The 72089-nt window shown below is 39.9% G+C and overlaps 2 long non-coding RNA genes across 4 annotated transcripts; one reads left to right on the top strand and one right to left on the bottom strand.

Annotated features, from left to right (window-relative positions):
* Nucleotides 1-15352: 15352 nt before the first annotated feature.
* On the bottom strand, nucleotides 15353-21636 carry LOC308186758. Its single transcript, XR_013944279.1, has 3 exons — nucleotides 21610-21636; nucleotides 20820-21132; nucleotides 15353-20491 (listed from the first exon to the last, which is right to left on the bottom strand). It is a non-coding gene; the product is annotated as an uncharacterized lncRNA (long non-coding RNA).
* A 21778-nt stretch (nucleotides 21637-43414) lies between these two features.
* On the top strand, nucleotides 43415-52370 carry LOC308199819. 3 transcript variants are annotated; one of them, XR_013954975.1, is made up of 3 exons: nucleotides 43415-43941; nucleotides 45727-45830; nucleotides 48427-52370. It is a non-coding gene; the product is annotated as an uncharacterized lncRNA (long non-coding RNA). The 3 variants fall into 3 exon arrangements; XR_013954976.1 differs by having other exon boundaries at nucleotides 43415-43983; XR_013954977.1 differs by lacking the exon at nucleotides 43415-43941 and adding an exon at nucleotides 44339-44397.
* The last annotated feature ends 19719 nt before the right edge of the window (nucleotides 52371-72089 follow it).

The following is a 72089-nucleotide window of genomic DNA, read 5'->3' as shown; positions in this document are numbered from 1 at the left end:
TCTCTACCCTTGAGGGAGTCAACAGCTTCTCTCAGTTTAGTGTCATCAGCAAGCTTACATAGTATATTTAAGTCCAACACCCAAGTCATTGATGAAAACATTGAAGAGAATTGGCCCCAAAATGGAGCCCAGGGGAATGCCACTAGTGACTGGCTACCAGCCTGATGTAACCTCAGTAGCTGGGCTGTTAACTGGAAGATGGCAAATCATAATGTGTTGAATTGCAGTTCCAGAATTTTCCTAAATGATAGTATCAAGGAAATTGAAATCACGTCAATTAAAACTGCTGGAGAAAATCCTAATGCAAAGATACAAAATGAAGTGGCTGTCTGGGTGACCTAGCTCCTGAAAAACAAACGAACACACAATCAAACAAACAAGAGTTAAACGTATTTCAGTGAATTTATTTCCTACTCTCCTCTTTTTAGGAGTACTGAAAAAGGTGTCCTTGCTTCCTCTGTTTAATATTTTGATGGTAACTTTTAAGTTCTAGTGGTGAAGCATTGGGCAGGATTCTCTCAGGCCCTGTGGGAGGGGCAGCACCTCCCTGCCTGACTCCATCCTCGTGGGGGCACAGAGGCTCAGCACATAGGCATCGTGCCCCTACTCCACCACCTGCCCTTCCCCGTGCTTTACCCCTGTGGCACCAAGACTGCTTCATAATCATTTCCCTCCATTCTCCTCAGAAATAGCCTCTTTTTCATCTCCTGTATTCTTCTCAGAAGGGGAAGGCCATGTGCAATCTCAGCCTGCTCAGGAAGCAGCTCATGCAGGGTGTGTGTGGGATTGACACGTCTCCTCTAACTCCCAAGCTTTCTTCTCTTTAATCAATGTAAGAAATAAATCCCTGACTGGAACCGGCCTACCAGAAACACTTTCTGGAAGATCATTTATCTATCCACGAAGCTTTAAGCAGACTTCATGTCCATTGCTTGCTTTTTTTCCTTTTCCAGTCTCCTGAGACCACGATGTAGACCTGGACATTATTTATTTATTTATTGCATGTATCATTACTGCTCTCCACCTTCTGCAGCTTCCCTAGCTTCAATCAGTCCACCCTGTATTCAGGATTTATCCCCATGCCTCCTTTCTCTCCCTACTCACTGCAGTGCAGCTGTGGTCTGCATGGGAGCTGCTGGAAGGGGATGTTGATGAAAAAGGTAAGTAAATTCGAGCCATAAGCGCAAGCATAGAGGAATGCAGGACTGAGTCTCCTGTAAAGCTGACTAAAACTTGCTGTACATGTCACCCTTGCCTAGCTGGCTCCAACCCAGCTTGGAATGCATTTGCATTTCTCTGCAGCTCCTTTTGAATGGCTGCCACAGTTGGAAACATTAAATTTTGGAACCACAAAGTGTTGTCTAAAAGCAGCACAGCTGTCAATGAAGAGAAATTTGCAACTGGAATATGGCCAGTGCCAGGGACACTGCTGAGGTCCATGCCAAAAAATGATAGAAAAGATTGCTTAGAAACCAAATGCATAAATTAGATTTTCCAACCACATATTCACTGAACTATTGATTAGCCAATCAATATGATAGTACTGAGCAGACTGATTGGAGTGCTGAATGTATCATAATTTATCAAAAATAATGGCAAATACTGACATGATTCTTTCTACATTTGTTTAAAGCTTACTGTAATACTGAATTTCATTTAGACCAGAAAATAAACACAATGAAAATAAGTGCTTCAGCTAAATAAATATCAGGTAATAAACATCCCCCAAGAGAAACTACTAGAATTTACTTTAAGAAATGTTTCCATATGCTAGTCCTAGATGTAAGCAATTCTTAGACGGAAGCAAGTTTTATTCATGGTCCTCACTACCCTTCAAATAGGGTCTGATTTTAGACTTCTACTGCCCATTGTACTGGGGAGCATTTCACTTATCTATATTTGAATCTTTAGTCTGTTACAGGTCAGTTTTTGATTCAGTCATTCCTGCATTGCCTGTGTCCATTGGGAAAAAAAAACAACAAAACAAATCAAGTTTGGAAAGAGGCATGACTTCTGTTTGCGCATCCTTAGGCACCTGGAACAGGCTTCCTACTCTTGCATTATGTGCTTTCAGGTGAGCCTGAAAACACTCCTGGTGATGTGTTGTACATGACTGCTAGGCAGGCAGAGCAGGGACGTGTGCTCTAGTACCAGGTTAATGGGCTGTATCTTGCAGCTGGTCCCAGGGGTGGTCTGTGGGGCTGGCTGGTTCCTCGGTGGAACAATGTCATGGGGAAAGAAAAGGTCTGGGACTGCAGCCATCTGCCTCCTCATAAAGGTTTCAGCACGCAGAGCTGAGAGATGCCAGCATCAGTACAGCCAGTACTGGGATTTAACACCCTGACTCCCTAAAAAAGCCCTTCCCAGCCCACCATGCAGAGTGGACAACCCCCAGGACACAGCTCTGGTGTTACACCTGCATTTCCAGCACCCTTTTGCGGCCTGGATCTGATCTCCCATCTGCAGCCAGACACCTGGTTTGGGACCCAGTGGAGGCGTGCATGGTAAGTGCAAGAGAACCCAAACTTGAATGCTACTCTGCAATCCCTAACAGAAGTTTTAGCAAGCCAGCTAAAACGTGCTGTCTGTCCAAGAAGCAGGCACCAAAGCTACCATAGCAGGGGTCTGTTTCCTCATATCTGGAGACATTAATGAGCATGTTTTCTTCTGCACAGTGGGCTTCACTCATGGAGCTCCTTGCAGGGCAGCAGAGCTTTGCTGCAAGCACCGAATGCATTGGAACCCTATTATCCTTCCCCTTCACCTCTGCAAGAAAGTTGCATCATCATGAAAAGATTTGAATAACACAACATCTTGGTGCTTTATGCTGCTTGGCATAAACTGCAAGTTGGATGGCATGGCACAAAGCAGTGAGGGGTGGGGAGTCTTCAAATTTCTTGGCAGGAGTGTGCCTCTGGGAGCTCAGCTGTAAGAGATAACAACAGATTTTTTGTCTGTTGGGCATGTGGGTGGATTTGGACTTTCAGGCTAGAGAGGGGCCTGAGATGAGAGACAAATGTGCACTGTATGGCCCCTGTGTCCATCTGCTGGCCCGCTGGCACCAAGACCTGAGGAACCTGCCAGTTGCAGACAACAGTGCGAGGAGCCCTCTCCCAGACCTCATGCAGCCACCAGCTCCTCTCCTTCCTGCCCCATCCTGCACCCTGTGCAACCTCAGCGGCTGCAAAATGAGAAGCCAGTGTGTGTTTCTGATTCTGGTGAGATTTCTTCTTCTCTCTCTGACACTCCATATAATGCAGTGTCACTGTAAAAGTTGGAAACATGCATTTTGTCATCACAACCAGCCCAAAACAATGTGGTCAAGCATAAGGCTTATTATCAGTGAGTGGCTCTGTGCACTGGATGTGGGCTCCAGGTCCCTATAAATATGGTTGCTCGTGTGCATTTTGAATACAGGATGAACATATTCTCCCAGAGCCTGCTTCGGGTTGTGTTTGAAGTGACAACAGGGCTTGTTTGCTTGCTTGGATATTTCTTCTTTCAGTCATTCAAACTTAAATTTCCAATTAAGCTTTAACATAGGAAATTCCTTCTTTTCCTTTATGCAACACCATTTTCTCTTTCAAGATCAACTTGTGGCACTTTCAAGGAGACATCAAAAGCACAGCAGCTGAAGTTGAAATGCCAGTGCTGGCTCACAGTTTCATAGCCGCATGCGGTCTTTAGCCTCACCAGGATTACAAGTCCACCAGTGTTTAGTTTTACATACTTCAAATGAATACGTGTTTCTGTTAAAAAGCATACCAAAATGCTACAACTGACCTCCTCGTACCTTTTAAAGATTCAATCAAAACACAAACAGGGGGGAAATTCTGTCTTTTCATTCACACCACGTATTTCAGGTAATGGGTTTTAGAGAGAGCATACTTACTGCTAAACATTCAAGGAAGGATCCCAGGAACCCTCTCTCTTAGCACTGTTTGACTTCAGGTTTCTCCTGCTTCAGAAGCCCCAGGGAAGGCATGGCATGGCTCAGAGAATGGTTTCCATCATGGGCACTCCAGTCCTACAAGCTTCTACCCTGCTACTGGCCCACACCAGCTCACCTGGGTGAAAATGCCAGGCTACTTTGCTCTTTAGCCAGGGAAAAAGCAACAGCAGGGACCAATGCATAAAGTTGACAGCCTAGCATTTGGGACCCAGGGATTCACTGAAATCTATGAGGTTTAAGATCCTAAATGCTTATGGGTCTGGCAGACGGAGTAGATCTGCTCTAGATGTGGAAACCAGAGTCCTGTTATTCCAGCTTCGCCTGTTAAATTGTGCTGTCTTGGCTTAAATACCAAGGGTCTGGGCCTCTTTTTCCTTCATTTTAAAAACAAAACAAAACAGAACAGAGCAAAACAAACAAAAGAATCCTTAAAGCACAACGTTACTCATCCACTCCTGAAAGGTGTTCTGTGTACAGTGTACTTTGCAGGGGGAGGCTGCGACTCGGGTAAATGGTACCTTTGGCCTTGCACTGGTAAAAGAGGATAAGATGCAGTCCCTTCCCTGTATGCATGCCAAACACAGCTGCTGTAAGGGAGCTGGTGGTGTGTTTGGTCACTGGTGGCTTGGGAAACACTGAGACCCTGGCAGGACTGGGGACCTCAGGAGACCACTAATTCCTCAGCCCTGCTGCACCAGCATGTGATAAAATAAAACTCTGCTCCCCTCAAAAGGGAATTTGATCCTTACTATCAGACAAGCACTTGCTGACATTGTAAGTTCTGCTTGTGGGTATGAATGCAGCAACACTGCATACGTAAATGAACTGCACGTTTCAGACCTTAGCACTGCATTTTTTGAGCAATCTGGGATAGTGTGGCATGCCAGGTGTTTCTATCACACCACACACAGCTGCTGGAAAACATGGGGAAACCATCACCCTGCCGGGCTGCTGGCACCACTAAATTTGTCTTCCAGGTGCCCCAAACCAGTGACGCAGTGTCAGGAGCCATCTCTCCTGAAGAAAGGAGTCTGCAGTTCAGCTCATGAGTGCTTGGGCAGCTTCCTGCATCCTCCTGGGGGACACCTCGAGGGTATTCCCTGAGTGTATGGGCACTTCACAACCTGCCACCAGATTTAATTTGGACAAAATCACTCTTCCTTTGGAAGTCCTCCTCTGGCTTACAAATAAACTAACCAGCACCATTTTTTTTTTCTCCTGGAGAAAAAGGAACAAGAAAAGAAACCTATACTTGCAAAGCTCTGAAGCTTTAGAACATTTTTAATGTGATCATTGTCTAAGAACTATATTGAACAAAAAAACTCCCCCCTAAATAATTTAAGGATTTCATGTCATCAAATGGATGCCCATTAGTACACTTACTTAATTTTCATCTCCTGAGTCTTTCAAAAGACTCCTACTTACTCCAATTTCCTGTGTATAAACAATCAAACTACAATAATAACAAAAATCACTCCTTTCAATAATTATCTCGAATGTATCTTGTTTTTTTCATCTTGATCAAACTGAGCTATATTTTTTCCATCTGCATAAAAAGTAGGAGAATTCAGCTTTACTTTCTCTTAACACTTGACAATACTGAAATATATTGCTTTGTCTTGTGATATCGATTTCACAAACATTACTTTTATTCCTTAGCACTTAAAGAAGTGATGTTGCATATTACCCTGAGATATTGGAACAGGAGCACCTGTGTTATGCGGACTATGTCCAGCATTAAGGTTCTCAACCTTTTTGATTTCCTCCCTCATATAACAAACAGTGAAAGGGTGATGTTATTATGAACTATTTTTAAAAATTACAATTGCAAGCTGAAAATAATACACCACGAAACTTCCATTTCAACTGAGTTATTTTCAGCCATATCTATTAGCCGTTTCCATTGAGATTGCGTTCAGTTTTCATTAATATTGCTAAACATTCGCTGAATCTGCTTTAGCTTCTGGGTAAGCTGTTTCTGATGTGGTAGCTTTGACTCATCAGCTGGGAGATACGTGCCCTTCTGGAGAGGAACAGAGAGGTCCTGCTTTAATCGTGCAGGGGTTACCACGCTCCTGCTTGTCACACCGACTCTGCACAGGCTGAGGCTGAATAGACAATGAGCACTGCAGAGAGATGAGCTCTTCTGATGCAAGTGTATGGAACACACAAACGTTTTCCCAAAAAAAATAAAACCAGAAGTCATTAAAATATTCAAACATTTGTAATTGGTGTAAACACTATTCAAACACTCCTAATTGACACAAATATTGAATGTCTCATATGTTCCTCTGTTCACAACACAGCCAACTTTCTTTCAGGGAAGACATTTCCTCCTGCCATTTAAGATTAGGAGCACAATTTCAAAATGAGGAATCAAAATTACTGATGAAAGCAGGATGAACACTATCGGAGCACACAGTGTTTGCCCACTGCACACTGATGGGAGGGATGAAAACACAAGGAGGGGTGTTCAGAAGAGCAGGACAAAGAGCCCAGGTCAGCCATATGTGGGGCTCCTCCACAGTCACAACACTGTCAACAAACCTCTGCATGTACTCTGGGGGAAAAAAGGGAAAAAATATATAGAACAGCCCTCTACCTGTGAAGAGTATGAGAAGGATTTGCTTTTCCTATCAACCTTGCCCAAACCTCAGTACAGCTTGTTCTCAGAACTTTATAAACACTATCTCATGCATACTGGCCATGTGAAAAATTCTTTTACAGTTTGATGAAAAGAAACCCTGATGGATTGTGACCAGCATAGTGAGTTTACACTGGTTGATCGATTGCAAAGCTTGGGGACCAATATAAATAACATACATCGGACGTGAGAACATCCAGATTTTTGCCACCATATTCATGGCCAGGCAAAAGTTGAACTGAGGAACAACCATGAAGTAAGAAGGGGAAGTACAAGGACAATAGCCCTTCTTCAGTATACTCATTCTTATTTCTTGCTCTGTCTCACAGCATGAGCAAGACTTATACAACTGTAGCTCCTTTGGCCACCACAAGACAAGTGTGAGTGGCTTTGACAGAATCAGTCAGACTGAGGGGCTGTGAATGCTGCTGTTGCTTTATACACAGTCTCTGATTTTCTTCCCACATTTCATGTATTCCTCACCGGTAACAAGGTAAGTTTAGAAATGTAATTTTTCCAGAAAACTCACATAAAAGTCCACACTGGCTTGCAGGTTGGCCTCAAGCACAATTTTTGCTCTTTTCTTTAAAACAACATCAAAATGGCATCTGCTTTCTCATTTTCAAACCAAAGTGGCATGGTGAAATTTTCTTTTGAAATTGCAGAGACATGAGGAGCACTAATGCATGCTGAAGTATATATCTGTTGCTTATAATAGAAGATAGAAGCTGAAGATTACGAAAAATAGAATTGCAGGAAAAAGTACTAGTGAATGTTGTCATGTTCAGACATCAGAAGCCACCAGTTAAAATACAGAGTGCCAAGAGCAGGCATCTTTGAACTATAAATAAGTTTTCATGCAGAGTGGGGAAAAAACAGCAAAGATGCAACAGAAAAATAACCTGCTGAGTCACAAAGTTTTACAGTAACCCACTCATCCAAAATCTGCTCCTGAAAAGATTAATGTTCAAAAAAAGTTACTATAAAAGGAAATCTAGATCACCTGTAAACAAAAAGATAATAATTTAGGACTAATAACTCTACTTGAAAGTTTAGCTTTTCTTACTGCTTTTGAGTATACAGACAGATATAGAAAATGATTGTCTTGAATGGATCTGGGGGAAAAATTATATACATATATAAATATAAATGCTACGGATGAAATTTTAGGCATATATTCTGGGCCAAATTCTTATTTCTGTAAGGTTGTTCCTGTTCCAAAAATGCTCATAATGATATCAGTTGGGAATACTACCTAATATAAGAAAACAGATCTGAATATCAGTAACTGTGAGTGTAGAGTCCACAGGGTCCGTGAGTGACCCATGTTTCAGCTGTCTGTGGCTGTCTGTGACTGATATAACAATTTCATGCTAGAGTATTTTTCCTTTCATTGGACCATGTTCTCAGCCAATTATAATTTCTGGAATAAACATTACTATGTGTCAGCTAAAAGTTTGTTTTTCTACAGTCGTGTGCATCCACAACTTGGCATTTTCTTCAAAGGCCATCACAGTAAGTATTCACTATCCTAAAATTTGCTTGTTCTTATTATAATGATTGAAGAAGTGCATTGAATAGAAGTCATAGTCTGCACAAAGGTGGATCTCACCCAAATTAAACTGAGGTACTGATAAGATTCAATCACAGAAGCATTTTTTTAAAAATGAAACCAAAAAATTCTTCTGGGTATGGCTCAGATGAATACATTAAAAAATAAGTGATGATTCATGTAAAGTGTTTGACAGCTTACATCCAGATTTAGAAAGGAGATTCTGCTAGTTTTTTAGAATAGGTCTAAACAAGAAGAATATTTATTTATTTATTTATTTGTTTATTTATTTTGTTACCAGGTTAAACAAACTGATGCCTACTTTGCTTCAGACAGCAAGATTTTCCCTTTTCCTTAACACCAGTATGGACTGATGGGCTGTTTAATTTGACTTTGTCTCTTTTTTTGGCATATGTGACAAACCTTAAGACTTTCCATAATGCCACGGTTCATCTATGGTCAATCTAAAATGTCTCTGGTTCCTCTTTAAAATTTTTGAGTCCCTAAATAACTCTCGTGTGGTCCTTAAATACATTTTTCCGTAGGCACTCAGGAACGATGCACTATCCTCTTTCTATAAAAGAACTCCAAATAAAATAAATTACTGAGAGCTCTCCCTCCCACTGACATAAGGGGCTGAGAAAATGCCCAAGGTAGTGTATCACGCAAGTGCTAATTATTTTGATTGCCTCCTGCCAGGTGTCATCCTTAGTTGCACTACGGCAGCCCCAGCTCACTTTATGTCTGAGCTCAGGCAAGATTCTCATCAGACAGTGCAGAGAGAGCCCTGCACTGCTCCTTGTTTGCTGTGCTGGAAGTACAGGTGTCAGTGACCACCCAGCCCCTCCCAGACCCCCAACTCACCCCTCTCTGGAGGTGCATGAGGTGGTCCTACCCTTAGGAAGTGGCAGTGCTTTGGTCACTTACTGGTAATACTGGTGTCCTAGAAAGTGCCTTGGCATTTTTCATGTGATCTCCAGTTATACTCACAGCATTATGAAAGTTGCCCAATTCTCCATGGAGTACAGATGCAGAGAGCACGTTGGTGCTAAAGGGTCCAGCTGACACTCACAAGATCTACTAAAATAAGTCAGCATGAAGTGATTAGCCTGTGCAGGGGACAGGCATAATGCATTGAATGCACTTAATTCTTCCAGCACCTGAGATAACTTGTGCAGCCTCTTTATTTTCTTTTCTTCTGCCACATAACTATAATCATTGTCTTCTGCTGTCATAAAAATTCAGGACTCTTCAACTTCTTGACCTTTTGCTTTGATTTTCATCCCAACTCCACCACATGCCTTTACCTAGTAATTGCTCTTATGCTATTGATCTTGGCAAGAAGATCAGCCACAAGCTTCTCACCCAGTTCTCTGTTTAGAGTCTTTGGCATCCTTCCTCACCTGGGAAACAACCAATCTGGTGAAGGCACCAGCATGAGTTCCCAGAGGAGATGAAAAATCTCTAAGGGAAATGTTAACTTCCATATTTTTCCACTAAGAATTTTGTGTTTGTTCACAGCACTCCTTACTCAGTGTTTATCAGCTACTCATAGCGAAGGTAATTGCCAATGGCGGCTTCATCTTTTATTCAAAATTTTCCATGCCTTTTTTTTAAACAACCTCTGACTTGAGGTGATCTATTTCTAGCGTTGAATGTGTAAGTCCTTTACACAGTACTTTTCTGCCAAAAAGATCAGAATCTAGACTGCAAAATAATGCCCTTTAAACAGATAAAGATCTTGTAAGCTATTGTTGTGCGACATTGTTTAATGACTGCTTCCTTTTCTAATTTTGCAGTCAGGTGACTCAGATCTTTCTGATCATTCACAAATATCTGCTGGAAAAGTTTAACACGGTCAGGAAAATTCCGGCAGCTTCAAACTTAATCTCTCTTTCAAGGGTGACTGTAGCTTCGCTTCTGCTTACTAATAATCAGACATCAGGAAAAAAAAATGTCAAGCATAAATTAACCTGGAAATAGCAGCATTAAATGTTTAATGGCTCTGGAGACTGCACATCTTTGGGATATTCATTAACATAATTATATGTACTGTTCTGTCCAACAAGATTTTTCTTTGGGAAATTTCATACCTTTATACTTCTACATGACAAAATCAGTAAAAGCTGATATACAAAGACTTGGGGATTTTCCCATGTCCAAGGTGGCACATAAGAAGTAAGCCTATTTCTCATAGGTCCTTTCTGAAGTTCCTAATAAATCAGTTTTGTAGAGTATTTTAAGAATAAAGATTTCAGAGACATGAGGCACACTGGAAGTATTTCCAAGAGTATCTTAAAATTAAGGACAAAGTAACTATTCTCTATGTGTTGCCATTTGTACCAGAACTGTGGACTATTAAACCGTTTTGGTGTGTTGTTCCGTGCCCCTTCCTGGTACCATTCGTAGCAGAGTGTACAAAAGGACTCAGACACTCACCTGACTCTCTTCCTCCACTGCTAGTGCTTACACTCAACACACAGCGCCTCCAAGACACTACTTAGGGGAGTCCAATGCCGAAAGGGTCTGATGTTCCACTACCAGCAGTAAATCCTCATGGCTGCCTGCGCCTGGCATGATGGCCGATTTCCCTGTCTTGGGCAGATCAGCATCTGGGAGGCAGGAGCCCTTCCACAGGTTTGTGATGATGCCTTCTTGTGCTCAGCATTGGTGTTGGAGGTGCAGCTCTCAAATCTTGAGGACAAGATGTCTCCGTGTACTTGGAAATGAGTCACCACATCCTTGTTCCCCTGTCACCTCAGCCTTTTGTGAGCTTCCTCATCCCCAAATTATGGTCCCCAAAGCAGGGCCTCGCAACATCCATACACATTAGTCTCAAACTCTTTATATGAGTGTAACACAGAGAGGAGCTGATAAGGTATTATTTTAGCAACTGAATTAATCAAATATTTATAAACTACAATATAATTCCTTAGAATATCATAGAGCTATTTCACACAAATGGAGCATTGGTAAATTTTTAAAACACTCAGACCACTCTGGACTACAAATTTAATAGGAACACCTGAGTGACAGCTGGCTTTCATGAGAGGGAATTCAACTCAGAGAGGAAAGAAACAATCAGAAGGCTGGCCTATTCTGGGCAGCGGCTGCCTGTCTAGCACAAGGGATCTGCAGGCACAGGGGGCATGTAACACCCAGACAGGCACAAGGAAAACTCATAGGCTCTTAGTATTGCTGCCATGGTCACTGATCCATCTCTTTCCTGATAAACTTCATTTTTGCAGCAGCTAAGAGCTGCTGCTGTGCTTTCTCCATCTCGTACAGAGCCCTTCTGAATTAAGCTGTGCTCATGGAATACAGCTTCTTAAAAATTACTCTTTTTTTTCAGCATATGTCAAAGATCTGTTGACCAAGAACCAATTTCCTGCACACCCCATCTCAATCGATTTTAGTAATGTGTATATTATCATCGTACTGATATCACTTTCTCCTCCTTCCTTTTCAGTTTGACATCCTGTCTGCTCCTGATGACTCTCCTTAGGTGAGATCTTGGCTCAGGGAATGCTTTGGTTGTGTAGAGCAGGACTTGGACCTGGGAGGTTCCTGTCCTGCAGGCAGATACAGACTGGCCGTGGTTTGGTGGGCTGGGAACTGTGCCACCAACTGCACACCCACACAGAAAGAGATGCATGCATCTCCTTTGCAGGATCAGGTTCTTAGGGTACAAACTTCTCTTCTCTCTGACTTATGGGGCTTGTAGCATACTTTGAGACACCACAGGATATAACAAAGAAATGGCAATGGAGATCTTCAGAAAGGGAGATGTGGCCTGACACAGAGGAAGCCTGCAAGTCAGAGTAGTTAAATTGTTTTCCCAGGTTTGCTTCTGACTTTCTGGCAGAGGTAAAGCTCAGCCTGTGCCTCAGTGCTTATAACTGCATTAATATTGCAATGTGCACTGAGGTCGTTATCAAAGTGAGTTTTATAAATGTCAAAATGATGATTATTTGGCTCAGCCACATTCTTCTGAAATGCTTACTTGCATGAAAGATTTTTTTTTTCTTTTCAGAGATTTGAAAGATAATTTGGCTAGCTTGTTCCTTTCAAGTAAGGCAATCTCACATTTGGCATGGTTGGATACGAAGTTGTTCACTAGTGTCATTTCATTACTAGCTTGCCATTCATGTTCTCAAAGAACATCAAAAGGGACACTTTAATGTACTTATGGACTTTATCCAGCTGGTGTATAGCACATAGTGTCTGTGCTTTTGTAGCAGAGCATAACTTGACTTGTGGGAGTTTTAATATTTTAGCAACTGCCAGAAGAAGCATACTGAGGGGTGCCTTTTGAAAAACATACAGGAAACAGATAACAAGATGACAGTCATAAATGCAATATTTACATTGACAGCAAAATACTCTGTGCTCCTGGAAAAAGCTAGCTGCATATAAAATCTACACTTCCATGTAGGTGCTCTTTAGATTTCTACAAAGGAAAATGTCAGCGTGTAGCATCTGAGTTGCTTCTGGCTTCATTCTCTCTTAACTTTCCCCAAGCTTCCCAAACAGACATGATGAAATCCCAGTGATCAGCATGTGGATCTGAGCTTAATGGTCCTGCTGGCTCCGTGTGCCTAGTGGCACAGTTGTTATCCCCACCAGGCGGTAACAGGGTTATTAAAACTCCTCTCCACAGGAGACAAGCGGGTAGTGCTGGGAAAAGACCCAAGAAGCTTTAGAAACAGTTGTGCCTGGTGAGAAAGCTTAACTTTCCAGCCAAAACTGCCTGACGCTGGCTCATCGGGGTACAGTTGTGGAAGTGCTTTGTGCCCCTGGGATGGCGCTCTGCTGTCTAAAATAGGGATCCAGGCAAGGTGCTACCAACAATGTCTGCATCTCTCCTCAGGGTGTATATGAAGTGATCAGATTCAGGACACTGTCATCACTGCGGGATCCCTCACCAATGGATTTCCCCCAAAATCGATCACCTGGCCGTTGGGTAACCATTTAGCTACTGTGAGAGCAGCACGCAGGTGACACTGCTCCGTCAGCCTGGCACTGCAGCCAGGCACAGACCGCCACCGCCACAGCTCAGTGCACAGATGGGATTAGGCCGTAGGATTTGTAGCTAATTGCTAGGCTTTAATCTTTATTTTGAACCTGGGCCCAGAGTATCTGCATAATGTCCTGACGTGCTGGGATCGAGACCAAAGCTGACAGCTGCCAAGTGACAACTGGCACTTTCTCACAGAGGTGAGGCCTGTCTGTCTAGGGCATCAGCCTTTCCTGAGGGCTGAACCTAAACCACAAAACTAAGTGTGCGGGACCTGAGGACCATCATGTCCTCTGACAGTGAGGGTTGTTGCTTTGACTGGTGCAGATGCAAACATGTTAAAAAAACCTGCATCAGACCACACTAAATAAAAGCCCTATCAAGAAGTCCAGACCTCTGGGGCAAAGCTGAGAAGCTAAGCACTGTGTGACTGATTTTTAAGTCCATTGCTTAATGCACTATGGGTCTGTTGTTCATGCTATGGCAATGAACATGTTATAAGAGCTGACACAGAACAGAATGAGCATGAAAAAATTCAGACATCATGTTGAATTTGCGATTCAGATTGAAGTGCATTAATAATAAATTGAACACATGTATTATATATGGTGGTTCCTATTGAAGCATTTATTGAGGGCAGCTGAATTTTAGTGCCATAGCAGAATGATATTAGTTTTAAAGGAAATGCAGATTACTGTCATTTCTCTTGTAAATGGTGTTGAGCAATATTCATGAACAACGGCAGGGCTCATACAGGATATATCACAGGGATCTCAGCTACACTCTATATTCCCACCTCTGACCACAAAGACAGATCTTACCAATCTTTTTGGTGAGAGAAAGAATAAAATATTTGCTTCAGTTTATAAGTCCAAAAATCACAGGGAGTATGTTTGAAGATTTTAAAGGGAAATTTATTGTTGCTGGGCATAGAAACCTCTCACTGAAGTCACATTGTTCCCAGAAACCCAACCCACTTATCTTATAAAAAATACATGAAGCAGTGGAAGCTTTCTGAATACTCATTTATGAGCTTAAGGATGACGGGTTGCAAGTATATGTACAGAGGGATTTCTCAAGTCCCTTCTGTTTAATCCTTCCATTAGGAGGCAGGTAGAGGTAGAACTGGGGTCTAGTCACAGTAGCACATGTCCAGATCTTACAGATCAGCACGTCTGACCCTTAATATCTCCCTCCATTCACACAACTCTGTACAACCCCTTTCCTGTTGCAGAGTGTCACATGTGGGTTTAACGTGCTCTGTTCCCTGGAGACAGCAGAACTGGTAGCAGGGGACAGACATCTGGTACTCTAGAGGAAAAGGGGAGATTTGCTTATGATAGAGGGCAAGAGCTGATAACTCCTCAGCTAAATTAAAAATCTTCTTCTAAGTACAAGACCTCTTTGCTTCTCCCCAGCCTTTGTAATTCAGCTCTGTGTCCCAGCAGCAAATCAGGCGGCCCCAGAGCTTCTGGGTAGCAGCACTGCCTCTTTCAGAAATAAATGTGCCATTTCCTCCTTGAAAGGTATAGTAGGGGTCCTCTCTCCCTGCAGAGAGACAAGAACAGTCTTTTGATGCCTTTTACTATTGAACACAACTTTTAGTCCTTTTCTTCCCACAGAAAGGCTTTTCTGTTGAGAAAGAGTTTGAGGAACCCAATGGTCTGGGTTTGCCTTTGAACATCCCTTCTTTCAGGTGTGGATACTTCACACACGCAGAACACCCCTTTGGCTTCTTGTCAGGGACATGATGGTGGATTTGGGCCCTCAGCAATGACTGGGACACCTGCCCACACTTCAGTGCCTTTCTCCTTCCCTAAATTTAGAACAGACAGGAGAAGAGACCGGGGAAAGGGCAGCTCCCTCATCATTCTGAGAGTCCCTGGAGGTACCAAGCGTCGGGATCATCACCAGACTCAAAAAGGGTCCAGCTCTGGGTTTCCTTCCCTAAGTTACTGCTGAAAAGGCTGAGCAGGGAGGATGTTTTCCCCATTATAAGGAATATTTTTTGTTTCTGAAATGTTACCCGTATGCTGGAGCTGGGTGCAGGAGGAGAATCAGGATGGATGAGAGCAGGAGGATGATTCCTGCTCTTCTTAGGGTACTTTCTCTAGCTGGGGCTTGACCTGTCTTTGGCTAACTTGGATTTCTACACTGATTACATGGGGATTATATGTCCAAATTCCTTGCCTAGAACCTGTCATGACTAAGACACTTTTTTTTTTTTTGTTTGTGGGTGTGTATTTGTCATTATTTATTTATTTACTTATTTATTTTTAATGAAAGCTGTAATTCTGATGTAACACCAGGAGTCAGAGTCAGAGACCCAGGACTGAATATGAGTTCTGGATTCTTGAATGTGCTTAGGTACGTAGATACTTAGGGGGCAGTCAGGGAAGAAAACACTCCTTCCATGTTAAGAAAAGTAATTTACTTAGCTGATAAACAAAATAAACAATGTACTGAACCTTTGCAGAATTTGCCAGAAGAAAATGACTCAAACTGGAGGTGGGAGGGTTATTAACACTAACATTGTCATCTCTTGTCTCTGCCTCAGCCCTGTTATCAGAACTCTGTCATGGAGCAAAACCTTCATGTCATGATGGTCAAAAATGGTGGTGTGGTCTCCATTGTGCCCCTGAGAATTTCAAAGACTTAGTTACTGGTGCAGGTAGTAGCATCTGCATCCAGGAGCAGGGAATGGAAAGGAGCCACATAAACTTACCAAATGTGAAAGCTAATGGGGCTCCGTGGCGCTGTCAGATATACCACAGGAGCTATCGGACACCTCAGGCATCCTGTGGTAGCTGCTGGAAGTGAGGCTGACACCCAAGAGCTTCTCTGATGGCACCAGCAAGCTATGTTGAAGCAGTCAAATCCATCTTAAAAGCTGTCCTCTGGCCTAGGCTCTACTGTCTTTGTTCCATGGTCTGTACTGGGAGCTAAGGTGCCCAGCTTACATGCAGACACTTCATTTAGGTGTCTGGAGCTGAATCTTGCTAGAAGTGACAGGATAAGAAAGGGAGTGAATTTGTCATTACAAAGGAAGGAAAGAACGAAAGAACGAAAGAATGAAAGAACGAAAGAAAGAAAGGGTTAATACCAATTTGTAGTAGGTAAAACGTAATTTTACAAGAAAACTGCAAAAATTTGGTGAACAGAGAGCTACCACCTTGTGGGAGCACTGCCAGAAGTCCTCAGCTTCATTCTCTTCCAGATGTCAGCATGGGGGTACCTGAGATAATGGCGTAACTTCTGTAGCTATTTGATTTAGGAAACTGTAAAATAAACGTTCTTTGGATTTCTTTACAAGTGGAAGAAGTTGGACTTAAAATTGAGCTTCTTGCTAGATCTATAGTTTCTAATTTCACAGCAAGACTATTGGGACAAGTTAGAGAAGCAAAGTCACAGGAAAAAAATTCATTCTTTTGTGTCTAGATGGGGAGTCCTCACTCACCTGGGTGCCATTAAGCAGAAGACAGACTGTAATGATAAACAGTCTGTGCTAAAATTTTATATTATGAAGGAGTATCACATATTATTTCATTGGTAAGTCACAACAAGCCTGCAGGTTTGAAAAGAAAAAATACGGCATCTGGTTGAAAACAAATTAGCTGAACTTTTCTGAGTTTATATCTTTCAAGATGTAATCATAACTATAAAACAAAAAAGGCAAAACTAGGCTAGTAAAAGGAGCTAATAGCAACTATTGGTTTCCAAATACACATCAGAGAGCGTTGCTGAAGAGATCACACACTATATGAAGTCATATACATTTTGGTTACATTATTTAGGGACCGTGGATTTATAATGGTTATATTAATATTTCAGGATGTTATTTTACTGTCTCTAACCTCCATCAAGCTTACTTGGCCAGTGAAATACTAATTGTAGAATTTGTTCTCTTGCACCAAACTCTGAAATTCCCATGATAATTCTAATGGCACCTTGTAAATGCCAGTTGCACTGAAACAGCGGTTAATGCACTGGACTTCTGACACTCAATAAATAATTGTTTTTTCTATGCATGATGCTTTTTTTTTTCTTCTTTTTCTTTTTTTCTGGTGTTCTTTCGTCAAGCTTTAAATGATATAATGGTATGTTCTTCCACACAGTGGTTCCTGACTCTGGCCAACCCTTTCAAAGATAGAAGGCATCAGTGACCATCAGTGGTGACACTTCCCTTTAAAAGTGCTGGCATGCTTTAAAGAATTCATTTACACATTTGAGAGGTCACTGGATGCCAGAGGTACAGTCCCCATCATGTAATATTTACTTAGAAGTCTTCTTCCCAAGCCAGTAAAGGTCAAGATAAATTATCTTTCAGATTGTCTATCAGATATCTCTCAAAGACATGTTCCTTCCCATCTTGCAAAGCGAGGCTCCTTCTTTCTTCCTTTCTTCCTCTGCTTGGCCCCACAGTCCAGAGAGCTCATGTGACTTCTGGTATTTGAAGAGCTGAAGATGGACAGAAGTGAAAATGAACCTGTATTTGAAGATGAACTTTGATGTTTTTCTCAATTGGTGGTGATGGAAAGCTTGTTTTCCTCTGCATCCTTTGTCCATATGTCCTCTTCTTCCAATGGATGTTAGTAAGGCTTTCTCTAGCCTTGTTTCTCTGCCTATTCTGTCTGCAGAGCTATCCATACTGCTCCTTGTTAATCATCTTTTCTTTCTTTTTTTTTTTTTATTCTTTTCTTAAATTTTGGTTCATTGTCCACATTTTCTCTTCTTTTTCTTCCTTTGTGAGCCCAACATTTGACTAGGTACCTTTATCGCCAGCTGGGAGCTGTTTTGATGTGAAGAGAATCCAGGCCACAGCCTGTCTGGGCTAAGGTTTGTAGGATGGAGCACCATGAGATGTGGGCAAGCAGAGCCATAGTCACTGCAATGGTCACTGTGCTGGCCAGTCATCCTGGCCAGCTCTCAACCTAGGGACTGCAAGGCGCCCTTCTCATAGCCTCAACGCCAAAAGGCACAGATGAAGATCTTCACTTGTACTTCTGTACTTACAACTCCCTTAATGTAGCCCAAAACACTGATGTCAGCCTGTTATTCAGCTGCTGACCTTTTTTGCTAACTTCGCTAAACACTTTTTGGTCATAATGCAGCAATTCATCTGTGAGAGGAAGTTCTAAGTTTCCTGGGGTAAAAGAAAACATTTACGAAGAGAAGGTGAGGACTGAGTTGGGATAGCTTCTTGTATAGCTCATACTTGCAATCTACAGAAAATAAATTGGGTTTGAGATTGTAGTATGTCAAGCCTAAGTTAGAGTGGCTACAGAGTAAATCTTTCACTTCATTACTAATCAAACATTCATCATGCTTATGAAGTCCCAGCAGAAACATCCATGACGAGAAGGAATATGACAGATTGCTTCTAGTTTACCAAATTTCAATCCATGCTGTGCAACGATGCCTCTGAATTTTAAACCTGTGTCAGACTTGGGCAGGTTTCTGGTGGCTGAGTTGTGGCTCTTGAAACTCAACAGCAGTTTTGCTTCACAGAACTGTTCTTTATGACAAAATATGAGACAGCTGGCAGTTCTTATTCTGAACTTTCTAACCCTATTTTTGTATTTCTTTTCAGCTCCTCTGTTAAGCTGATTGTTCCAGTCAAGCAGTTTTTTCACCTGTTTCCTCATTCCCCTAAAGAGTTTTATTTAGCCTTAATCTGAGATCACAATAATAGTACATAGGTAATAGTGTTCACACAGCAATGAAGTTGTTCAGCTAATTACAGTCATTTTTCAGTCCCTATATTTTCAGCAGCTACTTAAGTTACATTTCATTGCTGTCTATTAGAGAAAGTTTCCCATTATTGAAGGACATCATTATATTCAATTCCAGCAACATTTGACTGTGTGTTTCTGAAGTAAAAAGCACCATAAATGTGACTTAAAACAAAGCAAAGCAAGCCACTGAGCTTGAATATTTGAAAACAAGCAAATAAACCAATCTACCTTTGTGAATTAAATAATACTAGAAGAAGGAGAAAGAAAGTGTAATTGTCTAAGCCACTTACCAAGACTTTTCTTGGAGGCAATGGAGAGAGATACACACCTTCTGTGGGCAACTAGTGCCACCCCTAAGACAAGCTAAATGGGATGACTTGCTTTCAAAGTTAATTTTATTGAATGTACAGAGCACAGGTGCCTACCTTAGACCAGATGTCTGGCTTTAAATGGTCACAGTTAGGAGTCCAACTTTATTAACCATCATTGCAGTTCATTACATTCATGGGAAAGACTCTAAAACAGAGTAAGTCACTGAAAGCTTATGGCAGTGACACTGAAGACATGCTGATATTGGCAAAGAGCTTCCTATGCTCGCTGTATGCAATTGTTGGATCCTATCATGTATGTCAATCTATCTGTCCTGCTGCAATGGGAAATCAAACTTACAAAGCTGACTGAAAATGGCAATATAAATCATGAAGGAGGAATTAAATGCTTTCTAATAGACTTTTCCAGATCACTCAGTCAGTGATTGCTTGGAACGAGATGAAGAATATACCTCTGTGGTAGCAGAAACAGCACTTGTTGTCCATCACTGAACTGCAGCTGGGAACAGTGAAACCGCTCAGTGCAGGTTGAGATGTTAAAATTTCCACTGCTTCTCTTATGTGCATTCAGAGATTCAGACTTGTCTATTGCCATGTAGCTATGATGGTACAGTACATAGTGTTAAACAGGAATCTCACTAGCTGGAGGAGCATATACAACTACAATGTTCTCAGATGTGTTCTGAATAGTGTTTGATATACCCTTAAGCAGCTAATGATGAGTAGGTCAGTGCCAAGATAAACAAACCTCACACAAATTCTGATACCGTGCTTTGATTTCTGTGCATGCTTTCATGCTTGTCCCTGAATTTACAACCACACCAACACAGCAAAGGAAAGAGGTGCTTTCTGACACTTGCACCCTGCAGCATATTGCTCTGCTAGCCAGTCTGTCGCTATGTGAGCTCTTGTCAATCATTTATTTGCAAAGTCTGGTGGCCTGAGCTGTCCTCTGAGGTGTTTGACTTTGCTAAGGAGGAGTCATATATCTCTTCTACCGTCTACTGTCTTGCTGGAATAAAACAGATGAAAGAGAGGAGCAATAACATCTTAAATCATCATTGCCTATTGTCATGTGAATGTTTGTTTAAGCCCCAGAGTTAACTCAGAGGGATATTCAGAAACCATACATCAGAATCCTAACCATTTTAAGGTTGTCTTAAAAATGATGACTTAAAATAATAAATGCATTCATTTCTATTTTTTTTCTCTTCCTGTTTAGCATTCAAGGATTTTCCTGGTTTTCTTTGCAACCATGAACTCTGGAAGAGAAAATGGAGACTGTGGTTACCCAAGTGATTTCAGAAGCAGGCAGTACCAGAAAACACCCCAAATGTTAAAGTGGGATATTATAACTCAATGATGAGATGCTCTGTATGTTTAGGTTAAAAGTAGGAACTGGTGACATGTTTATATTGTGAACCAAAGTGCATTTTCTTACAAGGTAGTATTTTAAGTTTGTATTTTTGACACATAGCATCCTTTCACATCTTTTATATGTTATTCAGAAAAACTCAGCAAGGATGTATGTATTTTTCCTAAAGTTCATTAAGTTACAGAGTAGTCTGCAAAAATCTAACTGATGTTTACCTGTTCTTATATTGAAGATGGTTCCAAGATGCTTTGTTGAAATTTCACTTCTTCAAGGAGATCTAGGATCTTGATACTGTGGAAGAGCATTTCTAGGTAAATCTCTCTTTCTCTAAAAATGATTTGAGGAGTTTGTCTCATGCTGTGTAGCTGTTCAAAATGCAAGAGTTTCGTTGTCCTAGGATTCATCTTCCATCTTTTTTCTCTCTTCTGGAAGCAAAGTGTCCAAGCAGAGTGCCCTACAAGTTAGCAGTCTTCACTGCTATCATCAAGATGATTTCTAAGAGCACAAGAGGATTCTTATATGCCTTTTCTGTAAGAAACAAGACAAACAACAACCACAGCAGTAGTCTCTAGAGGACCAGCTCCAAAAGGCATCACAGACACTGTTTTATTTTAGCTCCAGCATGCATATTCATTAAGTGCTTCCTCATGATATTTATGTTACTGTCTTTCCTGTGTTCATAATCAAAGTGTCTTTCTTATAAATACAAATCCTTTTTTTACTCCTTTTTAATTTAAAGCACTTCCATACTGCCAGTACAACCTTACAAGATGTTGTGGTTTAACCCGGCTGGCAGCTAAACACCACACAGCCGTTCGCTCACCCTCCCCCCTCCCTCTCTGGGATGGGGGAGAGAAACGGGAAAGTGAAGCCTGTGAGTTGAGATAAAGACAGTTTATTAAGACAGGAATATAATAATAACAATAATAATAATAGTGATAATGATAATAGTATTAATAATAATAATGTGTAAGGAAACAAGTGATGCACAATGCAATTGCTCACCACCCGCTGACCGATGCCCAGCCTATCTCCGAGCAGCCGGCCCCCCACCCCGGCCAGCCACCCCTATATATTGTTTAGCATGACGTCAGATGGTATGGAATACCCCTTTGGCCAGTTTGGGTCAGCTGTCCTGGGTCTGTCCCCTCCCAGCTCCTGCTGCACCCCCAGCCTGCTCGCTGGCAGGACAGAGCGAGAAGCTGAAAAGTCCTTGGCCTGGTGTAAACACTGCTCTGCAACAATCACAACATCAGCATGTTATCAGCGCTCTTCTCATCCTAATCCAAAACATAGCACCCTACCAGCTACTATGAGGAAAATTAACTCTGTCCTAACTGGAACCAGGACACAAGAGAAGCTTGTCATCAGGTACAAAGGCATCTTGATAGAGTAGATCTTGGGACTGCAGTAACAAACTAGGCATGCAGGTTTTATATGCAGGGCTAACTCAAAGTATTTAAGTATGATTTTTTGTTGTTGTTTAGCCCTGGCAGACAGCTACATACCACACAGCTACTCACTCACTCTCCCCAAGTGGGATGCAGGAGAGAATCAGAAAGGTAAAAGTGTGAGAGTTCATGGGTTGAGATAAAGACAGTTTACTAGGTAAAGCAAAAGCCATGTGCAGAAGCAAAGCCAAACAAGGAATTTATTCACTACTTCCCATCAGCAGGCAGGTGCTCAGCCACTTCCAGGAAAGCAGGGCTCAGCACACAAAACATTTTCTTGGGAATACAAAAACCATCACTCTGAACGTTCCCCCTTTCCTCCTTCTTTATCCCAGCTTTATTGCTGAGCACGACACCACATGGTATGGGACATCCCTTTGGCCAGCCTGGGGCAGCTGTCCTGGTTCAGTCCCCTCCCAGCTCCTGGTGCACCTCCAGCCTCTTTGCTGGCAGGGCAGCAGGAGAAGATTAAAAAGTCCTTGGCTCTGTGCAAGTGCTCCTCTGCAATAACTAAAACATCAGTGTGTTTGTTATCCACTATTTTCATCAAAAAATGCAAAACACAACATCATACAAGCCTCTATGCAGAAAATTAACTCTATCCAAGCCAAAACCATGACTTTTTTTTTCTTTTTTTTTCTTTTTTTTTTTCTTTTTTTTTTCCTCCTGGGTTATATACCAACTGATGAAACTGAGAACAAAGTTTGTTTTTGTTTGTTTGTTTGTTTGTTTTTTCCTATAATTCTGAAACACCTGAAATTCCTATAGTGCTCCAAGTTTATCAGTATTCAAACAGAGGAAAGGATGGCATATAATAGGCTAATGCATACATTATTTTAATGCTGCTACATATTTTAATACCTTAAAAAAATGTAAAGGGTTATTCTGCATAATTTATCTATTAGATGAAAATAATAAGCTAAAATGCCCTTCCTGATGGTGGCTGAAAACCAATATTATTAACACAAGGCTGATGGCTGGTGCTCAAATGCAGCAATTAAGTTCAGCTAATTGCAACTACTTTGAATGTTAGTCCATATATTTTGATCTCTTCAGGCCATCCATCATCATTCTTTGTTATGACACTTTATTTTTCCAACTATTTTCTTTTCGCTCTTGGCATATTTGTATGAAAAGCTGGAAATGTTCATTCCCCAGCAAATGACAGCACTTGTGTTAACCAATGAATGAAAATTTGCTGCAAGCTACCCTTGCAGAATGGAACATATTAATACCTTTTCCTGCATTTTTTGAGGAATAAAATACTTTCCAGTGTGGAAACAAATGACAAGAGCAGCCCTTATTTAATTAAAGTAAAGCTTGAGGCTGTAGGCTCAGGCTTCTAAATGTAGACTTCCAAATGCAAGTGCTTATTTTCAACCCTGGAACATCAGTATAACTGAGGAATGAACAACTTAATCAGATCACACAGGTTTTTTTTTTGTTTGTTTTCTGTTTTTTTTTCTCTTGAGCACACTATATTTTCTGGTCTCTTCCTGACAGATGAACCCTAGGATGTGCAAGGGAGGTATTTTTTTCATCTCAGAAAGTGAACTCTATGGATTCACAATTATTTACAATACAATGGGAAAAGAAAACCTAGAGACTCAGTAATGTCAAAAATAAAGTGCACCAATATAGCATTTACTAAGCAATGACAAGCTGTTCAGAAGACTTAATGACAGAGTAAAGGAGCCATGGGTAGAGAAAAGAAAGTAATGTGAGACAAAAAATGCAGAATAAAACAACAACAAAAAAAGCTCAAAATGACATGGAAGTGTGGCAAAATTTCTGTTGATTTTGATGTGAGTAGATGGGTTTTCCCAGAGACACATGTCGAGGATAACAGTCTTGAAGATGAAAGGGCAATTGCTTCAAAACAAATAAAATCAAAAAAAAAGGCTGAGATAATTAAGAGAAACAAATTCTGTGCAGGCAGAAAAGCAAGACAGTGTAAGGAAATGACTGGATTTCTGCTGAAGTTTGGTAGTAATGTGTAAAAGCCTGTGTTTCCAAAACAGAAAGGAAACTTTCTTCAGAAAATTACTAAACAAGTAACATCTTTATGCCTGATGGCTCAAGAGTTCTTAAATTTGAATTTTTCTTTTAACAGCAAAATTGAAGGTAATATATTGAGAAATGTCCTTTTATTTTATTGCTTTTCACAGCTGTCAAGTCTTGTGAAAGTTCTATTCCTCTATAAATGATAATCAAAATGACTTGAAAAGTATGTGGAGTTCTTTTTCAATATAATATCATTAATAAAAACATAATATTAATAAAGTTGATATTTGAGTGGTTGATTTTTCAATCTCTGCAGGACATCATTTTGAGAAACCAAAGGGTAATAAAGATGATCTGCAGCAGATGCAACATTTCTTTAACTAATAAATCACGTACTGCAGTGCAGTGTAAGGCCCCCATTGCTATCTGCATGAGAAGATGTGTCAGACCTTTGATGTTTTGTCATTGTGCCCTGTTCCTGTACTGGATTGATTGTTCTGTGGAATATAACGTCATATGTCAGCCAGTAAAACACAATGATTATATGGTTTCCTCAATGGGTATCAAATGTGTTGCTGTAATTAAAATGTGACCTATGTAGAAGCCTTTATGCAGAGTGGATTTTAATGTCAAGTAGAAAGGCAAAGTCCAAATCAGAAAGAGTCTTTAAAGAAAACACGTAAATGTATTTTGTTCCATGACTAATCTCTGCTCCAAAATCTACCGTGTCCGATAATCCGTAGTGGTTTTTCTTCATTCAGTTAATTAACTGGAATTCCCTGGACCAGCTGGCTTCCTTCCAGGAGGCTACTGATTCCTGCTACCTGCAAATATGGTTAAACGATGGAAAAAAAATGTTCCATTAGCAGAGAATTTACTGATTATTCAGTACAGCTGATGTGGGAGGAGAAGGTAGCAAGCAGGCTTGAAATTGTCATCCTACCCCTACATCCAGCTTTTGAATCCAGAGCTTTATAAGGTCCCCAAAGACCCTTGCCCTTGGTTTGAATTCTGGAGCTGTCTACTGAAATTCTTGGAACTTCCCAAACTGTATGCAGAGCGGGATAAGAGATCCACAGGATGTGTGCTGACAAACTATAAAATTACTAGGAAATTTTTAGATTTTTTTCCTGATTTGAGTTTGTTTTGCCCCATTAAAAGCAAGAATACTCTGCATATGTAATGGGGCATATTTATGTCCAGCCACCCCACAAATTCAAGTCTGGTCTGGTGCTGGGAGAGGTGCTGTGGTATGGGCTGGAGAATCTCCATGAAGGCCTGTCTCTTGACTCTTTTTTCCAGCATCTTGTAACTAAAGAACACCTACCAAATTCCATGCTGTTGATTCAAATACAACAGAAGATTTAAACAGTGGAAGGTTATACAATATCAGGTTTATCAGAGCTGTCAGACTGTAACTATGCCGAGGATAAATGCTTTCAAAAGTAAAACCTTTCTCATGGCAAAAGGCAATGCAACCTGAACATCAACATAGCTTGCTCTGCTGTTCAACAAGCTGGCCAGTGGCAATAGGGAATTCTATAGTTAAATTAGGTTGGGCATGTACTTTTTGATATTTTGAACATTATGAGAATTATTCTTCTTCTCCAGAAAGAGAATCTCACACAAAATTACATTGCCCCTTTACAGGCAGACTATACTGAGCATTACATTGCCTCTGGCAGTAACTTAGTGAGATATGAACTGACTTTATTTTATTTTATTTATTTATTTATTTTACCTATACCAGATGAAAGCACCCTAGAGTTAAAGGGGAAAATCTTTCCTTTTGATGGAGAATGGAATAAAATAATTTTGATTTAATGAAGTAATGGTGTTTAATTGCTGTATCTACATAGTGTTAGATATGATGTTTTGAATGTTGTTATTTTTTACTGAAATAAAATGCTTTGATTTGAAATGTTATTAAATGAACTTGCCACTTAACCAAGCTTTTAGAATAAAATAAAATAATCCATAAATTTGATAATACTTGATATGAAAGAGTTGGTATTACTAATTAAAATTCTATGGCCAAAAATTTTTGGTTGGTTAATTTTTAGTGGTTGTAAGTAGGTAAAATGTAATGTAATAATAACAATAACAATAACAATAATAATAATGAAGGAATGTCTAGATGGAGCTAATGATATAAAAATCCGTAGCTTTGGTACTTAGATGGAAAAGGAGTGAGGCAATTGGATATTGCTGAATTATTTGAAGCAAGTTATTCATGTCAGTTTACAAACCCAAGCTAGAATGCCAAGAGAGAGGTAGCTAAATTTGTGTGTGATTTGTGTAAATTTCTAAACACTTATGAATCCATTTGAATTGCAAGTTCCTTACTGTTGTGGTTTAACCCGGCTGGCAGCTAAACACCACACAGCCGTTCGCTCACCCTCCCCCCTCCCTCTCTGGGATGGGGGAGAGAAACGGGAAAGTGAAGCCTGTGAGTTGAGATAAAGACAGTTTATTAAGACAGGAATATAATAATAACAATAATAATAATAATAGTGATAATGATAATAGTATTAACAATAATAATGTGTAAGAAAACAAGTGATGCACAATGCAATTGCTCACCACCCGCTGACCGATGCCCAGCCTATCCCCGAGCAGCCGGCCCCCCACCCCGGCCAGCCACCCCTATATATTGTTTAGCATGACGTCAGATGGTATGGAATACCCCTTTGGCCAGTTTGGGTCAGCTGTCCTGGGTCTGTCCCCTCCCAGCTTCTGCTGCACCCCTAGCCTGCTCACTGGCAGGACAGAGCGAGAAGCCGAAAAGTCCTTGGCCTGGTGTAAACACTGCTCTGCAACAATTAAAACATCAGCATGTTATCAGCGCTCTTCTCATCCTAATCCAAAACATAGCACCCTACCAGCTACTATGAGGAAAAATTAACTCTGTCCTAACTGGAACCAGGACACTTACTAAGATCCACCCCCCCTCCCCCAATAATAATAATAAAAAGTCCCTCAGCATGCATGCATTAATTATTTTCAGTGCTATGATAGAATTAAAAGTATGGGAAGAAGCCTTTTATGAAGGATTTATGACTTTTTTTCTGTCTTCAGTGAGTGAATTCGGTCCAGTCTGTATAACCAGTTTTCCTTACAGATGGACAGGGCTATAATGGAGCATTAATGAATGAAGGCACCAGCAGACATGGGCAATGTAAATGAAGTGATGAGAAAGAAAATTAGAATTTGCAAGGCAGATCAATACAGCACAGCGTGAATCTTCTACTCTGTTGTTCCTTCTCCTGAAAATTAAGGTCGCTGTCTAACAAGCTGCACTAGTAATTGTTTTGGAGAACTGCAGAGTGAAGCTGCTTGGTTCCAGCCGTATTTTCTAACTCTGAATGAGGTACTTTCTTCTCCCAGGAGGAGCAAACATCAGAACAGATTAAAAGTTTCTTTTGATGCATCTGTGCTTCTACAAGCAACCTGGAAACTTAGGTATGCTTTTTTTCTTTGGGACCTTGAGCTGAGACAGCAGCACCAGAGAGCCAGTGTGCCATAGCCCTGACTGGTATGCTAAAACTGCTGCCCTAATTTGACGAGGAGCCCACTTCCCCTTTGCATTTCACAACTGCTCCATAATCATCCCTAACCAAAACTAATGACTCCTCCAGTTGATCACACTTGCCTTCTTTAGCTTTCTATGTGTTTCCATGGCTATCTGGTGGCTCTTGAGTCTGAAAATCCTATTTCTTGGTATAAAATTTTAAGGAAAACAGTATTTTTAATTCTCCCCCAAAATGCAGTGGAGATGTTAGGAAGTAGATGGGTTTTGGATGAAGCTATTTAACTGACAGTTCTTTACTGTTCAAGGGTTATTTAACTGTTGTGTTATGCTTTTGCAACAGAAGATGTGTGCAGGTGGAGGGAGGAGGCAGATATTCTGTGCTGAATCCTGTGGAGATTACGTATGGAACATAAAGATCAAGATGCAGGTACTAATGCTGGAAAGAAAACACTTTTTTTTTTTTTTTAAATAAAACAATGCAATCAATTTAATCAATTTTTGAATTCTTTTTGTCTTACATTTTCATAGAATCACAGAATGTTTGATGTCAGGGACACTGGAGAATCCCCAAGTTCTTTTCTGCAAAGCTGTTTTCCAGCTGGGTGGAGAACAGCACATTTTTCACAAATCCAATACTTTCTTAGCAAAAAGACTTGGCTAGATCATATTCTTCTAGGGGAAAATGCTAACAGCCCCACTACTGCCTGCTTTCAGTAAGAGTGTCCTCTTTGAATCAAAGCCAAGCAGTTGTCTATGACAGAAGGGAAGAGGATCATGGAGAGCCATTTCAAGTCTCTGTCCAATACATTTCCATCAAAACAACATCAATAACAAAATCTATGACTGCTGATTAATTGCTAGAGTCTTCTTCTTTTGAGTGGGACTTCCTCATGAGTTCTTTATCTGGGAGCAGCACTGAACTCAGGGTGAGCACAGATTTGCCTTTGCTTCTAGCTCATGACTACTTTAACATTAATCTCCTCCTTTTGTGCAACTCCTGTGCTCTTTCAGTTACCCACTTTCCATTTTGCTATACCTTGCGGTTGTACTCTGTGTAACTTATAGAAATGAATGCTATTTTGCTTTTGATTCCTTTGAAGAAATATCAACCACTTTTGAAGACTACTGGTGCCATGGACATTTATTTATAAAATAGGTATATTTAAGTCCTGCATCATCATAACAACCTCTTTGTATTAGTCAGAAAATGAAAGGACGAAAGACTTTTGCTGCAAGCTGATACTCAGCAGTCAGAACCTCATCCTGACTACATCTCCTTTTCCTAGTCCTTCAGAGTATGGGGTTTCTTTGGTACACTTGAATGTGTAAAACAGTGTGTGTTATTGGTACCTAACAAGTGGTATCAAGGCCCACATCTTGAAATACATTTAACCACCTGACCTAGGTTGCCAGAATCTGTCTCTAGAATTCTTATGTGTCATCTTTAATCACTATGCTACAAAACAGTAGGCTTCCTTTGTCTTCTGGGGCTTAGGCTATATGGCTAGAGCTCTTGCTGGTGAAGACTGAGGTAAAAAAAAGTCATGGGCTACCTCAGCCTTCACAGTATCACAGTATCACAGATTTCTAGGTTGGAAGAGACCTCAAGATCATCGAGTCCAACCTTCGACCTAACACTAAGTACTCCACTAAACCATATCACTAAGCTCTACATCTAAACGTCTTTTAAAGACCTCCAGGGATGGTGACTCCACCACCTCCCTGGGCAGCCCATTCCAATGCTTAATAACCCTTTCGGTAAAGAAGTACTTCCTAACATCCAACCTAAAACTCCCCTGTCGCAACTTTCGCCCATTCCCGCTCGTCCTGTCACCAGGCACGTAGGAGAACAGACCAACCCCCACCTCTCTACAGCCTCCTTTAAGGTAACTGTAGAGAGCGATAAGGTCGCCCCTGAGCCTCCTCTTCTCCAGGCTGAACAAGCCCAGCTCCCTCAGCCGCTCCTCGTAAGACTTGTTCTCCAGACCCCTCACCAGCTTGGTCGCCCTTCTCTGGACTCGCTCGAGCACGTCCATGTCCTTCCTGTAGCGAGGGGCCCAAAACTGAACACAGTACTCGAGGTGCGGCCTCACCAGAGCCGAGTACAGGGGCACAATCACTTCCCTAGACCTGCTGGCCACACTGCTTCTTATACAGGCCAGGATGCTGTTGGCCTTCTTGGCCACCTGAGCACACTGCTGGCTCATATTCAGCTGACTATCAACCAATACTCCCAGGTCCTTCTCGGCCAGGCAGCTTTCCAGCCACTCACCTCCCAGCCTGTAGCTCTGCTTGGGGTTGTTGCGCCCCAGGTGCAGGACCCGGCACTTGGCCTTGTTGAACTTCATACAGTTGACCTCAGCCCATCGCTCCAGCCTATCCAGATCCTCCTGCAGAGCCTTCCTACCCTCGAGCAGATCGACACACGCACTTAGCTTGGTGTCATCTGCAAACTAGCCTTCTCCATATCTCAAGTGACTAGGTCTCCCATTTCCTTCTGGAGATGGTCCACAATCTCCACAGTCTTCCTTTTATCACTGATGTACTTATAGAAGCCTTTCTTGTTGCCCTTGATGCCTCTGGGCAAATTTAATTCTAATAGGGCTTTAGCTTTCCTAACCTAATCCCTGGCTGTTCAAGCAATTTCTCTGTATTCCTCCCAGGCTATCCATCTTTGCTTCCACTCTCTGTAGACCTCCTTTTCCCATTTGAATTTGGCCAGGAGCTTCTTGTTCATCCATGCAGGCCTCCTGGTGTTTTTCCTGACTTTCTCTTTGTTTGGATGCATCGCTCCTGAGCTTGGAGGAGGTGATCCTTGAATATTAACCAGATTTCTTGAGCCCCTCTTCCCTCCGGGGCTTTGTCCCATGGTACTCTACCAAGCAGATCCCTGAAGAGGACAAAGTCTGCTCTCACAAAGTCCAGGGTAGGCAGCTTGCTGTGCTCCTTCTTTCCTCCCCTCTGGATCCAAAATTGCACCATTTCATGGTCACTGCAGCCAAGGCTGCCCTTGAGCTTCACATTCCCCATAAGTCTCTCCCTGTTTGTCAGAAAGAGTTCCAGCACAGCACCTCTCCTCATAGGCTCCTCTATCACCTGGAGAAGGAAGTTTTCTTCAATGCATTCCAGGAACCTCCTGGATTGCCTATGCCCTGCTGTGTTGGCCCTCCAACAGATTGCAGGGTGGTTGAAATCCACCATGAGGACCAGGGCTTGTGAACACGAGGCTGCTTCTATCTGTCTACAGACCTCATCTGCTTGGTCTTCCTGATCAGGTGGCCTGTAGCAGGCCCCCACTATAATGTCATCTGTCCCTGCCCTACCTGTAATCCTGAATGTAGTTTTTATATAAGCTCCTGAGCTATAGTTTTTATCACCTTACTCTATTTGTATTTTGGAGGAACACTTTAAAATCAGCTCTTGCTGCTTCAGTGAGTTGTTCAAACACACAGAGTATTTCTGTCTTTTTGTTCAACCATCAGGTTCATGCGCAAAACATTCCCTCCAAACATGTCTCTCTTGGAGGCTAGATTCATGTGAGTCTTGTCTCACCCCCAAACAAATGCTTTTGCATGAGTCATAGACTGTGGAATTATTAACCCTAATTGAAATGCACATCAAAACTGACTTAACCCTGATTTTTTTTTAAGCAGCACATGAGGCTGTGGGCGATACTGTCTTATTTGGATAGCACCTTACAGCCTGAAGGCTTCAAAAGTCTTTTATTTACATAATGTCTCCTTTATTTTGTAAGAATTACACTCTCCCCAACACTGCTATGATCTTCTTTGGCATAGAAAATATCCAACAGCTGTTTACCAGCCTACAGAAATGCTGTGTAATAAGAAATAAAAAGAGATTGTGCATCTCACTGAAACCATGGAGTAAATCAAGAAGCAACATTATCAAGCAGAATAAAATAAAATTAAATAAAATGAAATAAAATAAAATAAATAAAATAAATAAAATAAAATAAAATAAAAAAGTCATTAGGCTTCCACCCTTCATTTGTGCCATCCTGCTGGTTATCTGTAGACACAGAGTCAGACAGAAAGAAAGCAGTCACTAAGTTTCCACCCTTGATTTGTACAGTCTTAGTGCTCACCAGTGGGCACAGAGCACTAAGGCACAGGAATCACCCCGGAAAATCTCTTCAGGGAACATTATTGTGTAATATGGAAACAAACAAACAAACAAACAACAACAAAAAAAACCAAGAACATAAGCCAAGATTTTGAGAAATGATACATTATTTTGCTGTTGAATAAAAGGTATTCGTAAAGGGTGTAAGGCCTAAGGGTTTTTCATTTGTTTTTTGTTGTTTTTTCAAAAGCAGGTACCTAGGAGGGAACACTAATTTCACCAGACCAGGCAGCCAGTGACAAACACAGGAGAGTGCAGAGAATAAATTACAGGAGAGAAATTACACACCTGCTGAACTGGTTTACATTAAAAAAAAAAAAAAAAAAAAGTCTGATTAGTATTCTTGTTTGGGTTTGATTAGGATAACAGCACAGAAGAAACATCAAAACTATAGTAGCTGGAGCTGCTCGTTGGGCAAAGCTTACTGCAGCTTAAACGTGTCTGATTACCTCAGAGGTATAGTGGGAGAACTATTTATAGAGCAATAGGGAAAACACTGCTGGTATATTACAGCTGAGAGAATATTTAAGCATAGAGAAACTCAATACAATTTCAGTGGTTTAAATTATAGCTCTAGCAAATTGTAAGAGATTGAAGTTACAAAATATAAAATTCAAGCTGATGAAAATAACAGGAACATTACAAAAAAATAAATTTCTCAAAATATAGTGTAAGTAAACACCGTGAAAGCCAATTCATATGAACTTCCCTTGAAATACAGAAAAGAATGAACGTTCACTGAGCAGCAGTTGGGATGACAGGCTTTGTGAATTTATCTCTTCAGAAAGAATGGAGTATTTGGAAAGAAGTACATTGCCATTTATCATTATCAGCTGTAATTGAAATTGGGGCAGGTCAATGCTTTACTCTGAAACTGTGAAAGCTGTGTCATCAGGTATTGGGCTAACACAACAGAGGACCTTAATGTTCACTGACAAGAAAGCTTTAGAGTATTTAATGCCCTCCCTCGTCAAAGTTTTAGGTTATTAAATATGACAGTAGAATATGTATATAGGGGGAGAAAGAACCTTGGTGATAGATTCTATGTCTTTTTAAATAGTGCATCCCTTGCAAAAGGTCTTTCAGGTGTTCTTGTTGTCACTGATACATGTCAGTGTTTTTATTTAGGGATTATGTATCACTCCGACATCAGTCAAACACATTCAACTGACTGCAAAAGGATGACAGAATATCTAAAATCTAGGCTGCCAAATAAATTTAACTTTTACACATAAAGACTAGTGATTAAGGAAACACAGAGCTAAAATCTGTAAATTATTTAGGTTCTCCAGGCTGGGGTTTTGTACAAAACCTCAGTATTGAAGGAGAAGAATGGCTGTTCTCATCTATATTTCTTGACTGGTGACAGGGACTTGCAGGAGGGCAGTATGGCTTGCTGTGTGAGTCCATAGCCTGCAAATTACAGGCTACTTAGCTGGCTTCCCTTTTCTATTTTATTATTTTTTATTTTATTTTATTTTATTTTATTTTATTTTATTTTATTTTATTTTATTTTATTTTATTTTATTTTATTTTATTTATTTTATTTTATTTTATTTATTTTTTTCATATTAAATACTTTTCTTCCTTCTTTGCTTGTCAGCCTCTTCTGTAAAGAATAGCATTCAGGAACAACTACAAGGACTGATATAGAAAAAGAGCTGCGCATTAATTTCAGCATGTGGTCTTGAAGATTATTAAGGATGAGATGTCTGAAGAAAAGATGTTTGTCAGTCACCAAGATCTCCTCTACAGACAAGAGAAATGGTTCACACTTCTGGAGACTGATGCCTTCAATTTAAAGATGAGGGTTTAAAGTTGGTAGGTTGAATTGCCCTTTAACTTGCCTGACTCTCCTTCATCAGCTGTAGAGCAGGCCAGACTATTAGCTTCTACTTCATGCCTGAGCTTTTGATGGCTACAAATGAGATAATTCTGCAGCTGAAATGAGATAATTTCCTCATTTGGAGGCCCAAACCACTTTTTTTCAGGTTCTCTTCTGGAAAGAGGGAGAGAAGGGGCTCTTCTCAACCAAGACTGAACAAAAAGTATGACCTCTGTAGTTTCTTCATATCTCAGATTACTCATTTTTTGAAATGAGGCACTGTAGTGGGTGCAAGTGTCCAGGCTTTGGCAGCTGGGTGCTGCAAGGTGGCAAGAAGAGCAGAAAATGCCACAGAGAGTGGAGGGGGAGGAACAAAAAGAGAGAAAAACAGCAGAGGGAACAACATGGTCAGAGAAGGAAGTTTAGAAGGTGCTACTCCTGGGCCTGGAGTGGATGTTCCCTGTAGAGTCATGGAGGACCTGTGCTGGAGCTGAGGAAAAGCATGAGGAAGAAAGAGTGGCAGAGAGAAACTGCAGTGTGCTGACCCAAACTGCCCCTGTCCTGCACCATGTGTGGTGGGGGAGAGGAGGCTGGAGAGAAGCATTGAAGCTGAGTCTGAAAAAGTGGGGAGGAAAGGTGCTGTTTTAATGTTTCTCATTTTGTTTCCCACCAACCAAATAGTAACTGCATTTTTATTTAATTGGAAATAAATTAATTTTCCCCAAGTTGAGTCTGTTCTACCAGTGACAGTAGCAATCAACCTGTGTTTATTTACCAACAAACTTTCTTGCTCTCGTTCTTCCTATTTTCTCCCCCATATCATAGAAAGGGGGGGTGAGGGAGCAGCTGGGTAGGTGTTTGGTGGTTATCCACAGCTAGCGCACCGTAGGCACAATTTACACTTTGTTGTTGTACATCAACTGCATGTGCCTTTTCTAGGAACTGAAAAGAGACCCCAGGTGTACACAGTTGCTTTGGAAAGTGCAGCAAAATTCCAAATGTGGTATCTAATACATGGGACATACAGCTAACGAGAAGATTCAGATAATGACTCCAGATTTCCTTTCTTTTATTTTGAGAATATTCTTTTTTCTTTTGAGAATTTTCTTTCTTTCACAGATAATTCAGGAGGGAAGATCAAAATAGTCTATCAGAAGGTGAAATGGCATTAGCAATACCAAAATATTTCCAGATATACGTGCAGAATATGTGCAAACTTATGCTAATATATGCACAAAACCAAGTGTCTGTCAGATTTGCATAGAACTTGTAAGCTGAATAATTGAATCGGGAATGTATTTTCCCTTCAAAATTCTAATTTTTGTCAATGTTCCGCTTGTTCTGAATAACAACTGTGATTCTAAAAACTGTATTAAATTATCTGGATTGTTTGGTTTTGATTTGGAGAGACAAAATATTTCATTTCAAATTTCACCTTTTCATGAAAGTATAATGATATTAATTTTTCTTTCAAAGCAGCTTTTCAATATTGTTTTTCCAAAATGTTTAAAGTGGGCTTTTCTATATTGCAGCATTTTCATCCTAAATGAAAGGCTGTCAATACTGACACATACTAAAAACATTTCATTGTGGGTGTGAACGCTACTCACCCAGGAAAAAACTCTGACTAAAATATTCTGACTGGCAGACCTATTATCTCAGGCCAACCCGTTCTCTGACTCCTCCTTGCCTTTGGTGGTGGAACAGGTTTTCTGTTTGGAGACAGATGCAATAACCTTCTGTGCTGGTGTCACAGCTGTCACCTTCTCTGTAGTCACTATGGTTACATGGCAAAAACAGCATTTGTCCTTCGTGCTCTCTATTCAGCTGTCCCTATTCCACTTTCTACCAGGACAACATTCACCAAACTGACAGGGCTGTGTTGCTTGAAAGCTCCCTCATCCCTTTCTCACTGGAGATGAGCAAAAACCCTTGCTCTGCCTTTCTTTTATGTGGTTCTGAAAACTGCAACGTCTTGCAGAAGCTATGCACTGGTAGCTGATGGGTGCAAAGCGCGTATTTAATGTGTGGGATTGCATCTTAATAATGGGGTGTTGCATATGGTCTCTGAGAAAATAGTTTTCAAAGCCTCATATTCATTAAGTTAGGTAAAGTTGTAACTGGGTACTCTAGGGAGAAGAAATCAGTTTTTCATGTATTAGGGTAGAGTAAAATGGACAAAGCTCTCTGAAGAGGATATGCAGGAATTGCATGAGATCCAGCTCAACAATTTGTTTCAAAAGTAAATCAAACTAAAGTCAACAAACTTTTAAACCAAATTTTTGGTGGCTCTTTAATGCTTCTGGCATGGCTTTTCCTTTCTTTTTTTGGGCCAGGACCAACAGAGTTATTGTGAAGTGCTGCAGCAAACATATAGTATGTGTGCTGTTTCCGTCATTAACCACACAGGAGACAGGGAATGGAGCATGCGCCTGAAAGCACTGCGGGAATGGGATTTCTGCTGTTTTAAATGCAGGAGACTCAGACTGTGGATATGTCCCCTTGCCAATTAGTATCTGTACAGGGAAATTGAATATTATAAGGCTGAAGCATCACTCTGACACACATTACCCACTGATTCTCTTCACAACTGGTTATATTTTCCCTTGTCAGAGGTACCTATTCACAAAACAAGCATTCATGTTAGGCACTTCCAACCGCTGTTTTAAGTGGTGCCTGTCATTCCAGAGCTGACACTTTGCATACACCCTGCCAACTTGTTGACAAAAAGTGGGAAACACATAATTTAATACAGCTGTTTTACTGCAAAAAGTATCAACAACACTTCAGCCTTTTTATTTCAGATCTGTCAATCAAAAATATCCATTCCACCAGACAAGTTAACGTGCCCTGGAAGAATGCCTGTTTTTGACAGGCATTCAGAACATGGTGTGACTTTTTTTTTTTTTTTTTTTTAATTCCCTGTTCCTTTAGCCTATTCACTTATCTATTTGTTCAGAAGACTATAGCTCTTCTCATTGACTCCAATGATAAATTCAGAAAAAGATGTCAGCATATCCTTAGAACTTTGCAATCTTTGGATGTTAATTAATGATTTCATTTGTAGAGAAGATCATTGTGCTCACATGGATTCAATTTTCTTTTGACTGTGAACAGATCAGGTAGGTACAGCTGTCATGCTGTCTTTCAGAAATCTGTCCCTTCTCCACAAGATCAGGCTTCTTTGAAGATGAGATACGTTTTTTTTCGTTGTTTGTTTTTGACTAATCTTGTGTTATTATTTGTACCCACTTCTCAGTTTTGTTTTCAGTTGCATATTGTATTGACTAACGTCTTGTTCTTGCTTAGCATTACTGAAAGTTTGTGTCAAAATCTTGTTTTATTTAACCACGCTTTTTTAGCAGAACTTCATAAGATGTAGTCTTCATAAAAAATTCTGACCCCCCTTTACCTTTTTTGCTACTTTACTTCTCCCACTTTCTTGCCTATTGACAAATCCTCATTTAATTGTCAGTATTTTACTTCCTAGATTGTGTAAAATTGTCCGTCTGAAGCTGTGAACAAATCTGTCTCTACACGGATCTTAGGTTTCTTTGCCCTGAAAAGGCAACTGATGTGAAAATATACATTATCAGGATTAACAGCAATTTATCTTTCATCTTTTTTTTTTTCCCCAATACTTTTATGTCTACTTTATAGTTAATTTTTAATCTTTCCCTTATATTTATTTTAAAATTGGAGATTTTTTTTTTTCTGGAAACTACTTGAAAATATTGTGAGTTTCCAGCCTGTGAGATCTCTGTAGCACTAATTCCTGAATTAATAATATCCTAATGCAATATAGCAAATCCTGACCAGGCTACCTGTCAGCAGGTGAATAACACTTTTATGAGATTTATAATCCAATTTCTAATTTATGATGGTTCTAAAAAAAAAAAAAAGAAAAAAAGTCAGATGGATTTTGACCTTGCTTATACTGAAAGCCGGTAACCGTAGGGAATCTGAGATCTTTCTGGTGAGCAGGAAGATTTATTATCTGTTCAGTGAGAATTCATAGGCTGAGATCCCTCTGCCAATAAATCTTGATATTCATCTGGCCTAATGCTGTGTGAAGTTAAAGCAAAAAATTCTTAAGGCAAAAAAAAAGATGGTTTGACTCACTGTAAGTTTTTGGTAAGTGATGTAGGATGAAGTAATTCAGAAGGAGAAAGAAGCCATTCTACTTTAAGCTTTTTTCAATGATTCTGAGATAAAGGAATGAAGTAGCATTTTGTGTCCAAGCAAGATGTGTATTTTTGGCAACGGCCAATGCATTTTATGGAGCTGTATTGATGTGAAATTTACCATTTAAGAAATGCATTTCACCATTGAAAACAGTGCAAAAAAAAAAAAATACAGCCTCGTTATGCACAGAAAGCTCATTAGGGCCAAATTTAGTTGGCTGAGCATGGCCGGGGAGGAGTCAAAGAGAGTATCTGGACCAGACAGCTCTACCCAGAATAAGGAACCAGATGTCTGTTATAGAAAGTATATATCTGAAAAAGACAAATATGAGACAAAGATGCAACTGGCACTGGAAACCATGGCAACAGGTGGGTGCATATCGAAAGAGCAGAAAATCCAGGAGCAGGGGTTAAGTCTGAAATATACTAATCTTTTCGCTACGAACTCCCTGTGGTCTGGGGAAGTGTCTTTTTGCAAGCTGCAAGATTTCACACCGCATAATATTTTAGGAATGTGTTTGTTTCTCTGAAATATTTTAGGTGTGTACTCATGAGCCAAGTATCTACATGAAATAACTGCATGGAGGTGAAGATGTACAGACAGGACTACTGTGCCCCAAATGTGCTGTACAAAATTCCTGCATAGTAAATCACAATAATGCCAGGTCTGTCCCTGAAGTCAGAATTTAAGAAAGATATGGGCAAATGCCAGCATTGCAGCAACATGCTGAACAAGATGGACCTGCTGAGTGAGAGCAGTGAATAGGGAAACAGCTGGGGGGGTGGTGGTGATGTGACGACATGAGTGGAGGGCATCCTTGTTTGTTACACTGCACAAAAATCTCCATAGTTTAGAGAATCATGATTTCCCTCCAGCTGCATTTGCCAAACTTGTCTATTGCTTTTAAAAGGACAGGTTCTTTTTATTAAAGACCTTTCATTCACCATTATGTCTTTTGTGTCTTTCAAAATTCTGCCTTTCCCTTGGCAGAATTTTCAGTTTCATACTAGACTGGTGGCAGTGGCTGGCTTCTCAGTGACTAACAAGGATCTCCTCTAGGATTTGGCAACAATCTCCGACAGCAGAGGGGGATTTGTCCAGGCTGAGATGTGACAGGGCACATGGTGGCCTGAGTTCTGCACAGGCTGGTTTCTCTGTGCCAAAAAGAGACGAGCAGTTGCCACTGGGTGGAAGCTAAAGTGCCTGCCTGAGACTTCTCAAGTGTAAGGAAATTGATTCTTAATCATACACTTAATTCCTTTCATCATCATCATTATTCTAGCAAGGCAAAATTATCATGTTTTAATTTATGGAGCTGTGCATAACATTTGTCAGCGTCTTGTTACCTTTTACTCTCAGAAATACCACACAACAGTCTTGTCTGCTGGCAATATTTCAATGTCATATTGCAAACCAGAATTAGTCACAGGGTCCCTAAGCTTTTTATTAACATCAATGGTCTATCTTGGATTTTTTTTGGATAAACTGTTTCTCAAAGTATCTAAACACTGAAGTGTTTGATCTCTGGTTATCTGCTTCTGAAACATTTAACATGACACTGCAAATACAGTAGTTCAAGGAGAGAGAAACAAAAGCAATTATGAAATTGTCCATTTAAAAAAAGATATCCCACTAATTAGACCCAAGAGCTAGATTTTTTAGGAAAATGTTTGCTTATAATATTTTAAAATTACAGACTTCCAACTGAAAAATCAAGAGAATGTTGGTTAATTTATTTTGTTTTTAACACAAGCATTTTGGATAATCATACACCTGAAATACAAAACAAAGAACATTTTACCATGTGTGTGTGGTTTTTTTTTTTCTAGTAATATTTGAGCTAGTAAATCACCTAATGTTTTCACTCAGATTAAGAGAATCAGAAAATCATCCATTTTAATTAAAAATGCATTTTGAAATTTAAACTTTCCTATTAATATTTTGTTTCCATTCCATGAAGATTCCTAAAGATCCCAGTTACTCCATCAAAACTATGTTCACCCTAAAACAGGAACTGATATCCTGTTACTTACTATTAGTCTAGCAGCATTGTTGTCATCCAGAGTATCCAAGTATATTCAGTGCTAAGTGACTTGAAATTCAGTGCAGTGTGGATGTTTTGAGATATTTATTTTTTTTAGGTTTGTCTGTGCAGCTATTGAGAGACAATTATGCATGCAGTTATATATACATATTTTTTCTTGTGGGGGAAATCTGTTCAGAATTTTTCAAGTGAGTTGCTTGTTTATGTTTGTGATCAGTATATAAGTTTGTTACTGGAGATCTTTGTAGTGCAGCTATCTGTGTCTCTGTGACCTAGCTTTTGATATTTACAATAGATATCCTTTATTTCATCTTCCTGCTGGTGGCAGAGGAATGGGTCTATCAAACAAAATGCTTTTCTTTATCATTTAATTACCTTTGAATTTCTTCCATGGTCATCAATTCTTCCATTGACAGCCTCCTCCAAGAATCACGGAGAGAATGCAATGTTCTAATTCAGAGTCTATTCACTAAAAATAGCAACATGAAAAAGCATGAAAAGCTTGTCCTAAAACCTGTCCTGCTCTGCCTGTGGTGTAATAGAAATTCTGTCATGGGACATTTGGAAACTGAGTTAAATAATACTTTCATAACAGTAGAAGGCCACTATTTTTTCTGATAATTTTGATAAAATACCAGGTAGAATGCTGATTCCTTTTTAAATCACTGGAAGTTTCTCAATAGTGGTTACTAAGCCCAGGAGTTAATTCAATGGAAAAACAAATACTGAAGGTTTGGCTTGTGTCGTCAGCTTTCTGAACTTATCCATGCTGGGAATCACTTATGGCCGCTTTATTCATTTCAGTGATTTGAAAGTATTTTATTACCTAACAACAACAAAAAAGACACTCTCATAAATTTTAGAATAAGTAAATGTTTTTCTTAAAATAAATAAATTCTCGCAACTATAGGAGAAAGAGGCTGCTTCCCATTCATCTACAAAATATTTACTTTGGTTGATGCAACATATGTTCTCAACCTAAACCACTAATCTGGCCATTGTCTTGGTCTCATGGAATCCTGGTATCCAAGATGTGTGGGTGCCAGCAGGCAGCACATGACCGTGGTGTTGTACCTCCTTAGGGATACCCCAGGAACACAGCACAGTGCACCCTGTGGCCACCTGAGGGTTGCTATGAGATGGAGAGTTGATAGCTGGCAGTGCCTTCTGAGAAAGCTTTCTGCCATCAGCATGCAACAGGGTTTCTGGCAAAACACATGCACAGTATCTGACTAATTCATAAAACCTACTATAACCGATCAGGTGACCAATCAACTGCTGAAACAGAAACAACTTTAAGAACTGGGAGAAAAAGCTTAAAATAGAAAGTATGAACACGTCTGCATATAGCTAGACAGATGGCATCTCTTTAAGCAGGGCTTATCCATATGGCAAGCTAGTAGATTGAATTTGAACACTGTATTGGATCCCAGTGGAACAAAACCCGGATTTTTTGACTCAGAGAGCATACGCTATATATCTTACTTATGCTTCAGATGACAATATAAGCAGTTTTGTGCTATCAGTTTCTGGTAGCAGGTACAAGTAATGAGAGAGAGGGGGAGAGAGATGAAGAAACATGAACTTACCAGGGAGTTTCAAAACTCTCTGGGGGAAGGTTTGAATAAATAGACAAGAACAATAAAAAAAAAATGGCATTCAAAAACTAGATAAGCAGCTTTCATAAACAGCAAAATTGAATTGTTGACTAAGACAAAATTGCTATTACTGCATCTGCCGGCTACCCAGCAATAGCTCATTAACTGAAGAGGTCTGCTCCTTTTCCTTCACATTCGGTGTTGTCTTGACAAATGCAGTACCAAAAATTCTGACTTGGTCAAGGTGAAAGCAGCTGGGGACACAGAATTTCTGTAACAAGGTACATAGACTATCCAGATACAGAAGATTTCTAAATCAGAATAACCACATCCTTTGCCTTTTCATCCCTGATAGGCACTTAAGCATTCAGCTTATGTGCTGGTTGTTGCTCCTCAGCTGCAAATTCTCAGCTGAGATATTCCAGGCATAAAGGAAAGGTTGTAGTTGAGAACGTATTACCTGACGTGGCACAGGGATTACACTCCTTGAGCAGAAGCAAACCTGCTTGGCTGTATGATGGTACTGGAGAACTGGGAAGAAGCCAATTTTACATATGAAGAAAATTCAGAAGATATTTGCATCATTGATTTCAAACCATAAAATATCCAAACCCTTTGAAACGACATGTAGTGAGGCTATGATGCTTGAAAGAAAAGAAAGTAAATATATCAATGTAAAATATCTTTGTTTTAATGAAAATTTTATTGCAAGATGTTGCTGACAGGTTCAATGAATCTCATTTGCTTATTGACATGTGAAACGTTGAAAAATACTTCACTTTTTAAAATACATATATAAAAAAAAAACAAACCAGAAATATCTTGTAATAGAAAGAGCCCAATTTAACTATCTCTAACCTAAATAAATGTGTGTATCTATACTTTTGGTGGAATGGCTGGCTAAACATGGTTTACATATTAACACTTTAGTGGATATCCATATTTTCAATTCAGCCTGACAATCTCTTAATGATCTTTTATACAGACAACATCATCTTTGGAACCAGGGCAAGAGAGAAGTTTGAAGATAACATTAAAGAACTTCTCAGGATAAAAAGCTTATCAATGCTCACCTGCAGAAACATCAGGAAGGCTGACGATCCAATAATCTGGTATGCTTTTATTGCTACATGCCATAACTGGTTGAACCAGTTAAAATAAGACTGGTATAAAAAACAAATTGAGAACCAACTGAAATTTCTTGCCAGGCTTAAATTCACACTTTCAAATGAAAGTGATGTCTGAACATATTTCTCATTACTTCAAACCATGAGACCTGAATGAGACGTGAATATGCAGTTAGCCATACCTGTATGCTGTCTTGCAGAATTCAGTGGGACTTTGAGGACAATAAAATCTGTCTATGCTGATTATGGTACAAGACAATAATGAAGATCTGCCTTCAAAACATTATTAAACTCTTTCTGAGTCCTGGTTTCTGAGTCCCATACCAGACACAGTATATGTGCAGAAGATGAGATTTCAGAAGTTTGCCATCTAGGTACCAAATTGTACAAAGTCTGATGAATGGCAGGTTCCTTCTATCCTAACTTTTATAATCCTTCACAGATTTTTCAGTTTTCTTCTGGGATAATTTTGTGTTCTTTAGCAAGAATGGGTACTACTGGTAACTATAACTACCTATAATTATTACCAGTACTTGTCGCTACACTATTGATCTTGACCCTGATCCTTCTTTTTCACTAGACAAAGAAAACCTTTTTGTCTGAAAGATAAGGAAAAACATTCAGGAAAGCATTCAGCTCTTCAGCACAAGGAAGTCTGAGGAGGGGCAGCTCTTCCCTACCCTCATTTAGTATCTATAGAAAAAGGATGTAAACTTATGAATGTATTATGCTGGTGAGTCATGCTGATTAGCAGATAATTAGCCAGGCTCATTTGCTTAACCTTAATGCTCATCACATGTCATGCAACAAAATCCACTGTGCATTACAAGGGATTTGACATCATGGAAGTAATTATTCCAAAACGATTCTGATAGATTAAAAAAATAAAAAATGAGGCAATTTGGCCCTAAAAAAACATTCTCTAATGAGAATGTTTCTGGGTCTGCAAATCCATAGTCATGTTTTATTTATAGCCTGGCCTATGATTCATCATTAGAGTTTCTTTCAGATTTTTGAAGAAAAATTGTTCTTCCATGCACGAGTGTTTTTAGATAACCACAGCTGCTCCTCACTAGCTGCCGTTTCAATAGCAGAAAGCCTAACACTAGCATTCTTACGCATCTTGGTTCCTGTCTGCTCACATTCAAACCCTTTTCACCACACACAATCAATTCCATTGTAAAAGCTCCCAGCAGCAGCCACTACAGCCATAATTTGGCTTGTCAGCAAACCATCCCCTTTTTGTTCCAAGGAGGAACAGCTGATAGGATGAAACTTTGCTGCTGGCTGGAAATCTTTGAAAGGATGGTGCTGGTGGTGCCCCACCCCTGCTGTCATCTTCTGCAAAACCACCGCCTGTGCTAAAGCGACTCTTAAACCATTGTGAGGCAGCTGTGGGAAGCTCTGTTGGGTGGACAGCACAGGAAGGTAGGGTGCTGCCTGCTCCTTCTGCTGCTCTGGCATTAAGGGGTAAAATCGGAGTTACTTTGTGTTATAACTTGCTGAGTTATAGAAGAAGGAATGGTCTGAAGTGGTTTGTTGTCGAGAAAATTATTTCTGGAGGCTTGGTAGTTTGTGTTTCTGCACCCTCATCTTTTGTTTTAAGAGTTTTCAGGGTAAACAGGCAGATTTATAGGTTGTTTAAGAAGTAAAGCTAAAGTTCTCTGGTAGTCTTATCCTCAGCTAAATATTGGTCCTGTCTGCGTGCACAAAAGACAAAACCCTGTTAAATGCTCCAAGCTGCAGGGTTCCTCTTTAGAAACAGATTACTTCTACACTTTCAGAAACTGTGCCAGATCATTATTTTCCTCATGTTTGCTCTTTCAGCACCTGGTCACACTGGAACTGACAGAGACTAGAGGCTGTGCCTGGGTTAAAAATCAGGTCACTGAGTCTGGCATTGCTTGATGGGTGCCTCTGTAGACAACACCAGAGAAACGAAACTAGAGCTTCACACACATACCTGACATAGCGATAAAAATGGAGTTGTTTTGTTGCCTCACCTTTGTTCAGCTGCATCCTGAAGATGGGTATAAGTAAAACTTTGATTGCCCCCTTGGCTGGTTCTGCCCTTAGTTACACCTGCCTGCGGAGATGCAGGGGTGGAGGAGCAGCAGAGCAGCCCTTGCTGCTCTTGCAGTGCTTTGTTAGCTGAAAACCACTCAGGCTTTGTGGCTGTAATCAATGTGTCTGGGGAACTCGTAGTCCGAGTGTGCAATCTCAGCCTGAGGTTGAGGAAATAAATGCTTTTGTCAGTTATCCTGCTGGCAGTTTGCTGCTGTCTGGCAGCTTAGAGAAGGCAGAAAATGCTGTAGGGAGTAGCTGAGTGGGTGACTTTTGACTTTCTGTAAATAGAAAAGGAAAAATTAAGGTCTTTGAGTAGTCCTAGAGCTCCAGTGTAAGGCTTCTGCAGGTCTGCTATCAATTTCTTTCCTGTAGGCAGCCAGAAGTTTTGTCCTGTTATATTCCCTCTTCAGCAGTATTGTGATCACATGGATCTGCAGTGCAAACTGCCTCATACTGCATGAATACTTTGTCTGGTTCCCATAAATAATAACATATATACCTATCAAAGTAGAGCAACTTTATGTGAATTCTGGTTTTTGCTTTTCCTTTTTTTTTTCTTTTTTTTTTTTTTAAATTACAAGCTATGTGATCATACGTACCTATTAAACAACAACACTGTTGTCCAAAATAACAAATGAGATTAAATATGTTCCTTTCCATGAGAAAAGGAATCATAGAAGAACCACTTGTACTGGGAAATGTTTTCTACTTTTGATAAACCTATATTCAATGTGTTTGGGAAACAGTTGTGTGCCCCTTCCTAATCGTTTGAGTGGTCCCATTGCCAAACATCAGCATGATGTCTATGCTTCTCCCAGTTTGGTTTCAGTATAAACAGCTTTTGTGTAACTTCAGTTCCTGTGCCAATCTTTTATCAAGATTGCCTCTTAAATATGCTAAGCAGAGAGGTCAGAGCTCTCTATATTTGTTAAACAAATTAATGTCAAAGATCCCAAACAATTCTAACTCAGAAAACATGCAAAAGGCAGTGAAGGAGAGAGCCAATTTGAAAAATTAAAAGCATTTTGTATATGAAACACCTGAGTAGCTCATAAAAAGCTCAGTTTCTCCCAGAAGACTCCATATAGAGGAATTACCTTTGCTGTAAGTTAAAAGGTGAACTTCTCCCTGACTGTCCCCCTACAGAAAATATGTTAACTATTCCTTTAAAATGTGACCTTGGAAGTGTGAACCTGGTGACTAGAGTGACTGCAGAACTACCAAGGATCCTGGACCTCTGCTTAGTTTAGGTGAGCATCCATGTGTATTTGGATATATAACTGCAACGTATCTTTGCTTAATTCATCCTGTCTCTGCTTTTATTTCTTTCCATCCTGCAAGAAAGCCTTTAGATTCTCTCACTTCTTCCAACAGGCAGCCAAGGCTCTTATCGTAGAGCCCACATCCCTCCCACAATTCCCATCTCTCCTCCAGCCATGGCCACCTCTCACCTTCTCAATTCGTTCATGCACCACTTGTACCCCTGCTACTGCGTGACTGAGCATATTTTCAGGGCTCCGTGGAAGGCTCTGATCAGCATTCAGTTTACAAAGATACCCAGGGGTTTACAGCCAGGGTAGGTTGTGCCTGCAAATTTATAACTTCTAAAGAAAGTCAGGCAGGGAGGGTGGCTTTCATGCTCGTCACGTAAGGAAGCCCTACAGAAATCTTAGACTTAGATGAATAAGAGGGATGATGAGATGGGGATCAGTTTTTTATGAAGAAATGGAAATCTGTTTGAGAGAGAGGAAGAAGGTGAAGGAACTAGAAGAATTGCTCATGGATCAGACATAAGCAATAAATAAATAAATAAAGGAAAAAGAGAAGGGAGAAAAAAAAATCAACAGTCCCTGTAAGCAGAACAGAAAATTTAAAAGAGGAACAAAGAGCAAAGGAATAATTACTGCCTTGGGTAGCCATCTTCTGTTGGAGGTCACCCAGCCCAGCCTCCCCCAGCAGAGCAGAAAGGATGGCAGGTGTGGGCACCCCTCTCCCCTTTAGCTGATGGGTGGATTGAACTGTCTGACTTGTCACTAAAGCAGATATGGTCCATGCACACAGTAACTAAAGCAAAAGTTGTCTGTGCACGTAATCAGTGGAGCAGAATGGGTCCATGCAGAGTCAGTAAGGTAGATAGGTCCATGCGCACAGTCCCATCAGCAGGCCCTGTGGGGACCTGCAGCAGAGCAGAGAGAGCTGGTAAAGTGTTTTTGCAATGTCACAGCTCTCTTCCAACAGCAGTAACAGCTCAACATGTGCCTGTTTGGTCAGATCAGGTGTTCCAGCCAAATAAATAAGGTATTTCTTCACTGAGACAACTTTTCAGGAAGTTATCAATTTTTGTATTTACGTATTAAGAAAAAAAATCAAGAAAAAGCATGGGTTTTTATCCTCTGTTTGCAAAGCACAGGAGAATTAAATGAAAATTGTACTGCTGCACAGCTGATGCATATAATGAAGGATGTCTATGTCTCAGGGTCTTTATAAGAAATCCATGTGAAGTTACAGGTATGAAGAAGTAGGCCTCAATAATTCAGTTGGATTATTATATTAAAAATATTATTTAAAATATAATACAGAGAATTTACCAGAAGAAAAAAAGTAAAAAAATAAAAGGAGAATTAGGCAAAGGACATGCATCACAGTATGACTGGTGTTGTACCTTCTAGGAAAAAAAAAATCACAGTGATATATTTCCTCTTTGAAAGTTAGTAGATATGCATCCATTGCCTCAAGGCCCAGAGAAATTTTGCTACTCCAGAAAATAAAATAAAATATTCTGAAATTAAACCTTATGAAATAAAGCCGTAGTGAGGTGGATTTTTGTTTTCATCTTTTCTTAATATAGCCACATTTATATGGTTGAAGTTAATTCTAAAGCACTGGTTTGGAAGTTACAGCTATTTGTAAAGACAGCAAAGGTATATATAAACAAAATATTTTGAGAAAAAAAATATGATCTCACCATTTATCCATAATGCTCTTAGATGGTATGAAGATTTATAATGATTTTCCTCAAATTTTTTTTTGAATGTGGTGGAAAAGGAGCCAATATAGAATATTAGGGCCAAAATTTTCCAGTCTGAGTATCTAAAATTAGGTTCCTAACTCCATATTTATATATCTAAATATAAGAAGCCAAATTTTCAGAGCTGCTGAGCAATCCCAGCTGCCACTGAAATCAGTGGGAGCTTTGGGTAAATACCAGATTGTCTATCTAGGCTCATTGTCATGTAAAGACTAAATAGGGATTGGAATATTTTAGCCAGTGCTATTGTGTTAGGACAGAGGTCTGTAGAAATGCATAACAAACTCCTGCTGATTTTCACTGAGGTTTCAAAGGCAAGGTGCATGTTTCGTCCCTTGTTACCCCATTCCTGATGCCTATCCTCAGACGGCACAGCACCTCACCCCACCTCCTCCTGGGGACCTCGGAGGTGCAGCCCTGCATCACTCCCTGGCTGTGGCCGTTTTCCATGCACTTCCACATTTTCAGGACTTGGAAGAGCTGGCATAGATCCCTCCACATCTCCGGGTGCAGCATCCTCTTTCCAGGGGAGCCGCCAGGTGCCATGTGGCTCTGTTTGAGCATAGCTGGGACTCTCAGACCTGGATTTCTTCCATGCAAGGTGGTACAAGATGATAATACAGCTGCTGCGCTTCCTGCACACCCCAGAACAAAAGAGGCTTTCTTGTACGGGTGTTTCACGGGAAAATGCACTTTTGGTTAGTGTTTTTTTGAAGTAGTGCTGTGTTATTCTGTTTGTTCTCTGTAATCTCCTCGAGCCTCTTTTTCTATGATAAGAGTTACCTAATGTTTATCTTTCCTCCACATGGCTACGGAAGCCTCAAAAGCTTTTCTGAGCTCTCCACGGAGCCCAGAAGGAGCAGGCACCGAGCTGCCATCACTGCTCTCCCCCTCTCCGCCAAGCCCCGCAGCAACAGGGCACCACTGATGATGAAGCAAAACAACAGAGAAGCAGCTTCCGTTGAACACAAAGCCGATGCAAAGATCAAAACAGAACTGAGCAAAACACAACTTGAAAGAGTACAATTCAAGGAATCAAGCAGACGCTTTTTTTTTTCCCTACCTTGTGGTATACAGATGCACAACATAGCCTCAAGTCACTGAAGTCAGTATCCAACCTGACAGGAGCCAGGATTTCACCTCTAGTGTTTTAATTTTTGGCTTCTGTCAGAGCTGCTACATTTCCCACACATTTTTTTTCTCTCATTCCACATTACTTTCACAGCCAAGGGAACTCACTTTGCTCTTTACCACAGTTCCTGATCTTTCCTGGGAGTAAGATGGATCTTCTGCACATAAGCCCTGTTTTCATCAGGCTTGCGACCTCCAAGAGTTATTTTTCTGTTTAGCTTCCGAAAGCTCATTTAGCTGTCATGGTCTCATCTGGGGCCGTGACTCTTGGTCTGGCAAAATCTAATTTATGCTTTAACTTGTTAATATTTTTTTTTCAAGGCTTATAATTTCACCAGACTTTAGCCTTTTATGTTCAAATCTTCCATGTAATGTCTGCTATTTTATTATTATTATTTACCTTATTTGGAAAAAGGATCAGAGAAGCACTGTTAATATTTCATAAATGAAGAAATAGTGAAAAATGTTTGTTTTGCTAATGTTAAGGGAAAAAATGGCATCTATTTAACTGAGAAGTTTAAACATCTCTATGCCTGGGAACAGGGAATTCTTGAAGGGGAAAAATGACACAACCCAAATGTGTTTATCCTATTCATATGATTTTCTGTGTTTAAAGGAAGTGAAGTTTGTACATAAAGTCAATGGAAGAATTATTGTCCTTAAAGATATCAAATACAAAGAAAAGAACTGAATGTTTTCAGAAGCATTTGGAAGCACCACAACATGAATACTGATGGGCAAAGAAGAGGACATTAGGTTTTTTGAAGTGCCTGAGTGAATGATGATCCTGAGCACCACTGCACCTGAATGATGATTTGGGAAGTCTGCCGTATGTCAGGCAGCACTGGGCTGTCATCCCTGGGTGGGTATCTGGTGGAGTCTCTCAGGCTGGAGGCTCTATAGCTGCACTGAGAGCCTGGTTCAGTGCCATGCTCAAGGGGTTATCATCTCCAGGGCCTGAGGTAGTTCACCTGAGTGGAGCTGCTCTGCTATGAAAGTGTTTATCAAAACAACTTCATCTTGGCAAGGATCCTCCATGCCGCATCAAGCTGCCCAGTACAGATATGCCCATATGATCCCAAGACAAGTTTGTAATGAGATGCTTAGCCACTAAATGCAGACAAGTAGGTTATGGGGTTATCAAAATCACCTAGTCATCTGCTACCATCTCAGTGTGAACAAGAGTCTTGTATAGTTGGTCCTAAGGTACTTTTGAGGGATTTTTACTATGGAAAAACAACACTGGATGGAACAACATGAGTTGGTGATGGTAAGGGAGGGACAACCTCTGAAAGTGTTTCATGAGACACTTAGAGAGAAGGAAGAGGGTAGAGTGTAGATAGAAGAAGAACAGCTACAAAGACTATAGCAACAGTAAAAAAGTAAAGTCTTAAATTTTAGTAAGAAAAAACTGAGTCTGAGAAAACCTACTGGAACGGTGATGGCAAGTGATGTCTCCCTCTCACAGAGACTGCTTTCGTGTCTCATGTAATGCTAAATACATAAAGAAGCCCTTGTGCTTCCTGCTTTTAGTGGGTGGGAACACATGTCCTCAGCTCATTTCTGATCACAGAATATAATTGAAAAGGAATTCCTGCTCTAATCATACCCAAGCATAATCATTTTGTCATGGTGTCCTATAACTGCAGAGAGCAATCTGTATCAATTTCTGAAAGGTAAAAAAAATCTTTCACATGGGATTAAAGAATCTGTCTTCTGAAACTTGCTTATAGATATTAGGTAGATCTTACAGGCCTTTGTGGATTTTCTTTCATTCATGGAAATGAACAGCAATTGCTTCACTATTGTCCCAAAATCTGAGGCCTCTCTCTTAATATGTAGAAAATGTGTGTATATAGCAAGTTACCTGTACAGCAGGGAGAATGAATGGGATTGTATTGCTTGTTATTCTCACTATTAAAAGGCCTGCAGCAAAGTTACTCAAGCTTGGTGTTTTTTCACCATATTCAGAGAAGTTTCTCCAGCTGAGAGGTGCTTCAGAGCAGAGGGGGATTACTCAGAAAATAATGCAGGTTTGCATTCGATAATTTAGCCTGGAAGACAGTAAGTCTTTGTTCAGGAATCCTTGTGGAATGCTGGAAAGATGGCTGTAACTTTAAGGAGCTTTCTGTGTTTCCTTTATTTGTTTTGCTGGGGAAGAAGTCCCAGGAGCAGGGAGCAATGTGAATCAGGCTACATCCACAGTGGAAAAGCTGTTGCTTTGGCAGTGTTTTCACCCTGGTAGTGACAGGCTTTCCCAGACTGCTTCTCAATAGCATAGTGTATGGGTGACCCATAACAATCTTTGCAGCACATCCTCCCTCGAGGCCATAGCCTTGACCCTGGGACACCGGGAAGAAATCAATGATTTTGAATGTGATAATTGCAGAAAAGTCTGTCTTTTTTTTTTTTCTTCTTCCCTCTGTCTCTCCAGAAGCAAATGCATTATGTTCCCTAAAAATTTGCCTCCTTCTTCAAGAGAAAATTGATTTTTTTTCCCAAATAAATAGTAGTTATTTGGATTTTTTTTTTTAATTTGTCTATGACTACCTTCAACCTATTTTTCTGTAAGATGTTTCAAAATAGTTTCATTTAATGGATTTTCAAGCATAGTTTTACTTGCATAAGGAACAAACAAACAAAACAAATAAACAAACAAAGATACCTTAACCTTTCTTCTACTTCACCTTTTACAACAATCCAGTCTGATGTGCAGGCCATAATGACCAATACTGATTGTATGATTCCTTCCCCTTTTCTGATTGCACGTGTCCTTTTTCCTTTATGAAACTAAAATTTAATGATGAAATGACATTAAAATGTTGAAACATTAGAAATATAAAATCAGTGTAAAAAAGACTGCAAATGTTGACAGTAAAGCAGCAATTTTCATATTTCAAGTAATTTCATTCTTTTCAAATGACAAGAAAACTTTGCAATTTGTTGTGTGGATAAACACCTTTGGGAATGCATTCTTGAAGTACAGATTTGATTGTCATGTAGTCAGAGGTGAATTGTTTTCCACTGTTGATTCTAATGATGATAGAGATTTTATTTTGGTAATGTAACTTATGAGAAAATTTATCTGACAAGAGTCACTCCATATTATTTTCCTTGACAATATTCCTAGCATTGCTGCTAGACTGTATTGCCACGTCTTCACACTACTTCGTCATCTCTTACAAAAAAAGAGTCTAACTAAAGTTTCTCTCTCTCCCCATTCTTCTTCTGCCTCACTATTGATTTCCCCTTCTGTGTCACAGCCTGTCTCTAATTCTGAGGTCTAAGGACTATCATCTGCCTCTCACTCCTTCAGATCCTGCTGTCTCAAGCTTCTTTTCCTCATTTATTTCTGTTCTTATTATCTCAGCCTCACCTTCATCTGTGCTGGCTCCTGTCCCAATGCTTGCAAGCATGCTCCTGCATACTCTACATCAGAATAAGGCTCCTTTATTCAGCCTGCCCACTTATAATCTGATGTCCTTCATCACCTTTGTTTTCAATACTCTGTGGCCCAGATCCAAAGACCTGTTTAGGCTCTTGACTTGTCCTTGAATGCCTAAAAGTATTCTGAATGCAGTCCTGCCTCAGTTTTATTTCCTTAGCTCTCACAAGGCCTATCAAATTTCTCCTGTACCTTCACTGCTCTTCCATGACAGCTGAATTCCTTTTTGGGAAACCACCTTTGCATGGTGAGGTTACTTATGGAAGGGACTTCATAGCATCTGTGTGGGTTGTACTTTTGTTCCTACAGCCTCAGCATCACGTCTTTAATGGTGACTACTTCGAAGAAGGAGCTGAGACAGAACTGCTTACTGGGTCCATTTTGGACCAGTCAGCACAAGTTGATTCGCAAAAATAAAAGGAGAAATTAAGAGTAATGTCTATGTTCATTATGTTCTCTCTCCATCCACAAGAAAAATTCCCATGTTTCAACCGGACATTTTGGCCTTCTCAACCCTGCTTCATTCTCCATTAAGATGGATACTTAAGCTGAAGTAGCTAATAGAACAATGACAAATATGACTGCTTCTCAATAAGCACATCTTAGGCTGGCTAATAACCATAACATTGCAGAAACCATTGCTAGATTTGGTATTTTGTGTCAACGCAGGTAGAACCATTGAATCATTAGAAGGCTGCAACACAAGTTGCAAGAAGATCCACAGAGGGACCTGAGTGTTGCGGTGTGTCACATCACAGTATCTTTTAGCTGTGTAGCCACCTAGGAGGACTCACAACACAGCACTTGGAGACCCATCTGTAAGGGTCCGTGAACGGGAATTCACAAAATACAGCTGCTGGAGCCAGTAAATGGGAAGGACTCAGGGGATGGCAGAGCATTTGAGTGCTTTTCTGCTCCTTAGCCTTTCAAATCACAAGCACCTGCAGAAAAAATACCCCCTCTCCTCCATTCCTTTGAGACTAATTGTGCAGAAAGGCTTGCTGGAGTTAGAAAAGGCAATTTAAAGGCCTGTATTTAAAAAGAAAAAAAAATTGACAGGGAATTAGTTTTTCTTACTAAAGCTGGCTGGAAGGATCATTAAGACACTAGCAATACCAAGTAACTGCTGTTTTCTCTAACAACTCCCTAGTGAACGCACATGCTGCTGGCTTGTCGGAAGCTGGTAGAGGTGCTATAAAGATCTGAGGTCTGCATTTAGATGTCTGAAGTTAGTCAGCCAAGTTCCCGTTTTTGGATTCAGCTCACAGGTGTTATCCTCTTAGTTGTGCCTGATGGTATTTTATGTTTCTTAGCTTTGCATATGAATGGTAAATGGGCTGTAACAAATTTTGGAAGGACACCTAAAACAGAGTAAAATATGGAATGATTAATTTTTGCTCTTGGCACATGTAGTAAGAAGCTGATTTTCTCACTTGGGTTTCAAGAGCTGGAATATCCCCATTAGTTTCCTTCCACTGCTGTTTCTTTAAAATGCTGTTTACAGAGGCTAACGGGGAAAATATACCTTTACAATGTCCTACCTCTAACCCGACCCCTAAGATGTGGATGAAGGGAGATCCTGTGGTGAAATGATGTAGGCCATGATGATCATTAGAAAGGGCAAGTTGGAATATTTTCTGAACTTAGGGCCAGAGACAATACTGAAGTTTCCATTTACAGTGTTCAGAAAAACTCTGCTGAATTTTGTAGAGCTACACTCATGTATTCTAGATATTCAGACAAAGATAAACCTCCTTGGTTATTTCTCTTTTGATATTTCCTAGGCTCACTTGCTTCAGATGATAAAGAATTAGAAGGAAAATGAAGTAAAATTATCTGTAATGACATAGATTCCAATAATCTTCAGAAGAAAAAGAATGAGAACAGACATAGCAGATGGAAACTTAACACTAAAAGAAGTATTAATTCACCTCCATCATTATGGCTATGAATGCTGCATGCAAATGACTTCTTTTTTATTACAAGTCATTAGTTTCATTAATTTTTGAGGGGAAAAAAATGAAGACATTATTAGAAATATTTTTATATTCCTTTTCCTAAAAGCTCCAGCCTTTGGTTATCACAAGGGGTAGTAACACCTGCCTCAGAAAGAGACACAAACTTTGTTCAGAAAACTGAACCGTGATGCAGCAATAAAAGCTGCCAACCCTGCATGTCAACTAAATTTACTTGGGAAGTAAAACGAAGGGAGGGAAAAATGAAAGACAGATTTGAGATGAAAGACAGGAAAAGATTCCTCTTCTTTTCTTGCCTTCTCACCTGGAGTGTCGCAAGAGCCTATGGGAAGTGATGATTTGATGCCACACTTCACCTTTGAGGCTGCCCTGGAAATGCTCCTCTTGCTGCAGGGTGAGCAGAGATGGGCTTGCTGCCAGCAGAGGTCTTTGCTGTGTTGATGCGTTTTTTAAATTACAGGTTCAGTCCTTTTTTGGGGATTGGCTGGTGGGTAGGACCCCTGTGCAAACACTTCACAGCTCTACAGCCCTCTCCAGAGCTGGTCTGAAGTGCTCAAGAAGCTGGCATCTTTGTGGGTATGCTGAGACCCCCAGTGTGGCAGGGACAGCAAGACAGGACTCAGGTGGGCACTAGCAAAAAACTGAGCTCCGTGTCAAATACCTGAAAAGAGTGCTCCCTTCATCTAAACTTCTGGCAATGCCCATACTCTCTGTTGATCTGAAGAAGGGACACTGTTCTCACACTCATGTAGTAATCCAATTTAAATGAAGAAGTGCGAAACAGTCTAAGAAAACATGTTGGCTTTGCTCAACCTAGCACATAACAATCATTCTTATCTGGATGGATAGATAAAGTTGCCAAGGTCAAAAATAATTTATTTTCCTTCTAAATCCTAACATATATAATACTCAATGTGATTGTGTGTATTTATTACTTGGATGTTAACAATATAACTGTGCATACAAACACATAAAACAGATATAGGTGTGTCTTTTTATCTCTTCAGATACTTTATAAAAGTATCATTTTCCTACATTTCATGTTCCTTCAAATCTTGCCCACTAAAATAATATTATAAACATTTATAAAGAGCTGAATCCAGTATAAAAGTAATAGATAATTCAGGTCTTGGTCAGAGGACAGATTTTTTTCATTCCACAGTGATATTAAATTTGAAAAATGCCTCAAATTCTGGATTCCCTGTGTTTTCTTTTTGTGATGAAAACTGATATACCCCAATGAGCTTTACAAGAAAATCCAGATTCATTGGAGCCCATAATTTGAAAACTCTCAGTGCAATAATACATTTGGAAAGTCATTTATTCTTAAGATTGAAGTCTTAGGCTTCACTGCTGGCAGATCTGAAGGTTCTCAGTTTGCACATGTTCTCTGAAAATGGAAAAGTAAATATCTCAGTGACTAAACTGTTTTGATCTCTGTTGTAAACCCTAAAATCAAGATTTTGAGATACCAATAGTTATGCTATGGTAATAAGATGCTGGTAACATTTTTTTTTGTATCCTCATCCTTTTTATATGGCACCCCTGATAAATGGGAGGCAATTTCTCTCTTTCCCTGAGGAGAAATTCTTTTACAATTGCAGCACTCGTGCCAGTGCTCAGAAATGGTGCTTGAATTTACTAAGGTGCTGAAATACCTGGAGATTTGGGATCTGCACCTAAGAGCTCCATCCATAAAGAGAAATGGAGCTGGCAGCACTTGGTGTTGCAGCACCCAGTTTATAAGCACTTGGCCCTGCAGCAGCACCCAAGGTGCCCGCTGTGCTGAGGGCACCCACCCTGTGCAGAGTGCCCAAAGCTGGGGGTGCCTCAGGGGAGCCAGCGCAGGCGTACAGGGCTGCATTAGCTGGAGAGGAGGAGATGTGTGGAGAGAAGTGGATCTTAATACAATATATGGGCCTTTATTCTGGCATCTCCCATCACTCAAGTCTCATAAGACCCCACAAAGTTGGGTTCCTAGGGCTTTACTTCCAGCCTGGTGGTGCCTCTTTTCAAGCTAACAGGTCAGGCATGACTTTATGCATCTAGGATGTGGGATTTCCATTACTGCATTAGGATTTGATCTCTTATTTACCATCTTCCAAAAGCATTCTCTAACAGCAGCATTACAGACCTCTCTCAGGCTCCTCTCCTTCTGAATTGCTTCATGTACCATGGATTACCACACATCACGTGTGTGGATGCAAGGGATGCAAAAAGCAAGGGGCACAGGTCTTTTTGGTTTGGGCACTCATTTGGAAGTGATGAGACCTGGGCTTCAGTGCCTGCTCCTATTAATGTTTACGGGCCTTATATTTAGGAATCACTTAAATGATTTTTTTTTTCACGGCTATAATACAAAAATGGAAGCACAGAATTTCTTCTGGGCATGCTTAAACCTTTGTGCACCTAAGGATTTTCTCTTTTTATTTTTATTTTATTTTATTTTATTTTATTTTATTTTATTTTATTTATTTTATTTTATTTTATTTTATTTTATTTATTTTATTTTATTTATTTTATTTTATTTATTTTATTTTATTTTATTTTATTTTTGAAAAGAGAAGTACTTAGATATACCTTTTAGGTGAGAAATACATTTCTTACTGTTTTGAGCTTTTGGAGTTGAGCTTTGACCTGCTCATCCAAAAACAGAACTTGGATTTCTTGTGGCTTGTGATCTGCACTCATTAGTGTTTATACCTTTTCCTGTGGGAGAACACCAAATAGATAAAATACAGACAAAATAACCTTTTGATCAGCAAGGACTCCCATTATGATACATTCCTATTCATTACATTTTCTGGTACTGGATCAAAATAAAATGATCAGTTATCAGATGAGATCACCAAAATGCTTAGCTGCATTCATCTCGTAGTAAATGCTGGCTGTGATGTGAGAGATGTGCTATTTTTGGTGCTTTGTTATGTTATTTGATATCCTGAGTTGGTAAAGTACTTGAATAAAGGTGAAGTTTTCACAGAAGTACTCTCAGTCCTGAAACAGCCAAGGTCACAAGGCTGTCACAAATAGAAGAATGCAGATAAAGAGGAACTGGCATGTGTCCTGGAAAGATCCTGTTAGTGGATCAAAAGAACAAACTAAATTGCTAAGCAGTCATTTTCTATAGTTTGAAAACTAAAGGTAAATCGAGACTTGAGCTTTTGGGAAGCTTTTTTTTTTTTTTTTCTTTTTTTTTTTTTCCCCAGTAGAAGTGAGACAGTGATAAATCAGCACTAAGAGATGCTATCCTGCATAGCCAGTGGAGCTGCAGAGAGACAGAATGAGAAAGAAATAACAGAAAAGCAGACCCGTATCAAAGTACTCTGATATTATGATATATATTTTTTCCCACTCTAGTTGTCAGACCCAATGCTTCTCTTGGCCAGATCTGGGACCAGAGCAGCTGTACATAATACAGGGATTATGCTGAGCACAATTTGTACGCAGAGAGGGGCAAGACCTGTGACATTTGTGTTAATCCCAGTTTGAAGCTACAGAAACATTCTAATCCACTGACTGGCAGCAGTGACTGCTGGGGAATACAGTGGCTGGACTGTCCTGGAGAGCCTCTGAAGGTGGTGGTGTCTGCTCCAGCTGCTGCTGCTGCAGGCTTACCTGCTCTAAAGCACACAATACTGGCTGGAACCTGCAAATTGAAATTGAAAATGAAAATATTTGAAGATGACCTGAACCAATAGGTTTTTACATTTTTTACACATTGACATTCATGAACTTCTTATAAAGCTCTTATGAAGGCACGCTTTGCTCAAAGTACAAGAATCCAAGCCTGTTCAGGAGAACTTCTCTGGAGCCCCAGTCTGAGTGAATCTGAGCCTCATATCAAGGGACTGAAAACCACCACAGAGAGACACAAGCCACTATTCTAGCAAAGGGTGGGTTAAGAACACCTTTTTGCATGTTAAATACTTTGAAAAAGTCCTTAACATTGTGCCTTGAACATTGCAACTCACCTAATTTCTCACCTGGAAAAGGCCCTTCTCTTGCTTATGAATGGTACTATCCATCGTGGGTAAATTAAATGCACACCGTGTTTGAAGCATAATTGTCTCAGAAGCCAAATTTCATAACTGTTCTGTACAATATCAGACTTCAAGCACTCCTGCAGTGGTGGGAGGGATACACTGCACAGTGAAAGTGTCCAGATCACTATCTTTGTGCTGATACTAATGCTTTATCCATTACTTGTTCCATTCCATTTTAATCAGCCAAGTTTTTTTGACCCAGGATGATGTAGGAGGAAGAGTGAAGGAATTCAATTACTGTAGTTCTACTCAGCAAAATTTAGAAAGAAAAAAGAAATAGAATGCTGAGTAAGTTTTTATTTTTAAATAATACAGTGATGACCTGTCTAATCTGGAAGAGCAGTTAAAAATGTCTTTCACTATATTCCTGTTGAAAAATAAACTGTTCATAATGAGTAAACATGACTCTGTATCAGTTCTGGAGAATTAAGTATTTTTATTATCATGTAATTGTTGTGCTATTGCTCCAAATTTTTTATGGAATAAAATGCTTGTCATATGCTCCTTTTATCTGCAGCAAAACTGATAATGATTTGAATTCTCTTTATGCTTCAACCAAAAGGCACTGACTGAATACATTCAGAAGCAAGTTAAAGCGTATTCTAGTTCTTACAAAATGAAATCTGCTAAAAATCTTATTGTGATGAGAGCAAAACATGTTTTTTCTAAAGAAAGATGAAGATCCAAAAATGGTGATGGCTTCAAAGCTTAACAGGTAAGAGACAGATAGAGCCAAAATCTCCGTTAAAAAGAAATTTGTAACTAATCAAGACCCAAGTCCTGTGTGTCCCAATACCTTACACTGAAGAGATGGATGCATAAATTGAACTCCAATATAGGCAATACAGTCAATATACGTGATGTGTTTTACTAATCCATTAAGGCCAGGTCTCACTGTGCTGTTTCACAGGATTTATAGGTTCCCACTGACTGCCCAGTGGTTATGTCAGGACCCAGCACGTGCTGCTGAAACTGGAGTTTCATTTAGGATGGACATACAGCCCTCACTGGCCTGAGAATCTCTGAACATCAGGAAAGATACTCTCATTTTCCAAATTGCTATAAGGGTACGTAAATACTCAGTTTGTGAACCAGAGATAGGCTCAGGTTTGCTAGCCTCTTTTCTTTCACCAGTCACTAGATACACTTGTTTTTGGATCTGCATCTGCTGAAATATCACTTGGTTGCTGACCTGGACATATTCATATCACCTATCTTGTCTTCTTGAAAGAAGTTTCACTCTGCAGGCCCAAGGACACAAGGTATTTGATGACAGGAATGATGAAGAAGGCCAAATTCAAACCATTTAGTGAAGTAAAATAGAGTTTGGGGGTCATTAGCAGTCTGGAGTTTCCTGAAATTGACATTTTTTTCCTTACAGCCAGACTGGGTAAGGAGATACATTTCCCTGATAGCAGTGATGAGGACATCTCTGGTCGATGAATCCCGATTAATCAGAGCATCCCTTTCAACATAGTAAAGAAACTATTACAATATTTTTGGCTATTGAAATAAATCACGTTTCTTGATGGACGATCAATTCCCCAAATAAGATTAATATTTCTTCTTAATAATGTTAAAAACAAGACTGGGTAAAAGCTGATAAAAATAATTTCTCCAGCTTTCAAAAACTTCTATTTGCTTTTTATTTTCAAGGTCTGCCTTTTTTACAGTCCAGAGAACATGACCACTAAGTCATAGAGTCAAACTAATACTCAAATTAGTTCTCTGCCTTGCTTTGCGCCAGCAGTATATCAAGGAACAAAAGTATCAGCACACAGAGATCAGGCTCACTCCTGTTACCTGTTTTGTGCCCTGAGTCCAAAGTCATCATGGCTCCCTTCATGTACGACGATGCCCCATACATCATGGCTCACGTTTGCTGAGTGGTGACAGAGCTTGCTTGTGGCCTTCCCTCGCACACAATAATAGTTGTCCCATTAGCACTCCAGGCATATATTTCAGGCAGCCAAGGTAGCAACTGATCTGTTCTTTAAAATTCCATTCTCAGGTTTTTCAATCTTGTTTGTGGTATCTGTATTAATGTTATCTGTGCTTAGCTCACTTCTGGGCTCTTCAGACTGCATAACCCTTTTTGTGTTGACACAGAGAGAGTAAGAATTCAACAATTCACAGTCTTAGTGAAATGTTTTCTGCAGTGCTATAGACTGATAGAAAGTTAAATAATATGTGGTTAGGAAATAAAGTGTTTTTGTTTTGTTTTGTTTTTGTTTTTTTCAAGAAGTGTACCTGTCCTCTGCTAACAGAAAGATTTATATCTACATCTAGGTTTGCCCTTTTACCTGCCAGCAGCAAGCTGGAATGGCGTACTTTTCACTTCTGCATTAGGGATAAAGATACAATCAGCTAAAGTCTGTGTGGGCCTCTGGCTGTCGTTGCATAAGCTCTGGCAGCAGGTGTTATGCAAGGGTAGGTAAGGGTAACATTTCCTACAGAAATAAGAAAAACAGCAGTATGTAGGTATAAGCATACGGACGTGTTTTAGTGCAACACATATTTTCTTAATGGTCTTAATGAAATCTGAATTATTTCTATTTTTTCTTGTTGTTTGCAGTAATGTTCTCCTAAGAGGATTAATGTTACAGAGGCGTGTTCACATTTATTTATATATTTTTTTTCTTTTCAGTGCTATCATCTTTTCGCCTGAGGGTAAACTAAAAATGAATGTATGTATGTAATTCTCCTGTGAGAAAGACTAAGTTATGGTTTTACTCATGCTGTTCAAATGTATTTCTCTGAAATGGGGTGGTTTCAGGTGGAACAGAGGACAGGCACCGATGCATAGCTCTGTGGTCTTCCGCCCGGTACATAGCCCTCTTGTACGCCCTTTCAGTGAGTGCCTGGCCTGTTGGGGTGCTGTCTGTGGGGTGCAACCTCATGGGTGCACCCCGGGGTGTGTGGGGCCCAGGGACATGGCTGCCCAGTGCCCATCTGCAGCTCTTCAAAGCCAAAGCCTCTGTCTGGCCATGGTACTGGTCTGAGCTGGTGACACTGGTCTGGAGGAGATCACATAGCAGGCAGAAGAGAAATGAAGCTGCAAAGGAGAGATGAAAAACGGAGAAATAATGTATTTTATGTTCATGTGTGCATGTTTAATACAATTTGCCTTTCAGGGATCTGGCAGACTGCTTGCTGTCTTCATCGCCTTTTCTTTTCAATTGATTTAAAAGTTTGAACATTTCATTACAAAATTCAGTGGCAGAACAACTTTCCGGTAACTGGATGATGACACTTTCCTGGCTAATGAATCCCTCTGTTGTGCTCACTGAGGCTTATTCCATGGATTCCCGTATTGCCTTGCAGGAAGACAGTAGCCTCGGGCTATCTGTTAATAAAATAATACTCCATTTTAATCTCCTCAACTGTTATGTTTTTGATGTGGCTATGAAGCCTCTCCTGACCAAATTTCCTAAATGAACACAAAATGCTCAGGGGGAAAAATAAATAAATAAAAATCCAGGCCTGATGGACTGTTGCATTCACACAAATGTGGCAGGCTGTGGGAACAGGATTCAGCATGACTCCTCTTGGCCCTCACAGGACATCGCTGGCATTTGTCTGCTGCCTTCTTCTGCCTCACCACCCATTTACTCTTATTCTGTCTCTGAAGAAGAGGTGTGTGGGTAGAAGAGCCTTTTCTGATGCAAGAAGTAGTAAGTGGCACTGAAATAATGGGAAGAAAGAGAAAGAAAAACAATATGCCACAACTCTGTAATGTTGCTGCTTCCCAAGCGTGAGGGGGGCTCCCCCAGCCCTCCCGCCAGCTGCTTGGTCTGCACACACCAGGCAGCAGCCCAGCTTCTTCCTGCAGCTGCCGGTTCCTGCTGCAGAGGTGGGAAGGCAGCACCAAGGATTGGAGGCTGAACATTTCATCCACTTGAATAGAAGAGATCTCCTTGGACCTGTCTTGGGGTCAGAGACCAGGACAGGAAAACAGATGGTTTGCAAGTCACAGCTTTCGAGTAGGTGAGATGCCTTCAGTTCTCCTGGACATCTGAGTTGGATTTTGCTCTTTTATAGCCAAAGTGCTTCAAGTGCTTCCCAAAGGTGTGATTTCCCAAGTGCTGGACCCCACTCATTTATATTGTTGTTGTTGTTAAAATAGTTGTACATGGCCAAATTTCTCATGTGCTGTTCTGTGTCCCCTCTGCTTCCTGTGCGATGGAAGCGCGTCACTCGAGGCACTTGGAGGAAAAAAGTTTACCACAAACCAGCATACGCAAGGCCTGATTTCCCCCTCATATCACAGACAGCCATGCAGCTATGTTCAGATCAAAAGCCCTGCAGAACATCTCTTCCTCACAGCCCTTTTCAGCACAGGCCACAAAACACTCCCTGTAGCCTGGGGCTGACTTAGACCTAAACTATGAGGTTGAAAGCCACAGCTGTTTTGTGCTACAGGAAAAAAAAAAAAATCATGTGGCATTTGTGGGGTGAAATCATGCAATAGAAAATAGGAAAAATAGAAACAGGCCATGCCCTTGTCTTTAGGGAAAGGCAAAAATAGTTCCTGACAATCCTCTTTGGGGGAAAAACTCTCCTGACCCCAAATCTGACAGTGGTGATAAATAAGATACACTGGCCAAAAGTTTCTAAGACCTTAATACTGTGAGGAGCATCTGTACGCTTCTTTATCTCTACTCTGTCTCTGTGACCAATCCTCAGTACTTCAGGAAAAGGCAAACGTCTCCCTTAAAGCAAAGTATTCAACAAATAAAGATGCAATTTGACCTCTTCAAGCAGGAATACCAAAACTTCATTAAATACTTCATTAACACAACCTAAATATGATGTATACATATGCAGTAAGGGACCAGTGGTCAAACAGGGAGTCATTGTCTCAGCATCTCAAAATAACCGTATGGTGAAGATATGTTTCCTTTTTTAATAAACACATCAGAAAAGGTAGAATGCATGTTTTCTGGTTAATAAGGCCCTTTCTTTCAATCCAGAGATGATATTTGGACACAACTTGCTTTTGAAGAAAGCTTCAGATTTTACTCCAAACCTTCTCATGTCTGCCCGAGCTGATTTTCATTGGTTCCATCAGTGTAGAAAAGTCTGCAGCTATGTATGTGTGTATTTTATTCAAAAAAGCAAAGATTTAACAAAATCTTGTCTCCATAAGTGGTCAGGACTACAGAGCATGTTAAAGAATGGCAAGGGCCTATCTAAGGCTCAAAGGTGTTTCTACTTGGATCTTCAGGTTGCAGGTGATGCCATCCAGCAGTGACAAAAAGCACATTTGTATTTAAGACAAACTTATGTAAAAGATCTCTGCACCACTGTGAGTTGCTTTTTCTGTACTGTAACTTTCATAATGATAAGGGTAGGAAGAAGTGTGCTATTCAATAAGGAAGGGTTTTAAACTGATTAGATATTTTTTCATGACACATCACGTGGAGAAAAAAGACCATGAGCCCAATTAGAAAAGTTCACTTTAGTGAGAAATCATTATATCCTTTTTGACTGGTTAATCAGGTTGTGTTAAAGCACTCATGCCTGCAGCCAGTTTTGGTAATTAGTCAGAAACTCAAGTGAGCAATGCAGGAAGTGAAAGCATTAGATGAGGGCATAACAGCAATAAATCCTTGATTTAGTTCTAACTGAGGAATAACCTGTGAATTTGCATGTACTGAAACTCTGTGTATGGTGTATCAGAAGGAAAGCCCCACTTCATATTGTTACCTACTTCTTGAAGCTCAGGAAAGAGTAAGTAACACATAATTTCATGCAGAAATCACGTGGCCCTATGAAAACCAGTGGGCTGTTGTCCTTGCAGCTTGTTCACCAGGGACACCAGTCTGCATCGATGGGGTTGGCCAGGGGAGCAGTACAGCGAGTGGTTTAAAAGCGGGTTCTGTGCTGCCACCCTGTAATGTCTTCCCTCTGAGCACAGGATCTCAGTTTTTGTGTGATGCTTTCATGCAGCAAAGCACACTGCTTACACTGCTGTTGGCCTTTTCTGGCTATGGATGAGAAGAATGGCATTTTGCTGAATTTAAGGGCTCAGCAGTAATCCTAAAAAGGAATACAGAGTGATGTAGCCAGCACCATCTATCTGAATAGCAGCACAGGCGAACTCACCACGTCTCACTTCCTCTCTTAACCAGGGCTATTCCCACCTCAGGGACTGGAAATACTAAATTCAGCTCAGTAAAGTTCTGCAGGTCCAGGCCTTTTGAACATATTATTTTTATCCTGTCCTGCTTTAAGGCTTGCCTTATTTACGACTCATTCCCCCTGAGCCGCCTTCTCCCCATTTTTTAAAATTCTTTTTGGTCCTCTTTGCTTTCTTTTTCAATTCATTCCTTTCCTTTCTGTGACCTTTTGCTTTTTTTCACAGTCACTCAACCCTTGCTCTTGGGCATTGTCCCCTTTTCTTCCTTCCTTTGCTTGTCAGTCGTAATCTCCTCACTCCCACCCAAGCCCTTGTGCTTCACTGCAGCCCTGGTGCATGTAGTCACCCAGTCCTACCAAATATCCTGCAACTAGAAGAAAATCCTGTATTGGACTGTAGGAGGTATAGCAGTGAGCACACCAGCATTAGGTGCAGGGGGAGGGTTATTAACACACACAGACCAAAAAATATTTTGTCATGGGGGTATGGATGGCACAGATGCTGTGTCTAATGTAATGAAACTGGGCCAACACATGGACCAGTTCTGGCCTGTGCCTGTCCATAGTTTAACATCTGTCATGCTCCCTGAAATGGCTTTGGACTGGGCCAAAGAGCACTTGGCTAGCTGGTGCCTGGCACAGCCTGTGGGATGGCAGCTCCTGGACAGCTGGGCTGCAGGTATCTTGCCTGGGAGAGAACCCTGTGCTTGGGGAGAGCCATGCGCTGCATCTTCCTGTCAGCAGCTGGTAATCTGGTAGGCAACTCTGAGGTAGTCACAGTCTCCTGGCTCTAATATATCTCACTGCAAGAAAGCAAAAAATACATATGAGCCTTCTCAAAACCAGAAGCTGCAGGGACCTCTTGAACTCTGCTTACACATCTTACAGCAGAGGATCGGAATACAAATCTGTTATGGAAGGAATTCATATTCAAAAAAAAGCTGATCACACTGAGCAATAACCATTTAAGAAAAAGAAAACAAACACACCCACAAACAGACACTTTTCTTTGACCACTTTGGAACTGAAACAGAGCTAAAATTTTTCAGGGCATGTTACAAATTGACATGACACCCAGAAATGTCTCTGCGTCCTTTACTGGTGCTCTATCTTCTGTTCTTAAGGGAAGGGGTTGGCCTGGAGGAGGGGAACCACTCATTCTGTATTTTACAGTATAGTTCCATATACATTGGTGTGATCTCATAGGCATGTCATATATTCTGGGTTTTAAAGCCTAGAATAGGTAGAGAAAGAAAAGAACTGTAATATTTGGTAAATATATATATATATATATATATATTTTTTTTTTCTGTCATTGATTTTTACAGCACTATGACGAGGTATCTTAACTCCTAAACTTATCTTTGAAAAATACTTTGTGTACCTTCTCTGAATATGAGATTAACTTGAGAATGTTATTTTTTATTTTCGCTAGAGTAATATTATGTTAACCTGAAGATAATACTTGAAGTCTTAATTGTTTTCACATGAATCAACGTGGTAGGCAAGATCCTTCTCAAGCAAGATTCTTCTCAAGCATTAAATAACTTGTTTTCAGATGTGTGCTTATTTGTGGAGTTCATCTTTATACAGCTGTTTGAAGGTACACTTAATAGTTTTTTAGTCTTAGTTAAACTAACTCTTGGTGCTCTGTAAATATCTGTTATGTTGTTCTTTTAAGGGCAGTAGAAATGGGGATGAAGGAGAGATACTTTCAGTAACTGAGTATTACTTATATGTTTGCTTAATACTTTTATTTCTATTGCTAAGAGTTGTTGTAAGGCAAGAATCAGTACAGCATATTTATATTCATATGCTTCAGTGCATTGTATTAGGAATTAGTCTAATGTTCTGTCCTTAAATGGTTGTCTTCTCATTTAATTAAAAATCATGAAATATATTGAAAAGATTTAAAGACGCCCATCTCAGATGCAACTATAAGAATATGTTCCCTGAGCATACATATTAGAATGAATCTCAGAAACTTTTTAAATATTGATTTTTAATGTTTTCAAATTAATTTTATTTGTAGATCCAGAGAGTTTAATAAATCAGTGTTCAAAATGCTAGATGCAAAGAAATACACTTGATACAAGTATCATTTTAACAAAAACAGTGATTCATGATAATTGAATTACATTTTCAAAAACAGTAGAAATGTACTTTGGAGAACAGAGTGGGAAAAATATCTGTTAAAGGAAATGGTATTTTGAAAAGATCTGAAAAGATGAGAGAAAACCTCATCCCTTATTTTACTGGAGATTATTTGTTATGCTAGTGGTAGGAAAATGGTCATTCTCTCTGGTTAAACTTGTTTCCTTAATATTACCGACAGAGTAGCTTTAATTCATGCAGAGTTGCTTAGTAAATCAAGCAAATTTATTCTTCTATGATTTTTTGTTTCTATAAATAAAAAGAGATACTAACATAAATTATTCATCTTTCACAGTTAATTTCACATTCATCTGAGGTCATGTGTAAGATTTAGAATATTGTTTCAATCTAGATTGTACAGAAAGCCCTTTGAGATCATCCACGGGTCTTTGGGCTCGGATAACTAATATAACTTTTGAGAACATCTTTTGCTTTGTAGTCCTGACATTAGTCCGCAAGTACCAGAGCAAAGCTTATACAGATCATGTTCCTGTCTCCCTGCCATTTTGAAACATGAGATCCCCCACACATGTAAAGATTTTGTTGTCATATGCATGTATTTTAGAGTGGAAAATAATTAAAAATTCAACCTGAATAAAGGTAGCATGTATTTCTTTTATCATGAGGACTGAGGCATTAGTAGCAAGTAACAGTGGCATAAACTCTCTATAAAGCCCCACGATACTGGGGCAAATGGGTGTTGGTCCAGAGCACAGTGATGGATCGATGGCTTCCAGAGCCATTGTGGCAGATGGTGTTGCTGGGACAATGCCTTGATTAACCTTCTGCTCTGTAGATATCAAGGGTGAGGAAAATTGATGACAGACTGGCATCAGGGGATGCAGCCTGTGTGATGTGGTACAAGAGTTCAATGTGATGCTCTGGAGGGCTGATGCAGATCAGGCTTGCTGAGCTGGAGAGCCAAGGTCATATTGTCTTTTTTTTGTTTGTGTGTGTTCAAGGATGAATTTGATTATTGGCCGTGTTCACACCAATGGTGCTAATAGAAGCCATGTTACAAAATGGGCTCCCGTGCTGGTCTTCCTGCTTCGACATGAAGACAAATGACAGTTTCACAAAACCTTCTGGTAACAGATTATGTGTTCAGTCGTGTTTCCCTCTGGTGTCTATTCTGCCAGGGAAAGGCTTAAAGCGTAACAGAAGCCTGAAGTAACATGATCATTTAAAGCAAAACAAAACAAACCAAACAAACAAACAAACAAAAAAAACCAAAAAAGACTTTTTAAAAAAATTTATGAAAAAAAAAAGATATCAAATAATCCAGAAATAATTATCAGTATTTTTTAAAATGAACAAATTTTACAATTGCCTGCAGTTAAAGAAATGTATTTACTCAGGTAAAGCAAAACAAAACAAAACAAAACAAACAAACAAACAAAAAAAACAGCTTACTTGAATAAGTTAATTAGATACTGGTGGAAGGTTTTTTTGATAATTCTTCCTTCCATGGCATCATCTCTATTTTTCTTATTACAAATAAACAACAACGACAACAACAGAAACAACCACAAAAACAGCAACAAAACCTAAAGAAAAAAGACTCATAAAAGAAAATGTTGTAGATCTAAAGGTAAGCATTTTAAAGTAAATAAAACTTGTTTGTTTTTATACTGTTTCGTTGTTGATTGTTAAATCACAATTTTATGTAAAGGCCTAAGACAAAAGCAGATGAGAAGCTCAAGAGTATCCCACCACAACACTCACAAAGCAAACAGGGAAAACCTGCTTGATATTTTCTCTCCCTTAGCTTTTTCCTGAGAAGGAGAGACAATCTCATTGATGGTCAAAACTTCCACTTTTTGGAAGGCTAACAGCCATAAAAGTTTCAAAGAAAGCAGAGAACATTGTATTTCGTCCAGCAGCAGAGCGTTTTTGCTTGAATTTAATCCACAGAGGAACAGGACTATGGGGCAATGTGGCAGTCAGGAAACGAGCCTGTCAGTCTTTTGCAGAAAGTTATTCTCTGATCTTACTGATGTACAAATTACAGTTTGAAACATAACTACCCAACCATTTTTTTCAAATTACCTGTGTTATTTCAATAGCTTTAGTAGCTGTCAAATAGAGTTTTATAGGCCCTGTTCGTCTGGAACCATTTGAGTGACAAATTACTGAATTCTGTTAATGCCATGAAAATTTACGACTACTTTCAATACTTGAGCAGGTATTGATCCAATAAAAGTTTTATTATAGCTTTGAGTCATGCTGCAGAAAGAAATTACCTTTGTAACGATCTCACTCCATAACCAATGGTTCCAGCATATACTGCACTAAAATTATGTGGAAGGGGGTGGGCAAGCTGAAAGTCTTCTCTCTTAAAGGAGTGATTTTTATACAATGTGGTAAGAAACCATCCATTCAATGGATTTCTAATGACATTTGGATCTTGCAAGTTATTAACAACTCAACTTCTAATGAAGAGAAAGATCTGTACAACTGTAGATGGTGTTTTAGTTTTTTGAAGGCCTGGAAATACTGCTGTGAATTCAGGACATTCAGTGGGGTGTCTGAAATCCATGCAAGCAGTAAACTATTAGTCTTGTTCTGACTCAATTTTTTGATGCATAGGGAGTCTACCCTCAGTACTGATATTGATGGACTTGTGAAATGTACCTGTATGATTTTTTTTTTTAATCTTGTTTTGAACTTAAAGGCATTTAAATAAAAATAAATAAATAAATAAAATGTGGCAAACTAGAATGAAAAAAAGAAAGACAAATATCCTTGATGGGTTTTATTTTGTTGGGGGTTGGCTTTAGACTGTTTTCTTTTTAATAGTCATATGGTGATAAACTGTCACACTAAAATACTTGTGCAAAGCTGCATTCTGCTCTCAATCTGAGGTCTGCCCTTAGACCTCAGAAAGCAGAGCTGAAAGGAGATAGCGTCATTGTGCTTGCAAGGTTCATCCCCAAGGACCTTATATCAATAGACATTTGCGATAATAGGGCTGAATTGCTGTTTTCCTTTGATGTGGGCTAAAGAAATTGGAGAGAGAAATACATGAGGACAAGAGTAAAAGCAAACAGATGTGCTACAAATGCTCCCAAACTCAGGAGTATGGAAAGGAATATAAACTCCTTTATTCACTGCTGGAGGTCAGGAGAGAAACTCTGTGGGGGGTATATTATTCTTTAAGTGCAGCTAGAAGAAGATGGTGTTACTAGGTACTGTGGCAGTGGAAGGACTGGCATGAAAGTTATATTAGCAGTCTCTTAAGCCAGTCTGAATATACATTTTCCATTACACTACACTAATTTAAATATTAAATATATGTAATATAAATATTACAAGTGGTGGATTTCTTGGGCATAGAAGTATTACCGACAAACTTTGCTCCCTGATTTTTCTGATTGATTTCTGTGACATTTTCCCCAGTAGCACTCTTCCTATAAGCTCCTGGAATCCTTGAGACAGTTGGACTTGCTCTAGGAAGGTCCTTGAATAACTCACTCATTTCATCCACATGCTACAGCTTTGTGAACTCACTCACCGTTTATGCAGTTGCAATTAAGCTCTTTTATTGTCTAGCTCAAACATAGCTGAGGCACAGCAATATTAGCAATAAGGCCCTATGGGCTCCCTGTTATTAACTTCATCATTTGTACCAATAGCATGATTAACTTTGCATCTGCCATTAATAAGGAAGATAAAAATTGCAGACATTCTTACAAAACATTCCAATTTCACAGGCCGATGAAAATTTGCTTCCTTATTATTGCTTTTGTTTTAGAAGTGTTTTCTGTCAGATCTCTGGATTTAGCATGGGAAAATACCCCTAGCTGGCGATTGTTTGTCATTTGTGCATGCATCAACTAAAAGAAGGCTAGCTAATTTTCCTTAGGACGCGACTGAAGGGGAAACACTGTCAAATTCCATCTGTCTTCATTTCAGCTGGAAAGAGCAGAAACACCTGCCTGAAGGGATGGAGCTGTGCAGCTCTCTGAATCCACAAGATTCAGAGAGGCTCTTATTTGGATGCCTAAAATCTGTCAGGTGTAGTTTGAAGAGACCTTTTCAAGCCTTCAGCATGACACTTCACAAAAGATATTTCTAAAAGCTGATCAGAGATGAAACTAGTGAATAATCTGTTGATTTATATGTAAAATGAATTACGCCCAGAAATACTCCCCCCCCCCAAAATAATAATAATATATATGTATATATTAATATATATATAAATAAAACCATGTCTGAGCATGCATGCTGGATACTATTTTCCAGTGCAGGACACTTCATTTTGATGGAAACCCAACCCTATTTTGTGTGTGAGGTTGTAGGTCATCACATTTGCCATTCTTTTCTGACCTCCCCTGTTTCTGTGACAAATTGAATCCCTGTATCTTACATTTAAATTTAATGTATATTTTTTTTTGCAGTTAGATGAAGCAAAAGCGATGTATTCATACTCAGTCAAATCTTCATCTCACTGCCAGCACTCATATCCATATTTTCAGAGTAGTTTACCTAATAACACAAGTAGTGTTTCTAGAAGTAACACATGTAATTTGTTTGTATCAAGGTATGGTATGGCTCCAAGGAAAGGGGCACTCACAGTTACATGTACAGAAAACTCCAGTGGGTCTCCTGGTGATGGAGCTGGGGTGAGGTCCCACTAAGTTGTTCTGCTCTGTTCTGTCCACACAGCTGAGGGCAAGGGTCTGTCCAGAGTAGGGACAAGGCTGATGTTAGGGAAGATAGTTATTTCTCAACCCAGCAATTATATAAAACCTCAACACCATTTTCCCCCTCAAACTCTGTTCATTGCTGAACTTTCCTGCATTATGCATTTCAATGAGCTGAAAATGCTTTATGGTGAACAGAACTGAAGATTCATTCAGCTGGGGAAATGTGTGAGCATCAGCGGCTGGCTTGCCCTAAGGTCTGCTCCAAAGGTTTGAACTTGACTTGCATGTTGAGAGGCAACATGATAATAAGTGCAGGTACAGTAAAAGCAAATATTCACAGCACACTTCAAAAACAGGCACAAAAATTAAGGTACATTGTGGCTGGTTCACAGACAGGTCAAATACAAAGTGATGCAGGCTGAGACTGCTTTCCTTCAAACTGAAGGATTTGCACAGAACAAACAGGGGTCTTCTTTCTCCTCAAAAGCAAGGCACTCAGAAGCACTAGGTGATGATAGGGAAAATAATGTCTTCCAGCACATATCTCATAAACAACCGGCATAAAATAAAAAGTTGAATGAAACTATTCTGCACATTATTATAGAGCTACAGAACCTATATCTCTTTCCCCAAAGCACTAATAGCAGAAAAAAAACCCACAGCTTTCTCGGTATTTGCACTTTGTAAAGTAATGCTTGTACATTTCCCTAACCACAGTCCACCCTCATGCCAGGTCTGAGGCTAAGACAGCATGTTTATTAGTCTTCTATAATAATGAAGACATTTGAAACATTCTCTGCGTGTTTGTGTCTCTCTTTGAATTCATTCTGAATGCCTGCTGAATGCCTTGTGTCAACGTTCAGCAGAGAGCAAACAACAAATTCCTGTCCCTGGAGGGCAAACATTGCAACAAAGTGAAAAAGCAGGGAAGAGAATCCA

This window comes from Anser brachyrhynchus (assembly GCF_964034855.1).
Source record: "Anser brachyrhynchus genome assembly, chromosome: 1".
NCBI classification, from domain to species: Eukaryota; Metazoa; Chordata; class Aves; order Anseriformes; family Anatidae; genus Anser; species Anser brachyrhynchus.
This window is presented reverse-complemented; position numbering and strand designations above follow the sequence as displayed.